Below are 59,913 nucleotides of genomic sequence, written 5' to 3' on the forward strand. Positions count from 1 at the left end.
ATGGTCAAAATATTTCGACAAAATGATCTTTTGAAAAGGTTTTGGAAAGGAAAAATAGCAATCTTTGAACCGAAATACAGGCCTGCACCGCAACACCCACAGAAAGATGCAATCCAATGCACAGGTTTGTGTCCCGTAGGAAGCTGATGAAGAGCTAGAATTATCTTTGGTCGCCGATGTGGCGACTTCTGTATCTCGGCCAATTCTGGCTGTCATCTGGATGGTCCGTCGCACCATGGAGCTATCTCCTGCGCTCTCGGTCGTACCAATTAGCGCACTGAACCCCGGCTATTGGTTCTGTTAAGATACAAGTTTCTCTGAAAACTTCTTATGAGCGTGTCGTGTCTGACATCAAGGCCAATCGTAGCTAATAGCCACATCAGTCAACCTATCGACATGGCGATGCACGGTCTAGAAAAATAGAAACACAAAAATGGCAGAGATCATCAGTTGATTTCCCTTGGCCGTACCGTTCTGCAAGAGATTAGTTGATGCTCGGCTTTCTGACACTACAGGAAACCAGACAATGTTCCCACATTATGCTCTGAGAAAAATAAAAATAACGTCGCTGCTTAATATGCACAATCTGGGATATCACATAGAACGATTTTATTTTGACAAATGAAGGCTAACAGAAGTGATCCGACAGCAACAAATTCATCATGTTTCGTTATCGGTAGACTCTCATTTTCAACAAGTTTTGTTTTGCTCGACGCTGCCGGTCGTACAATATGGTGGCTCACAATCCCTCAGGGGAAGCTCTGCAGAGCCGGATGGCGCTATGACAAATGCAGAACATGCGAAAGCCTACATCACCTCCCTGGTTTCGGCGTACAAGCCTCTCGTCGGCAATCCACAATATTTCGCTAAAATAAGCTGAAGATGAAAATGAAAACAGAACTTCACAGGTCATATGGATCAAGGAAAATAACACTGCATAAAAGAAGATCGCTAAAAACAAACATATATAGCTTGATTTGGTATGATGATAGCTGATCAACATTTTGCAGTGTTTGTTTAAAAGAAATACAGTGGCCTAGAAGTATTTTTCCAGTATCATTTGTTAGGTTGTGATACTAACGACTTGGTTATATGAAAAATTGAAGTAGCCAATAGTAGTTTTACCCCTCTTCTTCCCCTTATCACATCAAATGTATTAAGGTTGTTAAGTCTGATGAAAAATGGTTTCCAGACTCATTTGATTAAAATGGATCAAGGTGCGAAGGACCAAGATCTTACGGGATCAGCATCCAACATTGAAAGAAAGCGTAATGAGAGGAATTCAGCTTGTTGCAGAAACCTACAAGTTCGACGTCATGGATTGTGGCATGATTTCTAGATACATTGGCCAAGATCATGTGACTTCTTCCTATTCATATTTATTTTTCTTGTTAATATGTCATTCATCAAATGTATACAGCAATACGTAAACAAATTAAATAATGATATAATGATCAGAGCCAATTTTCAAAGAATCATGTCAAATGAGTATCTCAAACGAATCAAATTAAACTGGAAGAAATTCTTAAAGCCGCACAAGTGAACACTGGAGCAGCCATAACATTGAATGCCCAAGTGGATAAAGTAATATGTCCTATGCAACAAAGCAATCTCCACAGACAGTTGGTAATTCTTATCCAAAGACCATTTCTCTCTATTTTTCTTTTTTTCACTCAAATAATGTAGAGTAATATATTCCGTTTCTTCTTTGAATGTAAATAAATATTCATTGTGTAGTCACAAAATGATACAAAATTCAAGCTTTGGTACGCATTCTTCTAGATCTTATGTACCTTTCTAAATCATATACTGCAAATGCTAGGTGGACATTTCTGATGAAACCATAGTGTTTCCCAGGAAAAACCCAGTTGAAGAAGAATATTTCACTGCCTGGAAGACTAAAAAGACATTATTAGAAGGATGAGGAAGAGAAAGTATTATAGTTGATGAAGAATATTTCACTGCCTGCGATCCCCCACATTAATTTTCATAAAGTATTATAGTAGCTTGCATTAGGACATTCTTTTACTACCTGATATGTTTTGCTACCAGTTTACAGCCTATATAACATCAATTTCACATGAAACCCCAAGTGGCAAGTACAGATGCAAAACAAGCATGAAAAAGCCTTTTTTTAAAAAAAAAGGAGTCCGGAAAATGGTTTGTAGGTTTAACTTTTTGCTAACCTTCAAGTGCGAAAAAAATTTCCAAGAGACCAGGGCTTCTCATTTCTCATTTGCACAGATTGTGCCCGTAGAGGAGGTGCACATACAGATAAAGGAAGTACCCAATCCCCCTTTTCTCTTTGCTCAACTAGAAGAGGATGTTCAAACCTGCCACGTCAACAAATTAGACTAACATTCTATAAAAGAAATTGCAAAAGTAACTGCTATATGATATGTTGACGTATACAACTACTAGCACACACAAGCAGACACTGGAAAGTATCATGAAGAGGTGCATGTGCAGTCAAAAGGCAAAAAATGTCACAGGAAATATATTGGCCAAAAAGAATTTGGTAATAAGATATCTTATGCTGCTGTGATTTAATGTATGCCTCGAGAATACTTTAGAAACAAAAAAAGAAATAAATATAAGGTAGGAGATAAATTTTGTTTGACCTATTGAACACTGATTCACACCCTGCTTACCTATGAATGAAAAGATATAGAAGATATAAACTTTACTAGCTGGTTGTAAGAGTGGTTTTAACTTATTCATTATCGTCTTCCGGTCCTTTAGCAATCAAACATAGAGTCAGCTATAGAGCACCACTCTAAGTGGAGATGGCTCCATGAAAGAGTTGAGGGGATGTTATGACAAGCTGTCAGCCCGATGTCAACCACCCGAACCTGGTGCTAAATTCCTGGCAAGGCAAATTTTAGCAAAAGAGAGGCCTGCAGTGAAACCTATATCACTAGGTGACCAATTGGCCAGGAAAAAAGAACTACCTGCAGTGCAGAGTCATACCGGCATCCATGGAAGGAAACTATTACTATATAGATCAGATAGCAATCAAAAGAATTTTAAAGATAAAGACATCTAGCGAGCACGTGCGAGCAATAATGTCCATAGAATGTTCTACGACTATAGCAGTACCTAGTCAAGTCCACATCCTTCGGAGTGGTAAAAAATTCAAAGCGTAGTGACCATTGCACTGAAATTTTTGGGGTGGAGAAGGACATGGGCCCATCAATAGGAATTGATAAAAGAAAGCTTGTCTGGACCAAATCCGCAACTACCTCATGATGCTCGCTCTGTATCTGTAATACAAATGCGCAAGGAAAAAACGATTAAGATATTTCCGTATAACAAAAGAAAAGCTTAAAAGTTCTTAACTAATTATTTCTCCACAAAATAAGATGAATCGAATTAAAATCCTGCAGAAAAGATTTAAGAAATTGCTGATGAGAATGCACAATATTTGATTAACATTCCAATTACCTTTCTGATTGTAGGAGAGCTCCTTCTTGAAGGATGGACAAAATGCTGGTCAATTGTTTCTGAAGTCTCCAAGGTTATTGAGACCTGGAAACATCAACAAGATTTGGACATGGAACTTTCATGAAGGGTATGGAGTCAATAAAGACAAAATGCTTGTACCTCAAGGCATCTTCTAGCTCCTTCTCCATGAAAAAAGGTAAGAGTGCCCCCTATCTGTTTTCAGAATATATATTTAATAAACAATTAAGCTTTTAGAAGTGTGAAATTTAATGGAAGTGTGGATAACAAACTTGTACCATATCTCCAAAATAATAAGTTGAGTCAGAGTTCCTTGGGGAGAACCGAAGCAAAATTTGGTCATCTATCCTGATATTGTAAGATCTTCCTCGAATGAAGCCTTCTGCTGCAGAAAATGTTTGCGGCAGATTAGCTTTACTATACTACGACGCAAAGGTGTTAACACAGGTAAAATTACACAAAGATAGTGTGGTGACTTACATGCTGCAAAATCAACAGCTTTAGATGCATGAGGTGATCCAATATCATCTTTAGAGAAATAAGAATCTTGAGAGTTTCTTTGCTGACTTGGAGAGGGAGCAGCTGATGAAGTATTAAGCTTCTTTTGTGGTGACACAAATCCTGAGATAATGCATGGTTAGAATGAGATATTGTTGCACAAAAATAATTGGCAAAAAGTAGCACAACTAGTATGACACTGTATAGCAAATATATCAAAATGATGAAAAAGTAGCAAACAAGCAAGTCTAGACAAAAACCATCCACATGCCATGTGAACCACATAACTCCTTGGTGTAAGCCCCACATCAAATGCTAGTGGTCCACACATTAGAGGTACTTGTGACCTTGTGAAGCACACATTGTTTAATGGGTCTCTTTTACACCGACATGTATGTTTCCTCTCTTCTTTATGAAAACGCTTACCTCCACCAGGATCATCTATGACCTCTGCTACAGACAGTTGAGGAAGTAGATTATATGAAGGGAAACCTGAGCGCGCTCCATGAGAATACTGGAATTCATTGTTAGAAAATCTTGATGCAATTGACTGCAAGGATAGAGAGTTTCTAAGGGTTAGGTCAGCATTTCCTTTGGTAGGATCATAGGAAGAAACAGATGATACTTCATCTCTTGAACTGTCATATCCTTCTTCGAATCCATCTAAATTCTCATTTGCTCGAACCTACCAAGAGATTTACGTGCATTAATACAAATACAGATCTGAAATTGAGTCTTCAAGTAACAGTAGAATGATGTTTTATATGACCGATTTTGTGTGCGTGAACTACATAGCATGGATTCTGTACATGTTAACTAATTTACAAACAAATGATTCTGAGACAGACAGGAATAAAGGGTATTCTCTCTGATACAGTTATGGTATAGGTGCAGTGAAGAATCTACTAAACCAAAGCTTATGTTTCAATCACCAAATTCTTCAAAATATACAGCTTGTATCAGTAAATTGACTTTCATGCTGAGCAAGAAGGTATCAAGATCTCAGAGCACCTCTATTTCTTTATGTGTTTGTGTTTCCGTGTTTGTGGTTGCATCCATGCATATCTGTGTAGGTAGCAGCTGTTAATTCCAAAAAACTTCACCAACTGTTCCCAAAAAAGAGAAAAAAAGGACCCCAATGGCTTCCTTGAAACTTTAAAGTACCACACCAATGACCAGGTGGTAAGAAATTCTAAAACCTTGTCCAAGCCATCTATACAAGTGAAACTAGGCAACAAAGAAATAAAACATCCGTACAACAGCATGTTTCAAAATCTTTATGTTCAAAATCATTTTATATTTTTTAAGAAGGAAACTATGAGATTTCAAAGTTGAACTTTTTGGGAGGCTTGGTTGCAAAGCCATGATAGAATTTTCAAGATACTAAAATTAAATGATGTTTTCAATAACTTGACCACACAAAATCAATATTTTCTTTTACAGAACATATAAAATTACAATACTTTCAGACTTAGAAGTTAATTTAAGAACAGGGAAAGTAAGCCTTAAAAGAGGAAAAAAATAATGGACTATAACATGAAACCTTCTCGAACCTACCCATTCAGAATCTGCATCTTTTTCTCTCCAGTAAATATCCAATTGATCAGCTGCAATAGGTAAACTTCCTGAAAAATTGTCAAACTTAATTCAATATTTTTTGTTGTCATTGTATTGACATTTTGGCAAGCAAGGATATGGTAATAGCACTAGAAATTGTATTCTTATGTCACAATCAAATGTATCAATTTGAATGTTTAATGTACCTTCAGAACTATAATGGGCATTCCCCATGCATGGAGTCTGCCATGGCCTCACCAAATGACACAAATCAACCATATCTTTCTAGGTGTATTTATCGACCTAGTAGGCTTAGTACAACTCTATAACATAGCATATTAATCTATAAGTTATACAGCATTCAAAAATACAAAGGGATAGGTAGCAACACACTTAACAAATATTTGATCCTAATATGTCAAAAAATTCACTTCTGATAAATCACTTTTAATACAATCTTTGTCGTCTAGTGTTTCAAAGTTATTATCATGCTGTAGTATTTATGTTTGAGCTGATGCCTATAAGAAGCAATAAACCATATTTAAAGTGTTGTTATAAAACCCAACAACATAATTTCAAAAGAATCAAATATCCTAAAAGTGAGGGTAAAAAGTTCTCCCTACCTTTGTAAATCTTTTAAGCAGCTTGCCATTTCAATGCATGCCAGAGTATTAGCATCCCACAACACAATAAAGAAACATCACTAATTAAATGTACACTAGCAAATATACGCATACTGCAGGATTAGGCGTACTGGACCCAAAATTCCGATCTAATAAAAGACCTTATACCACAAAGTAGGAAAAATAGAATTCTTATTCTATGCAAACAACAACAACAATAAACAATAACAAAGAATGGAAAAGGAAACACACTGCCCCAATATTTGAGCACCACCTTCCATAATAAAAGAGCTCTCTTACTGATGTACCAACTAATAGGAGAAGTAACGACTCACAGTAAAATGGCTCTTTTGCAATGATGTGGTATTGAATTTTACAAAAAAATACTGGAAGAAGTAGAACGTATGATACTAGAATACGGGTGAAAAAGGCCTTGTATAGCTAATTTGTAAGTCGAGGAAAGGCTTTTGGTTCTCACAGCAAGTATAGAAAACTCCAAATATGAGAAGGGACTTTGTGTCCTATTCCACTCTTCATCAATATGAGATAACATATGAGGTACTAGATTCAAAAAGCCAAAACCCAATTGTCCGGCAGGTTTGTTGGTCAATAATGATAGATAAAATCAATTTGTATTAACTAGCATCTGTTTCATGCTTACTTGCGACCAACACTCCACATAAAACAAATAATGCATAACAAAAGCACTTCAAGTACATGCATCCAAAATCAATATATAACTACCCTGACCTTCATTCAGCAAGTTGTTGCTCTTTTGTGAGACCCATATTTGCAAAGGAGTTCGAGCTTCCTGCAGAAATGAAGTTAAGCATAATTACACCATAATGAAGCAAGAAAAAGATCACCATATAATTTAAGGTGGCACCATTTTCAGAAGAAGAAACACGGATGCACACTTAACGACAGAAACATTTAAAAAACATCGCCTGCTACCAAGATTTATAAAATATGTTGAGTTGCAACAATTTAATACTCAAAGATCGATTGCTGGAGTTCTCCCACCAGTCTAAAATTAATAATAACTTCACCTGCCGCAAACAATTCCTCCAGATATTTTTGCCCCCTTGGTACAACCATTTAGAGACCTGATACCATTTAAAGCTTAGAGAAAAGGGCTTGCTTTTAGTTGAGATTAGCAGAAATGCAGTTGCATATGACACCGAACAAAGATCGACACTTGGGAAAAGGATTATCGGTTTATCACTTACTGATAGGTCTTTACTCTTAAATAATATGTTGGAGTAAAGTAGCGTACTATACTGGTCAAGGGGTTGAGCATTTTTAAAAGGCTTATTTAATCATTACCTAAAGATATGAAGATGGGATCAACTAGATAGATCTAGTGAGACAGATAACAATTCTGGTGGAAAAGGTGTTGACTCTTCTTGTACTGACCCAAGATATGGCGATCATCCTGTCTACACGGCATGTGCATCACGAAGTAGAATAAGAGATGTACAGTGAGAGGACTCACTAGCAAAATATTATTGTCCACATATATAGGAGCACACATCCACCTAGTAACATATGCTTATTCTGCATATCATAGAGTGTCACATACCAACATAAGATATGATAAAAGGCTATCAGAAAAACAAAAATGGCATCCTGATGCACGAGACTCCCGCCACTATGGGGTCTACGGAGGATCAAATGGATGTAGGCTCACCCCCGTGTTTGGAGAGGCTATTTTTGTGTTTCGAGAAACACACGATACCCATACTAATAATACTGTAAAATCAGTTTACTTAATAATGTTATTTCACATTAGTCTATCTTCAGAGCTCCATCTTGTTGTTTTGCGTTTTAAAGTTTTTTTTAGTAGCAATAATGCATATATGAGAGAAGTAATACTATATCATGTTTTCCAATAACTATACTTTATTGCTAAGTTCAAAATATGTCTATGGGTACTTATAAAGCAATCACAAACTCCTAATAAGAAATAAGACTGGTTTGGGGGTGGCCGGGTGGGGGTATTCACTCTGTATCAAAGTTTATTTTAGTAGCAACAAGACATCTGATAGAATTCATAGTACATTATGTTTTCTAACAACTATACATGTGCTTTTAGAGTTCAAAAGATAATTGATCTTCACAAAGCTATCTTAATCACAATGGTAGGAAGAAATATACCTATCTTACCATGGCTAGCATATCTATAGACTATTCTTTCACAAGGCATATCATTTAGCCCTGCAAGTGTGAGTGCTCCATGCACTAACATATCCAGATACATATGATTTCAAAATCCTTGCTCTTCAACCATAATGAGGTGATGCTCTAGTAGCAATGCAACCTCCTTCTGCACTATTGCCCCTCGGCAAGAAGAAATTCAACCTCAAGGTGATTGTATCCTAATTGATAATTTATTTTGTTTAGGGTGTATGGATTCCATAATAGATCAGTTCTTCACTAAACCCTCTTCAAGTTTTCAACTGAAAAATAGATCATGTGAACTGAATGTACCTTAATGGCCATGCTACTAAATAAGTCCAATATGGGTTGATTACTCAGACTCAAAGCTTATTAGAACGATACTGCTGAACTTAACTTTATATAAGATGTCTAGCATAGTTGGTACAGTGTCAAGTGTCACAACAAATTGAGGTCAAAAGTGGTTACCTATTTACTGTTTTTGAATATGCCAGAGGTAAACTAGGGATATTAATATTGGAATATATGTTTAGCAACAGTTAGCATTGTTTGCACTAGATAGATCAGAAGAACCAAATAGAAGGATGGAGGGAGGAAGGGAGAGGGAGAGAGAGGGAGGGACGGGGGGAGAGATACCAATGGGTGGAAATCCAAGGTAGAAGGGTTCCTATAATTGGTCGTATGGGAAGGTCCAGAAGGGGCATTGATGGAACTTGCGATGAAGGCTTTCAGATGGCCTACTTACTAAAGGATATTTCTGTTTACAGGGGCAAAACATAAAAGAGATTCATACAGTGAACCACAATGGAGAAAGTTTATTATCCATTGGTTTTTGTAACAAAACAAAACCTACAAGACGGGTACATGAAACTGAAGCACAACGACGTGTACACATACACAAAATGATAGAAAGATCAGCAACTCCATAAATAATTATATATGTATTGAGAATGGGCTAGGGATTCCCAAACTCTTCCCAAAAAGAATAATTACATATGCATAGAGAATAGAGAAAATAAAGAAAAATGAATATTTGATATATGAGCATGCCATCTCCAGAAAGTAAACCATGAATACTATATACGACAGTAGATAATGTACAGTAAAAATTATCTACTAAAAACCTTGTTGAAATATTTAAGCAATAGACAAACTAACCAATTGAATTAAATCATTTGTGGACCTATTATGATCGCCGTTCTCCAATACAAGCCAGCGTCCACGTAATGTACTTCTAACATAATATATATAGCGAATGCTGGTACCCCTATAAGATGGTGGTAAAATCTTTGGCAGCTCAACTCGTACTAAATCTGCATAAAATTGTTCACACTCAAAGTTTGAAACTATATTTTATAAAAGAACACATTTAGCACGAGAAAGATACAGAAACCAGTGTTATATTGAATAAAATTGTGCCTTAAGCCATAGAATGCTGAAAAAAGTAATAAACATAATTTTCATAATGCCTATAAATTATTGAACATCCAAAAAAAAGCCTCCTAATTGCTAACTCAAAACAAACTGTCTTATACTCGTTAGTCAGAATCAGACACACCACAATGTCTAATCAGGAACCTAAATAATTCCATGCAACAGTCAACTTTTGTGACAACTAGGTGTTTATTTAAAAAAGAAAATGACAAGAACATAATAGATCTCATCCTCCCTTCCATTATCCAAGGATAAGTAATCTATTTCACATATCTTGCTGGTCCCACTTCCCACATGCCAACACACTCTTTACCAGTAACCATTTCGAGTGGGATCCAATTCCAAAAGGGAGGGTGCCCCTTGAGTTCATTTGCTTTTGGTTTATTGCTGCTTTCTATTCTCGCATGGATCTTGAATCTAAAACACTCTTCAATACTGTTTTGAAAGCCCATCTCCCTTTCCTATAGACATCTAACCAACTTTCAGTGGCTCTCAACTTATGAGGTGAACATGAATCAAATACACAGATACAAGCAAAATGAATTTCATGTCTGACTTCCATAATATTTTTTCAATCAACTTGACCATCAAAAATAAGTGATTGAATAAATAAGAAAGGACTAAAACTGTTTATCGATGAATTACGTGTCAAACAACTCCAAGCCATCATCCCCAGACCTTTCTTCTTAGAGTCTTGTAAAAGACATTAATCATCAATCTGTCATAGTTACACTCTTCATTGACATTTCTGCCAACAACATAGCCTCTCAACCATTAGGCTCAATTACATGGATTAGTTTCATAGCAACTCAAAACAAACAAAGTGTAGCGCCATTTCGATGTACAGAGCTTTTAATATTTTTGAGCAAAACAGGAACAGGCTTATTGCACCAGCAATGGTTTTCTGATATCATGGCTTAGAACTTATATGAAAATTTATTGTTATTAAATATCATAAGAATGCCAGGTTGAATCAAAACATTTTTTTCTCTGAGCATTTAATATAGTAAATAGTTTCAGTTATAAAAGACAGAAGAATATGAACAAACTGCTTTGGCTCTAAACTGTGCTAAACAATCTAGATCCCTTTTCTGTCAAATCTTTAGTATATGAATAGACATTGACCTAGACTAGAGAGTCAACTTACATGTCTTGGTAACCCCATAAGAAACAATCACTTTTGATACTATCGATGGTACCAGAGAGTCCAGGAACAATTGCTCACCTGCAATTCAACAACGATAGATGGTGAACCAAGAAACACATTTCAGTATATTGGACCAACCAAGTGGTATCAAGTCAAAGGAATTAGAATATTTGACTAATTATATTGCTAGTTAAGCAGCTAATAAAAATAATGCAGAAAACACAGAATTCAAGTGTCACAGAAGTAAACTAAAAAGCCTCCACGAACTAGTCTCATATTACCATTTAGGAATTTGTCCCATTAAACCTAATCTTAATATCTATTCCTATATCTCACTGCATGCATTTTCAAATTCTTCCTCGCAATTCTTATCCAGATCAGTTCAGAAAGGGAAGAAATTAGTGCGACTGATTTAAAAAACAAAAAAAAAATGTAACAGAACAGGAAATGTGCAAATATTAAATAAATTATCAAAATTTAAAAAATTAGAAATTTATGTGAAGCATGTCAATGAGAAGGCAGAATATAAAAGAATTTAGAAAAAAAGGTTTTTTTAATCTTGACAACCAAGGTAAGTAATAATAATTTAAATGAGGAATTATATAATTGGAAAATCTCTTGATTAAAATCCAAGAATGACTTGACTTCTGAGTGTTTCTGATAAACAGGAAAAAACATCTAATGTCGCTTCCTTCAGTGTACTTAGCTCCCCCTTCCCCTGCCACCCTTCCATGCATATTGAAGTTCTTATGCATTCACATGAATAAGCCATCTCAATCATTTCTCCACACTTTTTTTTCTATGTTCAACTCCTAAAACTTCTTCAAAGTTACTTTAATTAAACTTTGCCCTACCAATTTTACCAAATAGGCACCTCAAAATTCTTATATTTTTCTATGAGAATATTATTCTTGCCATACTAATCTCTTATGATATTTCCGTGTACCTCCCCTACTTGCTAGGTGCACAACACTCTGCAAGCACATACTTAAACTCATCCACCTTGATTTAGTTATATATCAGAAATGTCTTCATCCACGTCTTTATCATTCCATGTGGCTAAAATAATGACTTTGGATATCGTTTGGACCATCAAGTTGAACATCTATTGAAGGTTTTTGTCTTTTCCAACATTTATCTATATCCTGCGACAAATGACCATATTCCTATATAAGCTAAATTACGTCATATAGGCATTCCAATCTTTTACACAGAACCACAACTTATATATGGTAGTGAACTTATCAATCTCTTCCAAGCACAAACACGTATAAGGAAATGGCATGAGTGCAAGTTTTGCATATTATGAGATCACGAGTGTTCGGTTTAAGTCTTATGTTTAATCTGTGGACAAGAAAGCAAGGATGTGCAATCCTCATGATCACCAATACTATCAAGAATCAACCAATTTAACCAAACAATCTTTTGAATTATGCCAGTGTTAGATAAATTTAAAGGAAGTAGAAAACTACCTCTCCTTTGCTTTGATCCAGGTAATGGCTTCTGTGTGGCAAACCACTGAGTGTCCAATTTCTCAATACCTTTAATTTCAAATGTAAGGTTATCGACCAAGAGCGAAGGGATACTATCACTTGAATGCTCTGCCTCAGTAAGCCCCTTTGAAATTTTCAGACTACAAATCTCTATGGTTGCAGTAACTGAGTCACCAGGCCTGTATATCTCTTTATCTGTTTGGAGTTTGAAGGAAGGAGTAAATTTGTTCTTGACAGCCGAGTCACCCTTCCTGCCATCAAACCAACCAACGTTTCCAAAGAAGGAGAACCCCTGAGGCAATTTCCGTGACATCTCCTCAACACTGAACGCCCATACAGGTGGGACACTTTCTCTTCACCACAAAGAATTATTAAGTCGTCCACAGCTTGGTACTTGATCCATCATTGTCAGTAATACATTATTGCACCTAAAAGATTTGTGAAATAGCATGAAGAAAAAGTTCTGCCTGCCACTTAGAAGATATCCTGCACACATATAACTTACCGTTAACAGATAGCCATATGGCCATTGGATTAACAAGGGAATATATTCTGATGCAATTATACTTAAAGAAAACCTAAAAAGATCAGATTTTCTTTCGTTATAACGAAGAACTACCAACTGAATCAGAAATCAAATATAACTATCTAATCATTTCCGCAATACAATCCAAAAGACTACAAAAGGAGAATCGAGATAAGATTTCTAGTAATGCTGAAGCGGTGGAGCACTTGACGAGCAGGCTTGGACGTCGAAATGTTCCAAGAAACATCGAAAAAAAAAAAATTCATACGCCATAAATACTCGTTCAAGTTACAAATCTACCCCCAGATTAGTTCGCGAGAATGGCGCTTAGATCTAGGGTTTGATAAACCCTTGATAATGACCTCAGAAACCGGGGATATCATGCAAGAACGACGATTGGTGCGAGCCAATGCGGATAATTCCAGTTCTAAGAATTCCAAGAACTCGAACAGCGATTAGATTGCAGGTCAAGATGGAAGGAGATCGAGCTCCAGGGGATCGAAGAGGTTAGAGAATCAAGAAATCGATTGGATCGAGGAATTGCCCTAAGATCTGAGGAGAGGGGCGATGGGGGAGGAATCGAGCGGCGAAAGAGGGGAGGAGGGCGAGAACGAAAAGAAATCAAAGAGATGCGGTTAGGTTACCGTTGGCTTCTTGCGCTCTAATAACTGCTCCTTCTTGAGTCTTCTGAGAATCGTTTCTTCTTCTTCCCTCCTCCCTCTCGGCCGGTCGGCTTGGATCCGCGCTGGTGCACGATTACCTCCCGGTGAGATCTTAGACGTTCTTTGGATAGGTGGAAGGTATCCTTACAGAAAAGAAGTGGTTGATGGAATCGGGTACGGTCACCACAGGTGAAAAACCAGTTGCACATGCCGACATAGGATTCAGTGCGGGGCACGAAGGAGTCCGGCCAGACGCTTGCCTCCAGCCACAAGCATGTAACAGATGCCATATTTAAATTTTATTTACTTGGAGCAATGACTGAAAGACATGGCAAAAGTTTTTAGATTCGTGAATGACCCATGATTGCTTTGTATATGCACTTGTTAATACCTTAGCATGCACATTTATATGACAAATAAAATCAAGAAATATGACAGAATTATATTTTTTTAAGAAAAAGATAAATGCAAAAAAAAAAATTGAGTGATTTCATGCAAGAATACAAGATGGTTTTGCCACTAGTGATAAGATAATGCTATTTAAATAAGCAAGTTCAATGATATGTGCAAGTGAAAGAAAGTTGAACGAAAGATACTTGGTTTATTTTGTGGCAAATAATAATAATAATAAGGTTTGCTCGAGAAAGATGGAGATGATTCGGCTATAGTTAGTGGTTGGATTCTACAGGATGTGGAGGATGGACATGTGCCACCCGCTGCTCAGAGATATCCAAGTTATGATCAGTGGTAGGATGGTTTTGCAAACAAAGCATGTGTATCATGAGGCTAAAGGGGCAGCAGATTAGATAGTCTTGTATTTGGCTAAGGAATAATACCCGGTGCACTCTAGGACTTATTATCTTTTGATTTTTTTTGGATATATTTGTATCCGACATGTACGATACATCCGCTTCAGGAAAAAAAAAAGTGATTGTTATATAATTTTTAAAATTTTCATCCCAAAATCATTTAAAGCTAGCAAAAGTAAATAGAAAGAAAAAAATCTCCGAAATTTTTTATAAATACTTGTTTTCTTGAATCACAACTTTCAACATAAACTCTTAATAGAATAAAAAAAAAATTTATCTTCTCGAGACAATGCCACCTTCTCATAATCCAGGTACAAAAATACGCCTTTGTATTTACCATTTACAATATCGCTGTAGATGATATGTCAAATACAATTATTATGGGATGCTTTCGAATGTCAGTATAAGAAAATGCAGTTCATACAAAATCTCCATTGCATAAATTATTCAAGTCATGGCTTAGAAGGCTACGATTGTCAATGAGCCGAGGAGCCAAGGATGGATGGAGGTATAGAGCGAGTGCACAAATGAGTTGGCCTAGACAAATTATCACCGTGCTAACGCAGCTATATTTTCTCAAAAAATGAGGGAAAAAAGAAAAAACTTGAAATCTTATTTTTTTATTTTTTTAAAAAAATAAAAATATTATACATAACATATTCAAATACAGTTAAAAAAGTCAAAAAGTAAAATATTACGGAAAGCACTGGACAACTCCGTCTCTTCCATCCAGAAATGATTTCTGAAGTGGTTGGCAATAAAAGGCGCCACACAATTTGCAGCTTCATTGGTCTTTCTATACATATTTCGTCGAAAGCACGTTCCACCATAAATCATGGCCTGAGTAAGTGAATATTTTTGGGGCATGGATGGTGATCGCCCATCTTGAAATCTTTTTCATGCGGCTGATGGGGGTTCGGGGCGGTGTCCTACTATCCCGTCTCCGATCACGAAACCCCAGGTCACGATTCCCGGTCTCCTCGCGGTTACTTCACCCACTCCCGGTGACGGGACTCCTTTTGCATCTCGAGACCTCATGACTCCCTCGGCGACCTCGGTCCTCCTGGTAAACGCCGTCGCATCTGGCCTCAGGGCTCAAGCGCCGGAGGAGAGGGAGAAAGGCCCCTCGAAAGGGAGAAGCCATGATCTTTGTCGACGGCCTCCCCTACCCCGCCCCCGGGTCCCAATCTCGGGGACAGGTACAGTATTCCATCTTCCATCCCTCTCCTCTCCTATCCATCGCTCCATGGAAGAGAGAGTTCTTCTCCCTCGTTTTTTTTTTGGGAACTTGGCATCTCTCTCACGCTCTCTTCTACAGGGGAGAGAACTATTGGCCTCCTTGCTGGATCACCCGGCTTTGATCTCCGCCTCGAATCGCCTTAAAGCGACGCCGGAGAGGAAGGTCTCCGTCTCCGATCAGTCGCCTCCCGTCAAGCACGTCTACGTGTTCCAGAGGGAGTACGCGACTGTCGATCCCGCCGCCGTCGAGGTATTCTGTTGGTTCTTGCTCACTCGCTCGTTAGTTTACCTCCTGATGTATCAAAGTCGGAATCTTGGACCACTTCTCCTAGTATCACCTATCAAAAAATGTTTTATTTACTGGTTTCAAGTTGGGTTGCGGTCCATTGCCTCCTTAATTGCAAGGGTGCGTTGCTGAGTCTCTCGCGAGTACTTCCTGTGTTATGAAAGTTGGTATCTTGTACATGTTCTCTCTCTGCGGCTTGTCAGAGTGTTTGATTTCTATGGTTTTGGGCTCGGTTTCGGCTTGCTTGGTTAACTGGGTCGCACGTCGATTTAAGTTTTTTGGATTGAAGTATGCCTAACGAATCTTACTGAATTGCTTCAGTTTCACTTGTGATAGTATTGATATTAGCATTTTGTATAGCTTATTTTTCTGAATCAACTCTTAGATTGTTCTTTTTGGTTTGGCGTTTGTCCTAAGCGAAGCACTTGATTGACACGGATACTTGTGATTCTGAGGTTTCTTTATGGAAGCCAATTTATATTGATCTAATTTCATTGCTTTTTTCATTATCTCACTGTAAAATGGTATAAATGGCTTTTTGCGATTATTCATGAGTGCAATTTCTGTGGTTCTGACAATCTTCGAGTCTTTTCTACTTTGACAGTTGGTCGGCATGGATGAGGCCACTACATGCGTGGGCCTTGTGATTCGCAACCGGAATAATGGAATGTAAGAATGGGTGTCCTCCTTCACATTACATAGTATGTATGACGATTGTTGATTCTGATGTTGTTGGGTTTTTGTATATTATGCGCAGGACCTCCATTAGCCATATGGACTTTCCAAAGGTTGTCGATAAAGGCCTCATCCAAATGTTATCATTAGTTGCTGATCATGAAGCTATCTTGGATGTTTGTTTCTTTCCTTTTTCTTGTTTGGCCATCTATGTTGCTGTTTTTATATGTACTTGAGAAGTTTTACTATTACTACAGCTGAACAACTCGATGGGCATTTGAATTACAGGTTCACCTGATCGGTGCCTTCAATGACGCGTCAAATGAAGTTTGACTCCAGTTCACCTGACTATCTCATTTTTTTTACAAATTGTTTTAAGAGGATGATCTTCTAAAATCAGAAAATTGTAACTTTTCATGGCAGCATGACAATGATATTCCTGGATCAGAAGGACTTCGGGAACAGGACGGTTACTCGATGTGCTTATGTTCCAAAATAATTGATGCTTTGCATAATAGTCATGAAAACTTTCATCTCCAGACTCTGTGTGTTCTTGAGCATAACACCAAACGTGATTCAAATGGAAATGCTTGCCCAATTATCAGTGGCATTGTGGTGAGTTCATGCCCATCTCTGCACATCAACTAATATAAACTTTGACATAACTTCTGGGAGGTTCTGTTCTTTTAGAATTTTATGAATCAGAAACTCTAAACATGTCGATTTTGCATTGCTTTGCTACCCTAGCATCTTTAGGATATAATGCCAGAACAGGTGAGTCGTGACCCTCATTTGCAGCCTAGATTAATCTGATAAGCTATCCATACCCACCTAATTCATACCCCTAAGAACTAAATCAGCTCTACAAGACCTATCCTAAATTTTGTGTATCAAATTTTGGTGTCAATTGAAAGTTCAGATTCCTTCTGCTGTCGTGCACTATATGTCACATGGATATGACTCTAGATTCTCCTCCACAAAACATTTTCACTGAACAAGCACCTTCTTTGTTCTTTTTTCATTTCTTTTTTTCTTTTTTGGAAAAAGGAATTGACGTTCGAACGCAATCACTACTGATTATTTTAGGTAAACACTTTGTCTGGGTCAATCATGCCTGCCAGCTTCGCTAGAAGTTCAAGATGCCCGGACGAAATTGTCAGGAGGATTCGAGTGACTGTATCTTCCGAAGATTCTAGTTGGAAAGGAAGGTTACTGAAGACATATGATACCTTTGATGATAAATTTCACATTGCCCCTTGCTATTGGTATATGATTTCCTTCCTTGGTTTTTATTTTGAGAAAGGGACGAAGAATCCCATTCAAGTTCTGATATTTCCTTATGCAATCATCTTGTTTTATTGGTAATTGTTACAATTGCATAACATTTATGTATTTGTTGCAAAATAAGATCCATATAAGTAAATAATGAGTGACCACCTTTGACTTCAACACCTAACAGTAATGCCATGTGCAATATAAAACATGATAGTAAAGATCTCTCAATATTTGAGTCATTTCAAGAGGTCATTTTGATTGTTTGTTATTACTTGATAGTTTCTGCCAAATCTCTGGCTTGTTTCAAGCTAGTTTTAATTTTTGAGGAATGAAGCCTTTTATTGCATAAATGAGTGCTATAAGGTCTTCACAGTGATATCATGTTTTAATAGATGCCATAAATCGAAGTTCATTCATGGTCCAGTTGAAGTTGTTTGTGATGCATAACAACAAATAAATTATGTCTATATATTTTCTGAGGAATTGAAGGATCACAATAAGGATAATTGTCTTTAATCAAAAAATAAAAAAATTGTGCCATACGTAATTCTGAACCTTTTGGTTCATCCGTCATTACAATATTTTACCTCTCTTCATTCAAAAATATGATATTTTATCTCTCTGCTGATGTAGGTTGTCGGACTGGGGCCAAATTGCTTTTTCACTGCAGCAACTTTCTGATTCTGAAATCCTCTTGAGATGCTCTACCTCACCTTCTGCAGAGAGTCCTGATTTTGTTGAGAATGAAAGAAGGTTTGTGCTTGAACATTAGTTGGGATCCAAATTAGCAACTTGCAGTAATGATGCTCCACATCTCCATCTTTGACAACTTAGATATATTAGCTTAGACCAGTGACGTACCCTTAAAAAGATTATTTCGTCACAAAAAAGTGATTATGTTTGTTTTTATCGTGCACTCATGGTGATTGCTGTATTTTAGTGAGTCTATGGACTATATAAACTGTTAATGTGTTCCTTGCAATGTCAGCATCTCATATGCACATGTCAAAAACATATGAATATTTAAAAAATGAAAATTTTCTGGTTGATTTTTTTTTTATCATCGTCCCTTTTAAAGAAATTGAGAAGGATGGTAATGTTAATTTATGATACACTTGGAAGGAAAATACAAACTAAACTAACTGCAGCTTGACACCCATATGAAATCGGTTGCATGTTACTCTTCATCAATCTCCTCCATCCAATTGATTTACTCATATTGATGTGGTGTTGCACAAGAAGGACACTATACTATCTGTTTACTGGTTGTTTTGAAAGAGCCCCAATTATCTATTTTGTAGTCTTCTATATGGGATTCCATTGCAGATTTAGAAAAGAAAACAAGGAAAAAAAGGCTATCTGAAAAATTTAAAAGGTGCCTAGGAAGCATGTAACTAATTTTGTATTCTGTGAATTGCAAAAGATCGCATTTTTTGTTTGAGATTCACTTTCTTAAGAAAAATACATGGTATATGTTTAAGAGTATAACTAAAGTCAAACAAAGTTTAGTCTTCAAATTTGACCATAAACATGGAAAATACCTGATTAAGGAGGGTGTCAGGAGCAATAAAAGCATGCTCCAGAAAAGGAGAGAGATTTTGAAAAGGTTACAATGCCAAGGTAGAATATTAAGCCAATAGAATCACAAATAACAGCAGCATTTGCAGTGTGATGTATTGCTAGGTTTACACTCCCAAGTTTAAGGAACCATGCTGGCAAAACAGTTGGCTTTCTAATAACACTCTTTGAAACCCTGTTTTAGTAACTCCTTTAACATTGTCCTGAATGTTTCCTTTAGTTCTTCTATTTGTCACACTGCTTTAGCATCACTTGATCTTTGTAGAAAATAAATGAAATAGCAAGCTGGTCTGTATATTCCTATATATCTGACATGTTTGGGTACCAGCATTACCCAGATAAGATTTGGGTAAGTTTGTATTTTGACACATTGAGGTACAGGCAAATGCATATACAGCATATAATGTATATAACACAAACATATACCACTGAAGATCATAATAAAACCGTTTCATAGTCTCTCCTGTAGAGATCATTAGGATTTTGCCTTGTATGATAGTTAACATTGCACCACTTTATAACTGAAAAGGATGAATGGTCGGCAATGTTTTCCCATCTAGAATATACTTGGACCTGAACAATCACCAATAATAAATTGATTTGACAACCTGAATCAGCCCTCCCCCCACGGTCAGCCACATCCACTCACCCACCCAACCATGCCTTCCTGCCCACCCCCGCGCACCCATGCATGCATGAATGCCAAAAAAGGAAAAAGAAGAGAGAGAGAGAGAGAGAGAGAGAGAGAGAGAGGGACACGTTTAAGATTTGCTCTTTATGTTCAAGTGTATAATTAAGGACAGATGTTTAGAGACTCATGTTATCTGCCTATTTTAGTTATTTTGGTCTTCTTTTTTCTATATCCTTTTTAAAATTAGCGAGGAGACATAGTTCCAGCTTTAGTGTCTTTTTCTGCTGTTGCATAAGCTGACAGTCCTATCCATTTGAATGCAGTATATGGAGCTACTTGATCCAGTATCCAGATTGGAGACAAACATTTGTAGGAGGGAAACCACGGGTATTCAAGAGGACCAGCAATGGAGGATGGCAAAGGTGTGAGTAACACATCTTGTTTACTAAAAGGATTTTTTTGAGCCCTTTGTCCCAATGATTGCCAAAAGAATATTTGTTCCGTCAATCTAACAGTTTCACATCAAAAACTTGCTCAAGAGTGGCATTTTAATTAGTCAATCGATGCCATCTATCACTTCTTTAATAACATTAACATTCTCTCCTTAAGTAGATCTATTGCCAAGATTATGATTTGAATATTAAAATCTGGTTGCCTGAAGCAGGAATTGAAGCCTGAGGGAAGCTTTACCTATTAGTGCTGGAAAAATAATGTTCATAGGACAAGTAGGATGAGCTAATATTCGTTGCTGCAATGGTAACGAGAAACTTAAGCGGTTTAACAAAGAAAGGTATTCTGGGAATGTTTAGAAGACAAATTCAACTGGTCTTCATACTGGGTTTGGCAACCATTGGCATTTGCAGAACTAAAAGAACAAATACAGGTGCAAATTTCAGATCCAGGGGCTCTGGAGACAAGTCCATAATTGTTAATCGGTCATTTCTAGATTACTGGAGTTTTAAGATATTGTTGCACATGCCATGTTATAATACTAGTCACTTTCAGTCCTATGATCTGATTAACTATGAGCATTTTAGAAACCATATTGTTGCATTGGTGGTTCGCCAAGGCTTCTCAGTTTCCTTACAGGGGTATACACTGTAGCATCATGGCTGATGGAGGACGAGAAAGGACTATCAACAATTAACCCCTCTATGCGTGAATCACGCACTGCATCAACACAGCCTTTTGTTAGCCTATAAAAATTATTTAATCCAGAGAAGCTGAGAATCCTTCTTACTCTTTCGTATGCTGCTTTGATATCTATTGGACGTTGACGTTCATACGGTTCCACTCTGCTGCCCCCAAAGCATGAAAATGGAGAACGTATTCCAACCCAAAAGATGAACACTAACATATAAAATAAGAAAATATGTGAGACAAGACGAATGAGAGGCATCCTGATTTATGATTTTCCTCTTTTTTTTCCTCTTCTGTGTACAAACATCTCAAGAATCTGCTTGAAATTTTACGCTCGTTGTAACCAGAAAAACTTCTTAACCACAAAATCCTGAACCGAGCTCGAAGAACTACCACCATTCAGGATCCAAAGAAGTGAGCTCAAAAATCTACCACCCTTCCAAAACCAAAGAACTGAGCCTCATGAGATCAGCAGCCGTAAATAGATCCTATGTTTATCAGATGTTAAAATGGTTGCTTCTTAAAGGATCCGAAATGTTCATAGGAAAGCAAGGAAGCAACTCTATCATTTATTGTATTCAAAAAACCAAAATTCAGCAAGAAAACAAATAGAAAACATCCAGCAGCATTGAGAAAAAAACATAGAGAATATACAGAACCATACCCTGCCTATAAAACAAATAGGGAACAAGTACAACGGCATTGTTGCATCTGCGTGAGGTCTCTAAAACATCCAAAACATACACACCGTCCATCATTAAAGTAGCACAGGAAGCTCAGATAACAGCAAAATAATCCAAGAAAATTCCTTCAGGAGGGCCAAGCATGGGGACCCAGAAGACTTTGACCTTTCTGCAACCAACGAGGATGAGATACAGCTCATCCAGAGAAACGCAAGAGTACAATAGGGACCATATAGCCAACTAGAGAGCAGGGCTCTCAACATACAAAACGATAAATATCCAAACCAATAAAAACGTCAAACACCGCCGAACCGTCACTTTATAATGGCAAAGAATACCAGAATTAAAAAGATCCACGGTCCAAGCACTTTTGACTTATGGAACTTAACATCTTAGCACATCCACACTAAACGAAAGACTTTAAAATCTCTGAAATAGTCGTTCCACATAAATTTCATCCATTACAAAAGCCTCGAAATCCAGTTCCCACGAAGAAAAAGAAAAGTGAACCTATCAGGAAACAGTTGGCACAGAAGCATCTCATGCAGCAGCTTTGCGCAGCTCACTTGCCCCATGAGCAAAGTGGCACCGCTCCCCAAAAGTGCAAGAACCCTTCGCAAAGTTCTCGCACAACTTGGTCTTGTAGTTGTTACCAGAGCCACCAATTGCCACCACAGCTGGGTTCTTCACCGGCAGAGAGGTGGTAGAGCTAATATTGACGATCAATTCTCTAACCATGGCACTAGCATTTTTGATCTGGTCAAAAGTACCCTCCAGTTCAATGTTCCTCAAGTTGGGGTCCGTCTCGTGATCTCGAATGGCCAGCCTGACCCCTGTGATTCGGCAAATCTGCTTGGTATTCACACCACCCTTCCCAATGATGGCACCTGCAAGAGATGCATCAACGCTGATCTTGGCAGTGGCTGAGGCACCAAAGCTTGCAGCAGCTGGCAGACCAACAGGCGGAGGTGGTTCAAGGCGGCTTGCAAGTCTTCCCCCAGTTGGAGGTGCAATAGGACCATCCTGGGATGGTACAATGGGCTTGCCAAGTTCCCTTTCCCCATGGGCAAAGTGGCATTTCTCCCCAAATTTGCATCCCTCTGCAGTGTTGTATTTGTTGCATAGCCGGGTCTTGACAGCAGGTCCAGGAGGGCCATCAGAAAAGGCGGGAGGCACCATGGGGTTTCTTGCCGGAGGAGGGACAGCAGGGTTGCCTAGATTGGTCATCTGTGCAACTGCCTGGATACCACCAGGAACATAGTGCAGGAAATGACAACCCTCACCAAAAGGGCAACCAGAAGTGCTGCATCATAAAAAGTTGCTCAAATATCAGTGTTAAGCCTGTGGAGATGGATATGACCAAGAAAAAAATGATGTGATGATCTAATATGGTATCCATCAACAGAGCCATACATCAAAGCATGCTCATACTATGCCTGATACAAGAAACAATGTCACCCCCCCCCCCCCCTAGGAGGGAGCTTGGATTCACACTAGCATGAGAAACAAAAGAGAAAATAAAGCACACTTACAAACACAAAATCATCCATGAATAGGGCAAAACTATATTTTTGAAAGAAATGAAGACAACCCTCAATGATTCAGTAAAAGATTTGCATAGTGCATTGCTGTTTATAATGCAAGTGCAGGGAAAAAAAAACATCAAATAACAAAAATTCATAAAAAACATCATTACATGATAGTTTAGCACAGAAAATAATTTAAAAAAAAGAGGGGGCACAAAACGCTCAAAACCGTTACTGGCACAGCCTAAAATGAAAGGACCCCATATCTAAGTCTTCCATAACACATCATTGCCCAATATAATACTCAATTAAAATAAGAGAAATACATACACTTATGCCTGCTGCCATGATCACGTCAACTAGCCCTAAGATAATCAGATGGATAATCATAATCGATTGGGTCTAAACAGTACATCTAAGTATCAATACTTCCAGATCATAACACTTTCACAAAGACCAGAAAGATGGAACTGAACTGAAATACACTACAGAGTCCCCAAAACAGGTTATCCTCTCACACTCAACAATGCAAGTTAATGCACACCTTGTTTGCGCTATGCAGCACATTGAACACACTATTTCTAATACAAGAAGTAATAGTCCTCGACACCTCAGGTCCAAGGCAAAGCACTAAACAATGAAAATTTTATAACACAAATTTTCCATGACTCATTATAGAGAAATTTAACTTCCATTATGAAATCAAATATTAGGGAAGGGAGTTCACAAGATTAAACATCACTAAAGCACTTTGTAAGATATCCCATAACTTCAATCTTTCAGATATCCCATGACATCAGCCATTTCATCACAATGATTTTCTAAATTGACAGCGATGCTTTTGTTCCACCAAGATTCTAAGCACATCATTTACGCAACTGTTTATTACTTAAGTCCCATGACACAATCAGAACTCATATTTCTATTTGCCAAATACGACCTTCTATTCATGGATTAGCTAACAAATAAAATCAATATCATCACCTGAATTTCTGAAAGAAGATGATTTTTTCTTTCAAATTAAGTACCGATGCTCATCAGATTAAGCATTCGTGCAGAAGCACCTGCAAATGTGTTTGCATAGCAAACCAACAAAGGAGCAACGTAGAGCAAGAACGGCAGAACCGTCCGAAACCACCCAATTCGAAGCGTACCGAGCTATAGCAGTGGACCGGGATAGTTCCAACCTTCAAATCGAAAAACCGACAAAGGAGGGGGAAGGGAGAAGGAAAGAGAAAAACCGAGAGAAAACAGTGAGCAAGGACCACCGAAAAGGACCGAGGGAGGGGAGAGAGGGCTTCGAAAGCCCTCTCTCCTTCGTGCGTCGAAATAGGGGCGGTGCCCCTATTTCAAACCCCCTCCCCCTTTTTCTTTTTTTTTTAGTGAAATAGGCAGCCAATGATGACTTCACTTATTATGTTCTTTTTTAAAAAAATCTTTTAAATGAAGTCGGCAATTGAGGCTTCACTTAAAAAAATTCAAAAAAAAAAAAAAGATAAATGAAGTTGGTAGTGGCTGCCGATTTCACTAAAAAAATAAAAAAAGGCCGACAAAAAGGGGCTTTCGCCACTGTTCCAACGCATGGAGAAGATAGGGCTTCGAAAGCCCTCTACCTCCCTTCCCTCAGCTCTTGTTCACCGCCCCCCCTCCCTTTTCTTCCCCCCGCTCTCTCTCCCTCTGCCTCCCCCCCCCCCCCTCTCTCTCTCTCTCTCTCTACCGCCCTCCCCACCCTCTCCCTCCCTTACTCTCCCACTCCCTCTCCCTCCCTCCCTCTTCCTGTCTCCTTCCTCTCCCCCTCCCTTGCCGGTTTTCTGTTAGTTCACACCAGAATGGCACAACACGGGGGCATACCGTACCATATCGCCAGCCTACCAACATGTGTCGATTCCAGTACTGCAGACCTTGACGTAGAACATTTGGCCACAAACAAGAACCTGAGTGAATTTTTCCTATAATGCTCTTTTTGATAAAAACACCAAGGGTGAAAGAATTACATGTATAGATAAAGACAATTTCATTACTTAGAACATACATTGTATCTTATTGTCAGAATTACTATTCCTTTTCGAAGGCATGGTAGTATAAATTCTACAGCGCATATATAAACAATTGAACCACACAACAAGTTGGTTGAACATACATAAGGCTCCTTATTTTGTTCAAGAGATTGTCCACTCCCAAACTTGCCCAATCTCTAAGTTTATTATCTGTCTCTATATGCTCAATCCAACAAAATGCTAATTCATACTAGTTGGCAGATAACATTCCTTTAGAAAGCGAAAAGAATGCCATAACTGCTAGGATGAGCCAAAAGACAACATTCAATACTCAAAACATAGTCATTTACCACAAAGATCAACTAGTAGTAGCTAAATGCAGAAAGTATAAATCTACCAGACCAATCACAGCATGCTAGTTCTGTATCATCTAAGCATGTGGACCAGATTCAGTCAGATTAAATTATAACGTTCGACTCCCCAACCTTCCCAGTCCTTCAATTTCCCTTCCCAACCTTTAAGTTCATTATCTTTGCTCTCATTTGGCTACATCATTAAAATGTTGTTCATACTAGTGGGCTGATTCCATTACTTAGCAAAGAACATTACATATGCATAGAACATGAGTATAAGCTATAAATCAGAATTCCACTGCTCAGATGTTTAGAAATTTTGGTAATCAAGACATGGCTATTTACCAAAGAACAATTTAGAGATAGTCCACATGCAATAAATACAGACATCCCAAACCAATCTCAGCATGCTAGTTGTTTAATACGTCAGTTGCACATATTGTAGCAGCCTTGAACAGCATGAACACCAAGAGAGTCAGAAACGAGGATGAAAGCAAAAAGATTACATGGAAGTAAGGGGGGAAAAGAACAATTTATGATCATACAAAGTAAACAGATGTCTTCCACCACATTGTGCAAACCATTGAGAAAAGCCAGTATTCTACAGGCCAAAACAAGAATACTTTTATATATATTTAATACAGGAAGTCTTTGGGTGCCGCTCTGACGAGACCAAACCCAGCCTAACTGCAAGACAAGTCTAAAGGTGGGACCTGAATCCAAGCCCATAAATCCACACTTCCCATCAACAACCAAGCACGGAAGAAACAACATTGCATCATATTTCAACAACACTTGACCATTTTTAGTTGGATCAAATTCGTCATATTAACAAACCATGTGATCATATCCCACCACTTTTATGGAAAACACTTCTACTTAAATTTTACCACATTTTTTGAAGGCATCACCCATTTTACTCTGATAGTAGAAAAGGACCCTTTCCATTGAAACAAGCTCGTGAAATCCTCAGCATCAAACAATTCTAGGGCTCTACATTGTCATAAATTCTACCAACATGTCCCACAGGAACCATGCCTCAATTTATCGTAACCCATACGTTTAACATATGAGCATTAAACCCAACTTTCATAATTCAACGCTAAAATTGTCAGAAAAAAATTCCTTTTTGCATGATCAACAGTTCAAGCCAATAGAATTTCCAGTTCTAGAACTCAATAGGTCCAAAATAAATTGCCCCTATTGCATTTCTATATTTCTACACTTTCAAACAAGCATAACTTTGGTTTACTTTTTTTTTCATTTTAGACAAGTTCCTTATCATAATATTTTTTTATGTCTAAACATAAAATATATCAATGTCAACTCAGTTCAGGAAAGACGTACAAAACAGCTCGATGTTCATGTTACGAAGCAATACTAATTTTCAACAAAGACAAGATATCATTTAACCCGAATATCAGTTATCTAGAAAAAGTCAACATGACTAGCAAAAACAGATAGGCAAATAGAGAATTATAGAGTATACATATGTATATTAGAAAAAAAACAACTATAACCAATATGAAAATTGGATGTGACAACAACGCTATAAATATAACCTATATTTAACATATTCATTTCATATCATAATTTCCATGAAGTTGCATATAGCTTGTGCAATTTTGATAGCCAAAAGCACTCTTGTAGCTTCCCAATTTACTCTGTTCAATGTTGTTAACTTGATTAGAGCACAAGAACCTGTATCACAATCTTAAACGCCTGATTCATTAGCATTAAAAATACTACTTTAGGGAAAACACTTTTTTCCAATTAGATATGAAATTGCAGAAAAAATAATGTTGCTATTATGATGTTGATTTTAGATAAGTTAGGATTAGAACCTGAAAAACTTGGTGCAAGGCTTCGATTTGCTTCCTAGACCATGTTGGAACGACTCCGTTTCTGTTACATGACATTAATTTTGTGTTCTCAGTTACAATCCTGTTAATTTACTAACCTTCATTGTTCAAGTACATATTAAGCATATTAAAACCATTTCAATAAAGTGAAGATTAACAAAACACCAGGAAATCTTTACAAAAAAGGGGGTGCAATTACAACCATCTTCCAAGAAAACTAGTGATCTCTAAAGTATGACCACAATTTAGAAGCAACACTTCATGAGGCCTCCAGCATCATCCTTAAGAACAAAAAACACAACTCAACCCATTCTGTTGCATATAATTTTCCAAAGAATACATAAGTTTATTTACAACATATTAAGAAGGCATCCCGAAAGCAGCGTGCTTTGTAGAAAATTGCACTGCACAGAAAGCCAATTAAACATCACAGGACACTATGAAAACCCTAGAGGTTTGAAAAATTCGATTTACCACTTATTAATTGACAAAAAAATAAAGATTGTTATTCTGAGTGGCTTCAAACCATTTCACAATTTCATCCAACTTTTTTTGTCAGGCCTCAGACAATTGTCGCCAGCAAGAAGGCGCAGTGGGTACAGCTAAAGCAGAAAAATTATTGGTAAATATATTATCTTCACCAAAAAAACGCTTTAAAACTCTCAAAGACGTTCTTCCATCAATAATCAATCATAAGGTCTCTTTGATGTAGTAAAGATCCCAAACCATAATTGTTACATAAAAGTTTTGTATTCTTGTTATGAAGTTAAAGGAAAGAAACAGAAAAAAAAAAGCAAAAACTCTAAAAGTCAATATAGTGTTCAACGAAAATAAATCACCATTATGTAACACATATAATCTTCTGTTGGACCAACATTATGATCTTGGTACTAGATCAAACTACTAAACTATAACGAGATTTTATACTCTCAGATACAATATAATGCAATCGATATCGGATCAAATACGACCAACAACCCTAGAATATTCGCTCTCTCGACAAGCTTGCCACGTGACCGTTCTAGCAAATCAAGAAACCCTAAAATCTTCCCGAGATAAAGCAACCAGATCACCACTAAGAACGAAGAAAAGAGATCTCTTCACGATCTTGCTCTCCTAGATCCAAAATCTTGAACCCCGGAAACTCCGACCGCCCAAACAGGCTATAGCTAGATCCATCACAGCTCCAAGAGATGCCTCAAGATCCAAGAAACGATCAATGGAGAAGAGAGGAACTATAAACCCTAGGTTCTACTTACCCCTCAGCCGCTTTGGTCCAGCGGCACCTCCATTTGAAACCTCCGGCCTCCCCCTCTTGCGAGCTGTTTCCATGGCAACCGAGTGATCTGGATCTCCTAAGCGCGCGCGGAAGAAAGCGGAGAGAGATCAGCAAAACCCCAGCGAGGAGATCGGGCCGAAGAGGCCTGGAGAAAAACCCTAGCTACCGTTTGCGGCAGAAGAAACTGCCGAGCCTCGGGGAAGGGCAAATACTGGGAGCAGAGATATTTATATGGAGACCGTCAAAGGGCCCGATTTAAATTGGGTTTATCGGGGGGCTTCAGGTCCGCGCGGCAAAAGATGAGGCAAAGCGACAAAGATCTCGCCGGGTTTTGAAAAGCACACGGGAGATTCGGAAATAACGGGAGTGCCCTCCATGCGCACAAGCCTTTCTAATCTAAGCGGTGACGAAAGCGTTCTCGGGTTTTCATTAAAAAAATAATAAAAAATAAAAAGGTTCACGGGTGGAGGCGGTGACAGGGACTTTGTAAAAGGGCGTACGTGAGTTCTTGTAGGCCACGAAATGGTTTAGGCCCATTGCTGGCCCAAATTGGCGACAAAATAAACATCAAACAGTCATTAGCGGTCCTAAGAGTAAATAAATACCTAGCAAAATATCTAAAACACCCTTCATAATTTGATGAGCATAAAAAATAATTTTTGAGCTCATATGAATAAAATTTAGGATAAATTACAATGACACCTCTCAACTTTTTGTAAATTACACTTACATCTCAAAAATTCTAAATTTTCCATCACAAAATACCAATAATATTCTTGTTAGCTAGACAAAATGAAGAGATGTTTTAGCGGGAACGGAAGGAGATCACGTGGCAATCATGTAGTCCATTCAGTTTCTTCTTCTTTTCCAATTTTGTTGAATCTGGGAGTTTCGACCTTCGTGTCGAATGCTTGGCGAGTTAACTAATCTCTCTAGATCGAAACGACCCAAGCAGAATATCGGCCCTCGAGCTAAAGGCTTAGTGAGCTAACCGACCTCTCTATATTGGGATGGCACAGGCTGACTTGTCACCTTCAAACCGAAGGTTTGAAAAGCTAACCAACCTCTTTAAGTCGGAACGGCCCAATCGGAGTTCCATCCCTCAAGTTGAAAGCCAGGCAAAGTTCTAACCTTCATGCCGAAGGTTTGATAGGCTAACCGACCTCTTTAGGTCGAAATGGCCCAAGCGGAGTTCTAGCCCTTGAGCTGAAGATTTGAGAAGTTAACCGACCTCTCTAGGTAGGAACGATTTAGGCAAAGTTTCCGCCTTGTGCCAAAGGCTTAGCGAGAACTCGGGTAAAGCAAAAAAAAAAAAAAAAAGGAGCAGAGAGAGAAAAGAGGAATCTGAAAATCATCGATGGCTTAGAGCATGAACTCTATCCAAAATTCGGGCAGAAGTTTCCGTCAACTCCTCCATCGGTGTGAGCACATTCATCGTACAAGTAGCCTAAGCTACCAACTGATCATCGAATAAAATCTTTACCTTGACATCACCTTTGCCAATGGCATGATCTAGCTCCCCAGAAACCAGAAGGGACTCAAGCGTTTGAGCCCTATCCGGCTTTCCTAAGCTTCTTACTTCTCCATCCATTTTCTAGCTTAGTAGAACCTAACCTATCTAGATAGAACCATGCTTCCAATTTTGCTTTCGCCTTCTCTGCAAGCAGATCCATTTTGTCTTGAGAAAATGGGAATCCCTCCCATGCTTCCTCCCCGCGCTCTTCCACAAGCTCGCCTATATTGGCATGCAGAGTCTCGAGTTCGAAGCAGCGAACAAGCCTCTCGCGGCTTTTATCCTCCGAAGGGATATATCAAGCCACGGCATGCTCGCAGAGCCTTCTTTGAAGGATGGATTCTTTATCATCCAAGGACACCATTGCAACTTCAAAGCTCTCTCCCCTTTCCTTCAGATTTCGATATATTTTTGCAAGCACCAGAGTGGACTCGTCGAATGGTTTGTAACCATGAACTGAGAAGTACGGGCATACTGTTTTTCCCTTCAAACTATGGCACAAAGACACCTATCGGTAAATTGATATAATTAAGAGAAACAAAATTTTTAAAAAAAAATACTGTGCACTAACGGGTTACTTAATAACTTGAATATGAAGATACTCCGTTTAGACACAGATGCAATAAACTGATATAAGAGGATGCATTGGATAACTATTTGAAGGCATTAAACAACAATTATTAAGGAGACGAAGATAATCTTATCTCCATTGTTCAAAATTAAATAGTCATGCGACCACAAAACCAACACGGTCTGAAGAGTTTGCTCCCTTTAGCAGCCTCTTGGTCCTCCTTCAGCTTGTTGATATTTTCAAGAGTGAAGGGATACCCCACAGAGCCATGATCAACCGCCTTCATTAAGAACCTTCCCGCTTGCATCAAGGAAGACAAGGGAGTGTATGCCCCGCACATTGAAAAGCTCAGCAAGGCGATCACAGGCCTTAAGAGTCAGAGAGAATGGACTGGCAAGCCATGGCGTCTTTGAGAAGTAGCCATTAAATGAATCCTCATCCTTGTCACCTGACACAAAGACAACCTCAAAATCCTTCCCCTCAGAAAAAAATGGAGGAAATGATAGAGTAGGCGGAGATAGAGGAGAAGGCTTAGTCGGGCTGAGAGGGTTGTGCATTGGATACCGTTGGAGGAGGAAAGGCGAGGAGTAGCTCTGGTACCTGGCTGGAGAAGGGAAAGAAAAGGTGGCAGGGACTACGGATTACTGGGTTGCCTGGCATTTTTTCCACCCATATTTTAAAACAAAAGGGTAAATTAGCAATTTTGCACCTGTCGTTAACTGCATTAGAGCTCTGGTGGACAGCCAAGGCCCATTGCGACCAATCCCTAATTTAGACATTATTTAACTAAAATAGCTAGTCAGAAATTATTATTTGAATTCTTTAATTCTGTATAAATATCTTTTCAGCGAATAACCGATGTGGAACTAAACATACGTCACAACAACAATACTATAAAGCGAGGGTACCCAAAAATACATAGCTAGATAGTTGAGTTAGAGAGCTCACGGAGCTGCCTGTATCCCAGCGCTGCAAATGTATCGATCCAGTGCCGACCGCCACTGATTCATAGGACTCTTTGGCAAGGTGCTGAGCAAGTTGAGAAGTTTGAGCTGGACTGCTCTGATTCCCTTGGAATACTCGGTCATTTCTGGCGTTCCGTATTGCCCAAGCAGTGTAGCAGATGATAGCTTTGTCATGTTGGTTTATATGATAGTCTGAAAGTCTGTCGATTATTTCATCCAAGGAATGGAAATCAGGAATTGCAGAGTTTAGTTTCTTAATTCAATCCAAGTCCGAACAGCGGCAGGGCGATTGAGTAAGCAATGTTATAAATATCACAATCTGAAGTGGTCTGATGAAGAACAACTTTGGCTTGTAAGATATCTTTGCAAGGCAGCTTACCCCAGGTCACTTCCCACAAAAAAAGTTGCACTCTAAGCGCCACAGCCAATCTCCAAAACCAATTGAAATCCTTGCTTACAGTGCTTACTTGCGAAGCCTTATTTGTTGGAGCCCCATCAAAGATGACAATACATGAGAAAGTCTAAGATCTCCTTCAAATTTGACATCGAATTCAAATTAGATATAAAATAATGTATGTATTTGTTATTTTCTACATCCACCTTGTAATACATATGGATGGGAGAAGGATAGAATATGGATCATTTCTATCTTGTTAGAATAAGTTCTTAGATTTTTTTGGTGTTAATTAACGATTCATCAATGCTATAAAATGATAAACACCAAATTATTTATCATTTCTTTTTTAATGTTATTAATAAAATTATATGTAGTTTTGTTCTTAAAAAAAGCTGCTTTATTGATTTTGTTTTAGTATTTTTCTATTATTTTTTCTAAAAAAATGTCTATTATTTTTGGTGGAAGTGAGCATATTTTGTCATACAGATGCATGCTCCACTACAACATTTTAAGAGCTTCTAAAATCTGTACTATTGTTTCTTAGCTAATCAATTTTAGTTGCCAACTTTTACAGGTGCATGCTGGTCTTATGGTAACTAATATTGAGCTTTATGTTTACACTTGCATGGCTATTTCTTTTTTGGTGATTGACCATATATCATTATCTAGGACTAATATGTAATTGAAAGACTTGTATGAAAACCTTTGTATTGTCAATATTATGTGGAATGGTTACGAACTCCCCTTGTGGAGGCATCAAACATATATCCACAATAATCACTGGACTATCTATTACGTTCACGCTATTTGTCTTCTAAGTTCGAGTTGTATATTTCGCATGAAAGAATGATTGATCTTCTTTTAACAAATCAGCTGGTGAATCACGCATTGCACAGTTCTCAAAGTACTCCAAACACAGTCATTCTCCGCCTGCACTGCTCTCGAAGTGGCCATTGCATAATCCAAATGGTAGATACGCGTGAAGGAAGGCAAATCCTTCTACACATGAAAGATACAACCTGAAACTTTGTATGATATGTTTTTAATATTTAAAGATGGAAAGTTCATTGGTGCACTTGAAGGTGTAAAATATTAGAAGAAATAGATTGCTTCATAATTGATAGAGTCTTTGTCTGGAGAGACCCAAAGCATGCAAAAATTATTATGTGCACTGTATGCACAACCACGCTGGTGCACATCATCAATCGCTGCAGTGTATTGCAGTAGGCCATCACTAAAATGAGCACATGATGAATGAAACCCACATTCGCACTTTCCGACGCTAGCGTAGTAAACCAAAAGTTTTCCACGCGCATGGCACATACACATTACTGGTGACATAAGAGTGCTATCTTTTGGTTGTTCATGTAGAAATTTTTATTCCGGATTAGCATTTTGTCATTTAACAATGGACCTCAAATCAATCTCTATTGAATCAAGTGTGACAGCTTCTTTGTCTTGAATACAATAATAAGACAAAGATTGCAAACTGTTGTTCTCTCGTTATTGTATTTTTTTTGGGGAATGGGAAGATTGTCAGTGTCAAGCAGGAACATTTGTGAGGCCACAACCAAGGAAGCTTGTAGAAATATTAATGCTGCTAACTTTGGTATTAGAATGAATTAATTTCATGGAGGCTACGCCGATTGGTTGTCTACAGTATCTATCCCCTGGTGCCGTGTGAGTTTGCTAGTTATGCAAAAGAAGTTCTGGTGATGAGGTTGGGCCTTGCTTATTGCCGCATCATCCAAAAACTGGTTTTCCTTCTACAGGATTGTTGGAAACTATTGTGATCACTACTATCTGTTGAGATTTCTCATATTTATAGGGAAAACTAGTGTTGCTAATAGGATGGAATCATAAATAGTGAATTATACAAGAGCTACTTTTTGGGTGTACTCGGCTGATCTTTCCATCCAATTTTTGAATATTTTATTTTTCGATTCTCATGGATGCATCTTTTCTCGATTAATTTAAGTCATCCAATTTACCCAAAAAAAAAAAGCATATTAAGATGTACTAAGTTGATAGAAGTAATGGTCTTTAGAAAATATAAAATTTCACCCAAGGATGAATATTTTTCCATGAAAACTTATAGAGCAAATTACACAAATCTCCTTGAGATATACATTTATTACACTTGCACCCAATAGTTTGTAAAACTTATACTTACATTTAGTTAAATTAACCGTGTTAGCGAATCTATTTACCTCATGTGAAAAGTCAAAATTACACCTGCTTGATGAGTAAATTACAAAAAAAATTTCTGAGATTAGAGATAAAATATACTTACATCCAATAGTTTGAAATACCTATGTTTATCCCCTTGAGGTTTATTTTTATCCAACACTTTAACCCATAACTTAACAAAATGTTAACCAAATTGTTAACTTAAATGGGACCTAAATATCACTTCAGAAAAAAATTAAAAAATGACCAAAGTAGCCTTAAATGATATAACATCCCTCCAATATGGAGAGCAATCATGAGGCATCATGGGTCTAAGCTTAATCTTGATGAATCATCAGAAAAAAAACTATGTGCTAAGAAAAAAGCAATCTACATCTCTCGGGCACGTGGATGCCTCTAAAACTGTCTACTATAGAAAACTAGTATCAAGAATTTTGTCGCTTGAGCCAAGCTGTTTATGATCCAAGCTAGACTATTGAAACACAACTGATACACCCTCAAAAAAAGAAGAGCTCTCACACACATACTGATTTGGATCCTTTTGATGATAGGTTGCGAAAGCTATCATAATTCTAAATGTAAACATAGGAATCTTTATCCACAACGATAATGTTAAGAAATTATGTATATGGTATTGGACAAGTAAAACTCAGAATCAGTAAATAATATACCGGCATCCCTAGTCTTTGTGATGTGATGGGTGGGGAAGCAAAAACAAAACCTAATTAGAAAGGATGTTGCTGGTCAGAAATTAAGGATGTTCGTCACCATATGACGATTAAGAAGGAAGCTTGTCATTGGTTGCTCATTAGAAAGGGATGCTCATGATGGGTGGCGAAGTGAAAAAGAAACCCTAGCCACTCAATTTCGAAAAGAAGAAGACTCTTAAAAATGGAAGACTTCGAAGAGATGGAGGAGTCAAAAAAGTGAAAGAGGAGCCTTATTTTCTTATATAGGTAATTTTAAATTTTTACGATAGATAAATGGTTTTACTAATGCCGTGAATTTAACTGGGCATAACTACAAGTTTTACAAAATATTGGTGGTGTAAGTGTAATAAACATAAACCTTAGGAGAATTTTTGTAATATTATTTTGGTCATTTTAAAAATTTTGCTAACGTGGCACTTGGATCCCATTAAAAGTTAACAATTTGATCAATATTTTGTTAAGTTATAAATTAAAGTACTGAATAAAAATAAATCTCAAAGGAGTAAGCGTAGGTTTTTTATACTATTGGGTGAACATGTAATTTACTCCTAATCTCAAAAATATTTTTGTAATTTACTCAAACTTATATGATGTTTTGCTCAGCTTGCACAGCTTTACCTCCTTCTCTAGTTGAGTTAATTGCATTTGATGACCTTGAATCTTGCATGAACAAATTCTACTTAATTATTAGTTCTGAAAGAAAAGAGTTTTCTACAAAGATACACATTGAGTTTTGTATGATGTTACCCCTAAGTCCAAATATAAATGCATAAGACCAGCAATATATGAATTTAAAACATAATATATGTTTGCTGAATACCCAATATATTTTCTGAATACTCGATAGACAGTTGTTTAACCTATTATCCATCTTGTACTCGGATATAGGGGGAAAATTCATGAACCAACCATTGAATATGTAGTATTATGCAAAATAACAGATTCTTATAAAATAGATAATCCAATGGTTATTTTGTAATACAAATTTATGCTTTTGTTCAAACTTAATTAAATGTAATTTTGCTTCAATGCAAAACTCATTTGATCATTTACCCCAGGAGACACGGGCTACCCCAGCTTATGTGCTAGATATCAGACCAGAATAAGGCTACGGAAAATGTAACATTCGTTGCTAGCGCAGCATAAAGTTTTTGTGGAGTCTTAGATCCTGTTAGGTTTGGAAATATTTTTCCCTTAAAAAAAGGGAAAGCTTAGAAGCGTTTGGCACTATGCACTGCATAATACAAGGGCTATGGCCTAGTCAAAACATGTAAATCATAAAAAAAAAAATTAGTTGAATTAGATCCAGCACTAAGCTGGTGGATCGGTTCAACCAAAAAGCAACATGGACAAATAAGCCTTCGGCTTCTCCTTTTTTTTTTTTTTTTTTTTTTTTTCTTTCTCCGTCTTCTTTCTAATTGGACTAATCCAACAGATGAGCTAGTAGATCTGATCTAACAAATAAATTCTCGTGCCTGAAAGCAATATTCGATTGCTGGAACCGTCAAAGTTGTTTTCCTTAGCAAAACCCTCTCTCCTAACCAGCCGCCACGAATTCAACCGTTTTAGCTCAGATGGCAACTCTTTTGCCACGTTGCACAAAACATCTTTTTTTTTTCATTTTAATAGATTAAGATACAGTCTTGTCTCACCAGGCCGGTAACGACCAACGAGCAAGACAGTTCAGCGAAGAAATAGACCACAACCGTTCGAATTGGATGGTCAACGAGGGCCAGGAGAGCCGCGCGAGCGCGCCATCTCAGCCCAAGGGTTCGGTTCGATTCGATTCCATTCCATTCGAAGGAGAGGGCAAAACCGTTGGACGCCATGAAAGCCTCTCTCGAACTCCGGGAGGATCAGAAGCCTTTGGTGGGGGGCTAAGGTCCCTCCCACCCAGTCGGAGTCCGGCAGGATCTGAGCACCGCTCTACCGTCTTTCTCTCTCTCTCTCTTGATGGTACAGCGGCAGTTCATACCCTACGGATATCGACACGACCAAGAAAATCAGAAAACAACGAGGTAGAAAAAGAAACCGGCAATCTGTTACCTCCGTCAACCACACAAAACCACTAGGGGCTGCATAGAAGACAATCCAATCAGCTGCTCCATTTGCTTCTCTGTAGATATATGTGGCCTGATAGGTAATACACACCTGCAGTAGTTTGCGAATATCGAGGAGTAGTAGCCTACCCTCATCCGTACGACCCCGACTCCGGATCCAGTCGATCACCGTAGCCGAGTCGCCCTCAAGAATAAGCCGATCTGCACCTAAAGTCTGACGGGCAAAAGAGATACCCTCCCAGGCCGCTCTGAGCTCAGCACACACCATTGAGGCATCAAAGATCTGCTGATCTCCTGCCGCCACTAGTTTGGACGTACTCATGATCTCTGATGACAAAAGCTGTACCTAATTCATATTTTTCATCGTCCACCACACTGCCATCAAAATTCACCTTCAGAAAGCCAGGGGGTGGAGGCACCCAAGACACTACAAGAGCAGGAAGGGGGCCCCAGATGTCTCTGGCCAGGCCAGAAGGTGAAATCTCAGCAGCACTGGTGAACTCTGAAGCATGCAGTAAAGTTCTGTCTGCTACCACTCTTGGGGGCATACCGCTCTGACCGCCACTGCTCTATCATCTTCAAGCCCCTGCTGGCGATTTCTTGGATCCTCCATGTCGGGCTCCCGTGCTCCGCCGGTGGCTTTTGGACCAAAAAAACGCCGCCTGTCCCAACTCAAATGCTGATGGGTTGGTCGACGGAATCGAGAATGGCTTCCACACCGACGCGAACGCCATCGAGCAGCATGACCCAGGTGGGCGTCGAGGATACCCGTGGAGATCCGCACAGCCTTGTGTGAGCATCCGATGGCTGGCATCTCTCTCCGGAGATTCCGACAGCTCGTGATTAGCAATATCTCGATGAAAGACGTGGCAGAAGATCGTAATGTGAATGGGACGGCCGATGCCGACGTGGCGGAGGCGTGCGCGTCGGTGAGGCGGCAGCCGAAGGCATTATTTTCACTTGGACCTGGTCCGGCAGCCGAGCGACACGCACGAAAGCATGTGTATTATATATATATATATTCATTTTATCCACCCGTATATGCTGTCCAACGGTTGAATTGGTCTACTAGTTGAGTTATGAGCTTGATCCCACTAGTAACCACTCCAGCTGAAAATAATGAAGAAGGAGAACGAAGAAATTATTGTCTACATGCACCACCTTGTGGCTACAGCCCATCACTGAGATGTATTGGTCATGCAGTGCATGCTATAATTTTTTTGTTGTTGAGGAAGGTTATGGAGGAGCTGCTGTTTAATAATAATATATTTCATTCAAAATTTTGATGTTTTAAAAATAGTTATATGCTGGATATAAAACTAAATAATAACTTATGTAAAATATAAATTCTTACACATTCAAGTCACTTGATTTTTTGAGTGGACGAGTATTAATTTTTAATGTTTATTTCTCTCTCCTCTCTTAAAATCATATGGGCGCATCTCGGGTCTCATGAAGATGCAACCTTTGATGATTGGATGAAGTAAATGGTGAAGAGATGCATTCCATAGAAAAATATATACACGCTCATTCACACGCATCCTTTTATATCTATAAATAGAGAAAGGGAACTCGATAACACAACACATGGGAGAATAGAGAAGAGAAACGGTAAAAAGTAAATTGAGCACCAAATGAATGAACTCAAGCGAACTCTTTGAGCATTTAAGAAGAGAGAATTGAGTCCATATAAAAGACAATCTAGAGAGATTTTCTTCAATTTATTTTAACAATTTTCACTGCATCTGAATATGATTGTTTGAGTCCGATCTTAATTCTTCTTTGTTTTAGTATACTTCAAAGAGATCACGAATTGGCTCATTATATCTTGGGAGTAACCTAGATAGGCCGCTCTAAAGGAACTGCTTTCCATAGCATGTCTTGAATGGAATAAAATCTATAATTTAATCTATTTTATTTGTTTTATGAGTGCAGAAATATATATATTAAATAATTAACAGAAGATAGTAATATTAAATTAAAAGATTCCCCAATCTAAGAGAAGAATTTTCTAACTGGAGATTCGATCGAAACTCGGTGCCAAAAGGAACAGCCCATCTATTGGGAGTTAGAGCTCCAACAAAGGTAACGGCAAAGAAGGCAACTGCAGGAATAGAGGTACAAAGGGTGAATTGAAGCCGACAGTGGGTTGCGGAGTTCTCGGGAGCGACGGGAAGTTGTCGGAGAATTCGGTCAAGGCAAAGCCAGACAACGTGAGCGAGTAGCCAAGGAAGCCCTTTGAGTGGTCGCCGCCGGATCTGGAAACTAATGGGTTCACTCTTATTTCTTTTCTTTTTTTAAACCTCACTTTGTTCTATATTTAATTACTTTTTTTATTTGTAAATTACTAGCTTTTGACTTGTAAATTACCAGCTTTAGAATCTCAAGACTTCTGAAGTAATTTAAGAAAACAGGATTTTTATACTAACCGGATTAGATTGAGAAGAGGTGACCAAATGGTTTGACGGTGTAAAACGTCTGTGGCTGGTGTTAGACTAGTGGAAAACGTGTGGGTTGGTCCCATGGAAAAAGGATAGCCTACAAATGTTGGTCAAACATTCTCATCCTTTCTTGGTTGAATGACCATGCATGATTCAATCTTTATGACAGAATTTACGATCAATAGGCTGGAAATGGAAAGATTTTGATTACCTATTTGTAGTTACCTATTTGGAAATGGAAAGAAGTAGGTAACGGTCGAATTTGTAGTTACCTTTTTTTTTTTGAGAATAATGATCAAATTTATAATTACATTTCTTTGAGGAATAGAGTATATCGGGCGTTTGACCGTGACGACAAGAATATGGGGAAGAATTTTCTTGTGAATTTGTTGAAAGATCGAAAGTCTCATTAACTGTGAAACTAAGACAGCCCACCTATCACTCCCCAGTTGGAGTTTGCTTTTAAGATAGATACATGATTTCTAATCCTAATAAAATGCATAATTATAAACTGGTACTTAGCATTATGATGTGGCACGAACCTCCTTAACTAGAACTTATTGAATTCAACTGTGTTGCAGACGAGTGCAACTTAATTACATATTATCCGGTTGACACCACGGATTCTATCGTACTTGGCACCAATCACTGACTACCACATACTAGGTGAAGGGGCTGGTGATCATTAGCAGGTGATCCTGTAGGTACTCTCCAGTCAAAAAGCTAACATGGTATTGAATTAGGGAGATCTGGACTTTTTTTTGGTAATGTGGGGAGATCTAGACTTTAATCACTAACAGTTTATTTGTAACGATGGCCATCGAGCAAAGCTTGAGATGTTTGTGTTCCAACCTTCCCTTAATTATAAATCCAAAACAAACTGTCTTGGGATACTCACCGGATCGATCAATTGTTTGGGAAGCCACTCGCAGAGCGGATTCGATCGCTCTCAGTTTCAAAGCATCCTTGCCCGACGTTAGGGTGTGGAGCTCGTCCTACATGGTTAGAGTCAGGATGGTTGACGTTTGTTGTGCTGTCCGAGGCGGAGGGCAGTTGGGGGTAGATCTCGGCTAGATTTGGCAATTTGGGCTGCACCCTAGAGTGGCCTTATTCCTATGGAAGGTCACCTGGGGCAGGCTACCGACGAGACTGCTGTTGTGCGAGAGGGGGATGGGTATTCACCCTCAGTGCTCGGAGTGTCAGACTGATGAGTCGCTGGACCATGCTATCTTCCAGTGCCGCCGGGCCAGGAGGATCTGGATGATGGCAGGTTTCCCCATGGATTTATGGCGCCACGCGGCGGCCTTTCTTCAAGTTCTCCGACGCTTAGCCGCGGCCTCGCAGTCCAGACCGGAGATAATGCGGGCAACCTATACTGCCTATCAGATCTAGCTAGCGAGGAATGCATGGACCTTTGGCGAGGAGCCCCATACCCGAGGTGGCGGTGGAGAGAGCACAGATGCTGGCAGTGGAGGCCTCTCAGGCGATCTGCTCGGATAGATCTTTGATAGCTCAGGACATTTGGGGCTCTACATCTGCTCGTGGAGCGCCCCATATGGTGTTTTTCACCTGGGAGCTTCCACCTCTGAGTTTTTTCAAGGTCAATTTCGATGGATCCGTCTTGCAGAGCGACAGGTGTGGAGGTGCGGGCTTTGTTGTTAGAGGCCTGGATTCTAGAATGATCGCGGCTGGGGGATGTCACTTAATTGATACCTTGGTGCCAGCAGCGGAGTTGAGAGCGGCTTGGTCGGGATTGAGCTATGTTCGACGTGCTTTATTGGGGCGAAAGGTCCTCCTGGAGAGCGACTCTGCGACGATCATTAGGTGGATCCTACAGGCATCGGGTATGGTTGGCGATTACCACCCGCTGCTGAGAGATATCCGGGCTATGGTTTGTGACGGGTTGGTGATCCAGGCGAGGCATGTGTTTAAGAAGGCCAATGGGGCCGCCGTTTGGATGGCTTCCTTTGTTGCCGACCAATCTAGGGGCCATCTATGGGCAGGCGAGGCGGAGTTACCTAATGCCCTCCATAATGTTTTACTTTTTGATTTTCTAAGATGTATCCGTACACATTATGTATGATACCTCCGTTTTAGCCGAAAAAAAAAAAACAAAACAAACTGACACATGAACTATTAATTTACTCATATGAGCCTCTTAACCTTGACCATGAGATAGTGCTGCACCAATTTAAGCCAACATCGATTCCACTGAGAATTTGTCGATGCAATTTAGTCCAAATTTTTTATCGACAAAGAACTCACAAATTCGAGGTTCATTGATTGGCTTATAATGACAAAATCACTTCATGTTGATAAAGTAATTTAATGTAGTAATGCACATCTGTTCTACATGACCAAACCATGTTACTACTTTTTGTTAATATATATCACTAACTCTAAAATCACACAATTCGCGTGTCTATTTTTCGGAACAAGATTTCATATTTAATCCACTATATGCTTGTAAATCTAATATCCTTTTTCATCTCGGGATATCTAAGTTTTTATTGGCATGAACTTCAACAAAAAAAGTTGCATTATATTTCTGCAACATGGTGCATCCTTTGTTTACTAGCATGTAATGCTTGGATAGTTAATGTATTTGCACGTGCCCATGTTCATGCATCTATGTGTTGTGTGTGCGCGAGCGCACGTTATATGTATATGTATACAAAGAAGTGCAAACATAAGTATCATTCACAATTTATATTCCATTTTGCTACAAACATAAGTATACCTATCTTGTCTTTTTTTCTCGATTATTTAAAATTGGTTTTAATGAATCCTCACTCACCAAGTATTCATGCATCAAATTTCGATCCATTTCATATTTTTTCAAACATTGTTAATACCGGATGTCAACTTGATTTGCTGAATAAATATTGCAATTAGGTGCAATATACCATAAGATGCAATTCTTCATAAGGTGCACATCAAAAGGTCTGCATTGTGAGTTATTTTTGAGCAAAAGATAGGACACAGTCCAATCAATACCGGCTACATTTGCCAGTTGTGTTATTACACAAGAAACACCCAAGCTTCCTTAGTTTTGACCCATCAAGAAACATAGGGCAAATGGTTAATTTTTGACTTAACCACCTATTTTGACTTGTTTTGGATTTTGTTATAACGACAAAAGATTATGGTGTAGATGCTAGTACCGGACAGATTGTTTTGCGGGATCACGATCGTCGCAGGAGGACGGTCCAGCTACTTTTGTTGTGACTGGATTGATTTATATTATTTTATTTTATGTTGGTTGGGCTGGATCTTCTTTTTCTTCTCTTCCCCTCTGTCTCTCCTTTCCTACCTCCATCCTGCATCGGGTTGCATCTTACTTCATCACTCTTTTGCATTTACAATAGATATGCATCAATATTTGAATACAACCCGACAAATTAGCATCTTGTACTCGTATTTTCGCACGATATAATCGTTTCAAAATGATACATAGCACAGTCTAGAAGTATCAGACAAGTGTCATAGTATAAGTAATTTTGCCATAATAATGCTAGTACATATGCTGATTTTTTCCATCATAACTAACCATGTAGAAAATTTCTTCCTGGCACTGAAATAACAAATTGTTCTCCGTCGTTGTATTTATGCAATCCCTTTTTAGTGATGCTGTTAAAAAATATATTTTGAATCCACCTCTTAAGGTCAATGCATTTAATTGCATGGTTCCAGTTTTATATAATTTTGTAATACTGCAATTTTTTTTGTTCAGGAAAAAAGGAGAAACAATTCCAAGATTTCACTGTACTAATGATATATTTTTCGATAATCATATAACATTTAAATGTTTATATATATAAAACCAGGAGATTCAACCCTCCTTCCTCTTTATATCAACTTGCCTATCCATGCATATGAAGTACACCATTCGCGATCGCGACTTCCTTTCGGGTTAAATCCCATGCACCACTTGGTCCGCTTCCAACCAAACGCCGGGAAAAGAAAAGAAAAAAAAACACGCAATTGCCGCGCTGGAGGCTCTCCGCTCAGACCATCAAGCCTATCCGATCTCCAAATATAAATCCAACATATCAACGGTCCAAAACAAAAGCCAAGTAATCCGACGACAAGGCCGCCCAAATCCTAAAGCGGGTACATTAGGTTTTCGCCTCCGCTCATGGATATGCTCATCTTTACCTACCGAAACAAAGCGACAAATAACTCACAAAGGGGCAATACCGTCATTTCAAAAGATAACAGCTTTACTTATCGTTCAAAAAAGATAAGGTAGGCCGTGTAAAACTGCGACAGAGCATGGGCTATTTGGTAATTTGGGTGAAACCCCTATTCCCCTGCCCGAAGGGCAGTAGAAATGTCTTTCGCTCGCGTGCCCATTCTCGACCCCCTTATTCGTATACATACCTCCGCAGCCCTTCGGGGGTAACGAGAAACGGACCCCAAAGCGAGGAACGGAGGAGACCGGGTGGAAAACCCTAGGGTTTGGGGTGTGGGATGAGATGAACCATGGTGAGATCGGGCGATCCGGAGGCGACGTCGGAGATCTGGGGAACGTTGGAGGAGCTCCTCCTCGGGTGCGCCGTGAGCCGGCACGGGACACGGAGCTGGGACTCGGTGGCCATGGAGGTCCGGAGCCGGAGCCCCTCCGCTTATCACCTCCTCCTCACGCCGGAGTGTTGTAGGGAACGGTACCGAGATCTCGAGCGCCGCTTCTCCGCCGCCGACGGGGAGATCGGCGGCGGGGGTGGCGGGCCGGGGGTGGAAATCCCCTGGCTCGAGGAGCTGCGGAAGCTCCGCGTCGCCGAGCTCCGTCGCGAGGTCCAGCGCTACGACGTTTCGATTTTGTAAAGAAATCTATGTCTCGTTTGTTTCATTTTTTTTATTTTTTAGTTATATTTTAGTAGCGGTAGATGAAGATCCGACGGTTTTGGTCTTCCGACGATTAGATGTTTTGGAAATAATAACTTTTTTATTTATTTAATATTGTGTAGGTCCTTACAATTAAAGGTAAAAACGCTACAGGAAGAGCGCGAGCGGAGTTTCTTGGAAGAAGAAGACGAGGACGACAAGAACGGGCCGGATCGCGACGAGGAGGAAAGAAAGAACGGCGAATCGCCAGGATCTACGCGCAGGAACATCCCGGGAGACCGGATCTCCGATGGAGATTCCCGCCGCTCCGGCCGCTCGTGCAAAGAGTCCAACTCCACCGATCCGAAAGATGAGGAAGAGAAACCCCGAGCAGGGGAGACGGAAGCGGCGCCCGGGACCGAAGACAGGAGAACCGATCGGGCCACCAGCGGGGACGTGAAGTCCGCCGGAGAGGCGTCCTACAACGGGAGCTCCGACACGATAGCGAAGGCCGCGGCCATGGCCAACACGGCGCGACTGCCGGCTCTGGCCGACTCCGGCGCATCCCTGGCCGAGTCGAAGGGCGGCGAGGCGGAGGCGGAAAGGGAAGGGGCGAAGGAGTCCAGCGACGTGCAGAGCTCCGCGAGCCTGTCGAGTCGGCAGCGGCGGCGCAGTGGCCGGAGGAAGGTGTTCTCCGGCTGTAGCAGCGGCGGAGACGAGCCGGAGACCGACGCCGTATCCCCTGGCGCCAAGCGGGTTCCCGCTGAATCCCAGCCGTTGATCACCTTCGTCGAGTTCATCCGGGCGCATAAGTTCGGATCCGTTTTCGAGCGCCGGCTGCAGAGCCAGGTAACTCCAATTCCTCGCGTTTCGTTTCGCGATTAATCGCATATCCCTCTGGAAACGGGGGAAAAAAACGAAACCCCATCATATTTCACGTAGTTCGCGCGGGACTACGGTAGAAAGACCGAAAAGCCTTTTTAGAATCCCCTCTGTAGGAAATGTTTCAGCTTTCCCGAGGAAATTAAGATATCGTAAATAATTCTAACATTATCGCGATATTTTATTGAGTATTCCGTATTTTCTTTAAGCAACGGATGACCGCCGGGTACCCCCTATTATATATAAGATTGCACGAATCTTGACGGAATATTTGACATTACACTCCGCGTATATTCTTATTTCTTACGCGGACGGTGCGTGTTGTGTGAAGGTGTAGCCATTAACCTATCAGCCAATAGGAGTTTACGCTAGCCCGGGCCCATCCGTCTCTCCTGGGTGGTTACATATCGCCGTTGCGCGAAAAGTAATGATGTGGTACAGCTAAAAATAACTTACACCCACAAACACATATTAAAATATAGAAAACCGGAAGCCGATTGCCTAACTCCGTCTGCTGACGTGTATAAACATTTCCCCCGACTCTCATAACGTAATTCCCCCAAATATTTCAATACCCAATATCGGTTTTATAGGCAAATCGCTGTTTAAAGACATGAACCCGTTTGTGCCTGCCTCTCGCTAAACACATCCTGCGAGTGATAGATTTTCAGGAGTAATATTCTCTATTTAGGGAGTTTGATATTGGTTGATCATTTCAAGATAAAAAATAATGTAAGTTGAGATTATAAGATCATTATATACTTTAAATCACCATCCAATCCAGTAACGAAATATTCATTCTTGAGGTTGGATGTTCAAGATCATCCCAAAATTGTGATCTTAAAGACAAAAATATCTCTTATCCACTAAAAAGAATTAGTATATACATATATTATTAATATGTTATATCAATATCATATATTATGTTAGATTATATTGATATTATATATATTATATTTATAATAAATTATTAATTATATTATTGTCATATTATTCGATTATAATTTTAAATTATAGTAAAAATATATTATTGTACTTTATATTTATAATCAAATTATTTACATATTATTCTGGTTTTCCTTAGTGAAAATAAATATTTTAGTTAGAAATAATATATTATAAGTATAAATAAAAATATTAATTTTATAATAATAATTAACAATTTTTTATCGAATTAACAATTTATAGGATAAATAGATGTTTTTTATGAAATATATTCATATTTAATTATAATATATTTGACATGATTAATAAATATATTTTTATAAGATATATTACATGTAGTTTTTTAATTATATGGTCCATGATTTGGAATTTTTAATGAAATATCAAATAGATTACCTATAAATATCTAAAAATTTTTAATTATTAAAATATAGCATATCAAATTTGATAAAAAATTAGATTATTTTTGGATAAATCTAAGACCATCTCCATGATTCTATTTCTATTTGGTCAGCAAATACCATCTATGTCGTTGTAATAAGTTATCAATTTATTTCAGAAGAGCGTCAGATACCGGAGCATGATACGGCGACACGTGGATCTGGAGATGGTGCGGGGGAAGCTCGAAGGGAGAGGGAGGAGGGAGGCGTACAGGAGCGCGGAGTTCTTCCGGGATCTGCTTCTCCTCTGTTACAACGCCATCGTTTTCTACCCGAAGAGCTCTCCCGAGTCAATCGCAGCCGTCCATCTTCGCGGGCTCGTCACGAAGGAGATGGCCGGAACCATCCGGAAGCCGGCCCGACGACCGAACGCGGAGGAACCCATCCCACCAGCGCAACCTTTTTCGCCACCGGCTGTTTCTAAGCTTAAATCGGATCCGGATCGTGCGAGCAAGGCGCTGGAGAAGCAGACCTCCTTGGTCCCCTTAACTGCTTGCCGGAAACGGAGCTCCCTCTCTGGCAAGGCTGCGGCGGCGGGGGGGTGGAAGGAGGGGAAGGAGGAGAAGGAGAAGCAACGAATTGATCGGAAGGAGTGGGAGGTGGAGGACGATACCCCGGCCAAGAAGAGGACGAATGAGAGATCTTCGGTGTCCAGGCTAGGAGGTTTGAGGAGCAACAAAACCCCTGGGAACGCCGGAAGCAAGGGCAACGGAGTATCAAAGAGTCCCAATTCTATCTCATCTCCGACCATGAAATCCACCGCTGTCGAGAACTCGATGGAAGCGACGGCGAAATCAGAAGAGAAGAACGGAGGTGGCGAAACTGTGTCTGCCTCGAAGAAAAAAGGAGCGGCGGAGTTCCTGATTCGGATGAAGCGGAGCTCGCCGACGTCAAGCGGGACACTACGGAGTACGCTGAGGAGCAGCGCTTCCTCCGGCGGCGGCGGCGGCGGCGGCGGCGGCGGGAAGGGGGCCGAGCAGCAGAAGAAGAGAGGGCGTGGGGATGGCAGGAAGGACCGTCATTCCCGTCAGTCTCCTGGTGCTGCGGCGTCGAAGCGTGCGGTGGAGAATAGCGCCCCGGTGAAGAGGAGCGTGGGGAGGCCGCCCAAGAGGGCGGCGGCCCCCCCTCCTCCACCTCCGGCGAAGAAGACGAAGGATGAGTTGGGAAGGACACCGCCGCCGTCGCGGAACCGAGCGAGGAGGTGACTGAGTGGCAGATGTAAATTTATATGCTGCAGTGAAGGCTTACGTGTGATAGTAACCATTTTATGATTTATTTTTATTCTTATTATTTTCCTTTCTAATATTTTAGTGGGGGTTGAGGCATGGATGGTACCTAAGTTTTGGATACCACTACTTCTTGACCTTTGAAATTGGGTGGCGTGGTCCTCCCATTTCAACCCTGCTGTGGGAGTCGTAACCAGGTTGGATACAAAATAAGTTAAAAAAATTTATCACCTCAAATTGAATCAGAAAGCTTTTCAAATTAATATGTACTATTTTAGCCACTACAAGGCTGTGAGAAAAATTCATCTTGCCAAACTTTCGAAAGCTATAATTTGGTTATACAACGTTTGATTGAGATGATCATTTTTTTTAATCGAACGATTTTTGAGGTTTACGACGTGATGCCACACTCTTTAGGGGGGGGACACCCTTAGCAATTGAGCTCCAATTTTATCATTAGGGGCTGAAATGGACCAGTCAAACCAAAAGTTTTCTTTTCAGATAAGATCTGTTGACTGAGTCCCACCTTATGTGAGGTGGGACCCAGCAACTTAAGTGAAAAAAAGAAAAAAAAAACAAAAAAGGAAAAGATGGGTTAGGGTTTTTTATTCTATTAGAGGGTGGATGAGAAGAAAAAGAGAGCTACCCCCTTTGTGAAGTGTTTGTGGAAGGAAGAGGTGAAGATCTTATTCAAGGCATCTCAAGAGGAAGAAGAACCTTGAGCAAACTTACACTCGGTGAGATTGTTTTCATTTTATTATTGGAGTCTACACTCTTTTTTATGTCAATTTTTTGTTTGTAATCCAAGAAAGAGTTTCTTGATGTATGTGATCCTCTAGCTTAGCCTAAAGAAGATACTTTGTAAGCCCATTATTATTGATAGTGGAGGTTTGAGGTGGACTTAGGTCCGATAGTTTTTTCCTCATATTGGAGGATATTTTACTTAAAAATTATTGTCTCTTGCTTGTGTTTCTTGTGGCTTGATTTTGGTAGTTCTTGCATTAATTAGTTGTTGTGGTATTCTCATTCTACTCACACAAAGATAGGAAAGTTGTTTGTCTAGTAAAAGGGTCTTTTCTAACAAGTGGTGTCAGAGCAAGGTTTTGTGCCTACAAAATGTTTGATAAAATTCTTGTGTGACTAGAATGGAGAATTCTATAGGAGGCATGATTAAATTGACATCTTCTAATTATGACATTTAGAAACCTAGGATGGAGGATATCTTTTATTGTAAGGATTTGTATGAACCTTTCCATGAAGATGAGGCTAGGCCAAAAGAGAAAACCGGCAAGAAATGAGAGATAATGAATAGAAAGACAGTTGCACAAATTAGACAATAGGTTGATCAAACATGTTCTATCATGTCGCTCAAGAAACCAATGCCTTCTCTTTATGGAAGAAATTAGAGGCTATGTATGAGAGAAAGACTGCACAAAACAAAGCCTCTTTGATTAGGAGGTTTATCAACTTGAAGTACAAAGATGAAAGAAGTATGACAGAACACTTGAATTACTTTCAAGGCTTGGTAAATCAGTTGACTACTATGAACCTTGTCTTAGATGAGGAGTTGCAGGTTTTGTTACTTCTTAATTTTTTGCCAGACAGTTGGAAAACTCTTGTGATATTTCTAAGCAATTCTGCACTTGACGGCATGGTCACTTTAGATATGGTAAAAGATAGCATGCTAAATGAAGAGGTTAGAAGAAATGAACATGAAATATCTTCTGAAGTTGAGGCTCTTGTGACAGATTAAAGAGGTAGAAGCAAAAGCAAGTATCCTAACTATAGAGATAAATCCAGGGGCAGGTCAAAGTCAAGAAAAAGCATAAAATGCTATCATTGTGGCAAACTAGGACACATGGAAAGAGAGTGCAGAGCATTGAAAAGAGTGTAGAGCATTAAAAAAAGAGCAGAGCATAGAAAAAGGTGAAGCAAAGATAGAGGAAAAGGATGTTACAACAGTTGCAGCTGATGCAGATGTCATTGTTGTTAGTGATGGTTGTGTCAACCTTGCATACGAAGATAGTAAATGGGTGATCGATTCCGATGCTTCTTTTAATGTCACTCCACATGGTGGTTTCTTCACATCCTATACTTCCGGTGATTTTGGTTGTGTTAGGATGAGAAATGATGGTTTATCCAAAATTATTGGCATGGGTAGTGTATGTTTAAAGACCAATACAGGTTGCAAGTTGCTACTCAAAGATTAATGGAGGACCACTGCGGGGAGAATAGGGAAGGAAGAGGAAGAAGAAAAGAGGAGGAGAAGGAAGAAGAAGAGAAGAGGAGGAAGGAGGAGAAAGAGAGGCCAATTTTATTCAATTCTTCAATGTCCTAATTCTTGAGAGGGGTAGCTTTTATATAGGCCTTACATCAGGTCAATCAATTTACTACATACCAAATTTGGGCCCTTACAAATTGGGCTTTACATTACATCAATTAATCACTTACTAACATTAGACCATTAAATCAATTGATCACACCCAAAATTAGACTTTTATAATTAGGTCTTACATCAATTAATTGATCTAATCACTTGACTCAACAACGACTCAAGCAATAACAAAAACAACTAATAATGTAATAAAATAGAAATAACGCAGACTCGATTGCACCCAATCCAAGGTCCGACTCAGGATGGTGGCTCAAGATCATCTTCTAACCACAATGACGTCAATCTCTGGTGTAAACGCGAGCGAGTAGCTCTGATGGTGCGATCATCTGAATGAATGGCTCTGATGTCCCCATCAAGATGTTAGAGATGTTCCGGACATCTATCTCAATTTAATCTCTACCGGCAAGCTTGATGATGAAGGTTATAGCAATCATTTTGGTAAAGAAAAATGAAAGCTCACCAAAGGTTCTTTGTTGATAGCAAGAGAAAAGAAAAATAATACTCTCTATATGATGCAAACAAAGCTAAAGAAAGGAGGGGTGAATGCAATTGATGATGATTTCTCTACAAAGTTTTGGCACAAAGGGCTTGGGCATATGAGTGAGAAAGGACTTCAAATTCTAGCCAAGAAGAAGTTGCTACCAAATACCAAAGGTGTGTCTTTAAAAACTTGTGTTGATTATTTAACCGGAAAACAACATAGAGTTACATTTCATAGAACACCTATATCTAGAAAACTTAACATTTTAGATTTGATACATAGTGATGTATGCATGATGGATAGTAGAACTCTTCGTGGTGCACTTTATTTTGTTACCTTTATTGATGATCATTCTAGCAAGGTATGGGCTTTTGCTTTAAAATCCAAGGATCAAGTCTTGGATGTATTTAAACACTTTCATGTCATGGTTGAAAGAGAGACACGCAAGAAGCTAAAGTGCATTAGGGTAGATAATGGAGGTGAGTACAGAGGGTCATTTAAAAAATATTGCAAAGACTATGGCATCAAGCTTCAAAAGACAGTTTCTAAAACACCGCAAAAAAATAGAGTTGCTAGAGAGAATGAATAGAACAATTATAAAGAGAATCAGATTTATGCTCTCTCATGCAAAGCTGCCAAAATTATTTTGGGGTGAAGCTATGACGACTGCAGTGGATTTGATCAACATTTTTCCATCAGCTCCTTTGGATAGTGATGTGCCTGAAAAAGCTTGGACAGGAAAACATGTATCCTACAGTCATTCAAAGATGTTTGGATGCAAGGGACTTGTTCACATTCCAAGAAATGAAAGGTCTAAACTTGATGGAAAGTCTAAAGAATGTATTTTCTTAGGTTATGGCCATGAAGAATTTGGATACAGGTTGTGGGATCCAAAAGACAAAAAAGTGATTAGCAGTAGAGATGTTGTCTTTTTTGAAGATCAGTTTATTGAACACTTTGTAAAGCAAGAGAAGCAAAAGTATTTGAACAATTCTTCAATTAATATGGATCCAGTTCCTTCACCTATGGTACATGATGATGATGATAGGGGAGATGTGCAGGATGACAGTGAGCATGGTGATACAGGTGTTAGTGAGGATTCTACAGGTGATAATGGTCACATTGAAGCTTTAGAACATGGTGAGCTAACAAGTCAGTCTGAAATGACAGAATCACAGGTTAGAAGGTCTACTAGATAGCACAGAGCACTATCTAGATATCCTGCTTCTTACAGATGAGGGGGAGTCAGAATGCGTCCAAGAAGTGCAAAATCATAAGGACAAGGATAAATGATTTCAAGCTATGCAAGAGGAAATGAAATCTTTATATGAAAACCATACTTTTGATTTGGTGAAGCTTCCTAAGGGCAAGAGAGCACTCAAGAACAAATGGGTATACAGATTAATGGAGAATGAGAACGGCTTAAAACCCAAGTACAAAGCAAGATTAGTTATCAAGGGCTTTGGTCAGAAGAAAGGTATAGATTTTGATGAAATTTTTGCTCCGATTGTGAAAATGTCATCTCTTCGAATTATATTGGGTTTGGCAGCTAGTATTGACCTTGAGATTGAGCAGCTTGATGTGAAGACAACCTTCTTGCATAGAGATCTAGAGGAAGAAATTTAGATGGAGCAACATGAGGGGTTTAAAACTAAGGAAAAAAAACATCTTGTTTACAAGTTGAAGAAAAGTTTATATGGGCTTAAACAAGCACCAAGACAATGGTATATTAAAAGTTGGATTCTTTTATGATGGGTCACGGCTACAAGAGGACAAAATTCGATCATTACGTCTATGTGTAAAGGTTTAGAGATAGTGATTTTATAATTTTATTCCTTTATGTAGATGATATGTTAATTATTGGCCGTGATACTAACAAAATTGATAGGTTGAAGAAAGACTTAAGCAAGTCTTTTGCCATTAAAGATATGGGGCCCGTAAAGCAAATGCTTAGCATGAGAATTTATCGTGATAGAAAGAACAAGAAGCTTTGGCTATCACAAGAAAGAGATATTGAAAGGATGCTTGAGCAGTTTAATATGGAAAAGGCTAAACTGGTTTCCTCTCCACTTGCAAGTCATTTCAAACTCACAAACAAGCAATGTCCGACAAGTGAAAGGGAGAAGAGGAAGTGCAAAAGGTTTCCTGTGCTTCAGCAGTAGACAGTTTGATGTATACTATGGTGTGTACAAGATCAAACATAGCCTATGCAGTTAATGTTGTGAGCAAATTTTTCTCAAATCCTGGCAAAAAATATTGGGCTGCAGTTAAATGGATACTTAGATACCTTAGAGGTGCTTCCAAAGCTTGCTTATGCTTTGGAAATAGAAAAACTATGCTAGAGGAATTCATATATGCAAATATGGCTGGTGATATTGATACTAGAAAGTCTACATCGGGATACATGATGACTTTTGCAGGGGGAACCATTTTATGGCAGTCCAAATTACAGAAATATGTTGCTTTGTTCACTACAGAGGCCGAATATATTGCGGTGACAGAGGCATATAAGAAAATATTGTGGATGAAAAGATTTCTCTAAGAATTGGGCTTGAAACAAGAAAGGTATACTCTCTTTTGTGATAATCAGAGTGTCATTCATCTTAGCAAGAATTCTAGCTTTCATTTAAAGTCGAAGCATATTGATGTGAGGTATCATTGGATTCGAGATGTGTTGGAAGAAAGGCTTTCACATCTAGAGAAAACTCATACCGATGAGAACATGTCGGATATGATGACTAAAATTTTGCCTAAGAAGAAACATGATATTTATATGCTTAAGATAAACTTGGTGGAGTCTCGCACTTAAGGTGGGAGGGGATGAATTGTTGGCTGAGTCCCACCTTATGTGAGGTGGGACCCAGCAACTTAAGTGAAAAAAAAGAACAAAAGAGGAAAAGAGGGGTTGGGATTTTTTATTCTATTAGAGGGTAGATGAGAAGAAAAAGAGAGCAACCCCCTTGGTGAAGTGCTTGTGGAATCCATCTCAAGGAGAAGGTAAAGATCTTATTCAAGGCATTTTAAGAGAAACAAGAACCTCGTGCAAACCTACACTCGGTGAGATTGTTCTCATTTTATTATTGAAGCCTATACTCTTTTTCATGTCAACTTTTTGTTTGTGATCCAAGGAAAAAATTCTTGATGTATGTGATCCTCTAGCTTAGCCTAGAAAAGATACTTTATAAGCCGATTATTGTTGATAGTGGAAGTTTGAGGTGGACTTAGGTACGGTGGTTTTTCTCTCATATTGGAGGGTTTTCCACCTAAAAGTTATTGTCTCTTGCTTGTATTTCTTGTGGTTTGATTTTGGTAGTTCTTGCATTAATTAGTTGTTGTAGTATTCTCATTCTACTCACACAAAGATAGAAAAGTTGTTTGTCTAGTAAATAGGTCTTTCCTAACAAGACCTTATTCAAGAGTAGTTCTTTATCTGATAAAAACTAGGTGAAACGACAAAAGACAAAGTTGAAGTAGAAGGCGAAATCTATGTTTTCAAGAATTTTAGTTTTTTTTTAGAATATTTCTACGAGTAATGTCTATTTTAGAAAAGAGAGTCCTACTAGAATTAGGATGAAGAATCCAATCCAAATTGTCTATGGGCGAACCTCACCATTATAAATAGAGGCTATATACTTAGATTTTTTCATCATCAATGAAAAAAGGGGCTTAAGTCCTATTTTTGCACTTCTATCTTTTTTTAGTTATCTTTTAAGAGATTTGAGTTGGGTGGGTTGAAAAAAAATATTATGTCTCCTTGATTGAATCAAGTTGTATTGGAGCTTACAGTCCTCTATATTTGTCAGTGGCTTTGTTCATTGTCCAGATGCATGAGCAATACAAGCAATCAAGAGAAGTGCTATATGTACTTCAAGTATATTGAAGGACAAAGACGAGTATGGCTACTAGTTCTTCTTCGATGAATGATGAGACAAAGAAACATCTCATACAATTAGAGGAGAAGATTGCCCAACTTACCGAGATCGTCTCCAAATTGGCGATACCTTTAGCACAAGGTCTCCAAATTGGCGATACCTTCAGCACAAGCACCTGCAATACCTGTTGCAAAGCTGTCTTCTATAGCTCAAGATGAAGATCCACCATCTATCATCTAGCGAGAAAGATGAGGATGAACAACCTACGAGCATGAAAATCTTCATTCTTTACAATCAGATAAAAAATTTAGCTTTTTAATTAAGCATATCAAAATCTATATTTGAACTGATTATTTTATTATATAGATAATTTAATCTGACCTATTATGGACCAAATCAACACTACAAAAGAAATAGTATTTTCCGGCGCTTTCCAGAGCTTTTACCGACGCTTATAAGCGTCAGTATTTTCTAATCCAACGCGTCCACAAGCGTCACGAAACTGTCGGGCAGGTGGGCGTGGACCATTTTCGTTCCGACGCTTTTCGCCTGCGTCGGCATTACCTTACCTTTACCGACGCTTTAAAGCGTCGGCAAAGGCTTTATATCCGACGATTTTAAGCGTCGGCAAAGGATTACCGACGCTTTTATGCGTCGGTGTGCATGTGCCGGGATAGTGTTAGTGCCGGGATTACCGACGCTTTTATACGTCGGCATTACCTTACCTTTACCGACGCTTTAAAGCGTCGGCAAAGGCTTAAAATCTTCTAATGCGCCTGTGCCGGGATAGTGTTATTGCCAACGCTTTTAAGCGTTGGCAATAGAGATTTTTTTTTTAAAAAAAATTCATAAAAAAAAAATGTGAACTAGGTAAACAAACCTTCTGGCCGGTAATGGCCAGCTGCCAAAATACATCGTAAGACAAGAAAACTAGTCAGGTACATAACACCAAGCAGCCAGCATAAAGAAGGTCAAAGGTGACCACTTGGTCCACATTATATTGGCATCTATTCCATCACTTCAAGAAAGAGGGAAAGGTACACAGAAAAAAATAAGTAAACATTTAATAACCCTCAAACTTTTATGTAACCATCTCAAACGAGAATAATTATTTGTTACAGTTTTGAAATGGTACAAAACTTTATATCATGCACATCACCAGCAACGATCTCCATACAATTGTCAGAAAAAAAATGAAACCCATGACAGAACATAAAGGATGTTGCATGAAAAACTGTAGCCATCAATGGGAATCTGTAGCCATCATTCTTAGCCAAAAAAAAAAAAAAAAACTGTAGCCATCAATAGGAAGCTGGCAACACGGAACTGCGAGTTCTTGCTTGCCAGGCTTCATACACCAAGTCCATGCAAAGCAGTGATACACCGAGCAGGTGGAATGCAAGTCAAGACTCTGGTCTGGACTCTGTTTCTAGCCTCTGACGGATGTTACGGCGCAACATCTCCATGTACTCCTGCAAAATTATATTTCTTTGGTTTGAGTCCAAGAGGCTAACGAAAACAAATGATGCAAAGATCTTTTCCCGCTTCACGTTTTTGGAAACAGGATAATGATGTGAAAGTAGGTCGGAATGTAGGAAGCAACATTCTCATAATAGGTAGTTCTATAAACTTTCAAATTTGGAACCAACTATGATGTGTCCTACAAATTTGCATGTTTGTGTTACATTCAAGTTGGATAAAATGAGAATGCGTTGGCTCAAAAGTCATCTGAAAACTACAGCTGTCAATGCTCCACCTGTTTGACACTGTTGAAACAGCTAATTAAATTCAACTCACTAATGCACAACTCAGGTGAACAGAGCTCGAAAATAATAAACCCTAATTGTTCTTTCCTATTTTAGTTTTAAGTTCTCTGTTCTGGTCATCATACTACTGAAGCAGTACCTAAGCATAGAAGAACAAGAGTTTGAACAACATAGATTCCAACAGACAAGACCAGCCTATGAAAACAAATCTCCCTTTTGCAGCTTAAGTAGGTTGAACCCAGAACCACAAATGCACACATATCTTTGGCAGATATATGAGCATAGTCTGAATACTATATCCATGAGATTTTATTTTGTCCTTGTAAGCAAATTATATATGAAAGTTTCAGAGCTGCTATTTTTTACTCCATGCTAAGTTTCAAGGCACCTAAAACAGCAAGGCATGCAAAGGATTATTTAATGTTCTCGATTTTTAATTGATGCACTGTTGCAACCTGTAAAATATTTTCATATCCTAATTGTATGATTAATATGCAATCAGTTCAAACATAGCCTAAACACAAACACAAACATGAGGAAGAAAAGAGATGCTAGGACACGTGATTTCCTGAACCAACATGCTTGTAAATGAGAGACCATGTTCAATGAGCGCCATGTGTGCACATATGCACCTACATACATGCACAGACATCATCAGTAACAAGATGAAATTTGATAGTTATGGTCTAAAGAAGCATGTAGTAACACTTTTCCTCAAGCAATGCTGACTCTTCCTAAAATGGTTTTATATAACTGAGAAGTGCAGTAAACAATTTGCTAAAACAAGCTCATCTAAAGGAAAACCTGCTTGCATCTTCTAATTAACTGAATAACCATGCTGGCCATTTTCTAACTAACACATTATATTTCCATGGAAAGCTCACTTGCCCCATGATTTTCATCATTATCGGTTACTTGAAATTATGACGTGATATCATCCATGCATAGTTAAACCAGAAAATAGCTAACATTTTCTTGCTGAATCCATCAAGAATAATAATAAAAAAACAAATCATCCAATTGGTTTATTCTCCTTCTGTTCACAGTAATTTAGCGGACAGAATGCTTACCTTGCTGAACTCCACATTATTGCCAAGTTCTTCAACAAGGGCTTCATAATTGTTCTCTCCATCAAACAGATTGCCCGCACTTTCAAGCACAGCATGGAAGATATTTTCAGCAGAATCATGTTGTTCAATTCTTCCACGAGCTTGACAGAGATCAATCTGAGTAACCAATAAATATTGCAGTAGTTTTTTAAGAAAGAAGCGTCAGCAGTAATCAATCTATCGGGGCAATCATTTGATTAAAATCCAATGCTCGTTAACAACAAAGGACGAATATAAGAATATAGACTGAAAGAACAAGATAAAAAATAAATAAAATAAAGAAAGAAAAAATTACATACAAACAACAAGAGCCGTCTCCGGCAAAGTTTTTGCGCAATACCTACATAAGTATTGAGCTGGCGGACAAAACTGGAGAAGTTGTTGTGCTTGAAGTTCCGGGGCAGAACGGCCCTCGCAAACTCGACAGGATCCCACACCACGAAGCTCCTCCCAGTGGAACCCCACGAGATGAGCGGATCCAGGGAGGGATCGTCCACAAGCTCATAGGTCTTGGAGAGGAAGGGCGGGATCGGCGCGCTCTGGAGAGCCTCCAGGGGCCGAGGCGCAGCAACCCCGGACGATGACGACGAGGAGGATAAAAGCTTTTCCGCAACCGGTGGCGGAGGCTGGGGGGATAAGTCCAAGATTTCCCCGAATGGCTCGATCTTGGGCTCCAGAGGCGAAGAAGCGCGGGGTTTGGAAGCAGAGGGTGCTCCAAATTCCATGAAGGGAGACGACGACGAGGAGGAGGAGGAGGAGGAGGAAGAAGAAGAAGAAAGGGGAAAACCCGATCCTCCCAAGAAGGTTTGGAGATTCAACAGAAGGAGAGAGAGCGAGATTTGGTCGGCAAGGTTGGGGCCTGGGGAGGGGAGGAAATAAAATTTATAAGGAAGAAGGTGGGACGAGTAACCGCCTCAGAGAAGGCGGGGATTAGATGATGATCGGGAGAGCTGTATTTGGGGAGGAAGCTACCGACGCTTCTTTGAAGCGTGAGGATATGTGGGCTTGGGGTTTTTTTTCCCGACGCTAGTGAATAGCGTCGCCAAAAAAGGGTCGGCTTTTCCCACATTTCCTGTAGTGCAAGTTAAATGGATTAAGCATTACCATCCAATTAATTAAATTTTTTAGTTTAATAAACAATGCCTTGTTTAACTTTACTGCTCGTTGGGAGCTTAGGCTTTAGCTTAGATGGGATGGTAAATGGAGATTAGTCCACCTCGTCTTTGTAAAAAAAGAAGAAGTTTGCATGGGGCTCTAAGCTGGATAAGAAGGGTAAGGTACCACATGAGGATTAGCCTCTCTTAGTCTTAAAAAAAGTATAGATATGTTTTGATTAGAGAAGGTAGCTAGATTGTAGGTTCAGATGAATAAACAAGTGATGAATGGTAATTAGGGATCGTCCAATGTGATTTTCTTTCTCTAAGGAGGGAGCGAATCAAAGATGATTAGTAAGTTGTCGAGCTGTTCAGATGAGGTTTGGGACATCATTGATTTGGGTTGAATCATGCCTTTATCCTTTTTTTTGTTAATCCCTTCAGTCCCAATTCTAAAAGTTAAACACCCAAGCACGAATATATATACACATGCATGCACATGCAAGTTTGGGTTGTATTTTTCATGCAAAAGAATGATTGATCTTTTTTTTACTACATCGATTATTGGATAGTGTTAGAGATTCATTGCCAAGTCCTAATCTTATGAGAATTCTTGTTTAGTTAGCTCATTACTTTTAATGACTCTAGGATTATATTCCTAGTTTTATCCTACGACAATTTTTAGCTTTTAGTAGTGATTAGTCTTATTCTTATTCTTTAGTAGTGATAAATCTTATCTTTTAGTGAGTGTTGAATTTGAGTAGGAATCAAATATTTCACTCTATTTAAAGAGATCTTTGGTATCTCGTGAGAAAAGAGAGAAAAGGAAAGAGTGAGAGTTGTTCTTCTTAGTGGAGAGTGAGAGAGCTTTTTTGCGTGACTCATTCTTTTTAATAAAATATTTTTTCTCTCCTAATTATTTTTCTTCCACTATCTCTTTTCTGTTATTTGTTTGGTGTTTATTATAGATCTTGGGCCGATATGGTCGATCTGTTTCACGTAGCGTGCCATTCTACATGGTATCATAGCAAGGTTGGAGAGTGTTTGAGCGGTTTGTGACTTCAATTAGATTTATTTGGAGTGCAATTTTTTGAAGCGGCGGCTTGATTGTTGGTA

The 59,913-nt window shown here is 39.0% G+C and overlaps 6 protein-coding genes across 23 annotated transcripts; 2 read left to right on the plus strand and 4 right to left on the minus strand.

Annotated features, from left to right (window-relative positions):
* Positions 1-554: 554 nt before the first annotated feature.
* LOC103718423 (uncharacterized) lies at positions 555-13,957 on the minus strand. Of its 15 annotated transcripts, none has more exons than XR_015975469.2 (16): positions 13,563-13,957; positions 12,372-12,878; positions 10,900-10,977; positions 9,477-9,631; positions 6,891-6,951; positions 5,518-5,585; positions 4,972-5,025; positions 4,387-4,645; positions 3,943-4,083; positions 3,741-3,847; positions 3,604-3,657; positions 3,445-3,528; positions 3,100-3,263; positions 2,187-2,333; positions 1,794-1,890; positions 555-876 (listed from the first exon to the last, which is right to left on the minus strand). XR_015975469.2 is itself a non-coding variant. In XM_088716298.2 (15 exons), exons 2-14 carry the CDS (start codon positions 12,703-12,705, stop codon positions 2,189-2,191), a joined length of 1,569 nt encoding a protein of 522 aa, XP_088572424.1. In that variant the 5' UTR covers positions 12,706-12,878; positions 13,563-13,957; the 3' UTR covers positions 555-876; positions 2,187-2,188. The 15 variants fall into 15 exon arrangements, 10 of the variants coding, with proteins under 10 accessions (XP_088572424.1, XP_088572417.1, XP_088572425.1 ...); XR_015975470.2 differs by having other exon boundaries at positions 1,794-1,898; XR_015975473.2 differs by lacking the exon at positions 4,972-5,025 and having other exon boundaries at positions 4,387-4,510.
* Positions 13,958-15,082: 1,125 nt separating this feature from the next.
* LOC103718424 (protein N-terminal asparagine amidohydrolase family protein) lies at positions 15,083-21,135 on the plus strand. Of its 2 annotated transcripts, XM_008807247.6 has the most exons (10): positions 15,176-15,588; positions 15,708-15,878; positions 16,519-16,583; positions 16,672-16,765; positions 16,878-16,916; positions 17,013-17,204; positions 17,676-17,854; positions 18,498-18,617; positions 20,397-20,495; positions 20,738-21,135. In XM_008807247.6, exons 1-10 carry the CDS (start codon positions 15,532-15,534, stop codon positions 20,742-20,744), a joined length of 1,023 nt encoding a protein of 340 aa, XP_008805469.1. In that variant the 5' UTR covers positions 15,176-15,531; the 3' UTR covers positions 20,745-21,135. The 2 variants fall into 2 exon arrangements, with proteins under 2 accessions (XP_008805468.1, XP_008805469.1); XM_008807246.6 differs by lacking the exon at positions 20,738-21,135 and having other exon boundaries at positions 15,083-15,588; positions 20,397-20,684.
* A 1,049-nt stretch (positions 21,136-22,184) lies between these two features.
* Positions 22,185-29,119, minus strand: LOC103718425 (zinc finger CCCH domain-containing protein 31-like). Its single transcript, XM_008807248.5, has 3 exons — positions 28,894-29,119; positions 27,617-27,677; positions 22,185-23,199 (listed from the first exon to the last, which is right to left on the minus strand). Exons 1-3 carry the CDS (start codon positions 28,964-28,966, stop codon positions 22,437-22,439), a joined length of 897 nt encoding a protein of 298 aa, XP_008805470.1. The 5' UTR covers positions 28,967-29,119; the 3' UTR covers positions 22,185-22,436.
* A 1,605-nt stretch (positions 29,120-30,724) lies between these two features.
* On the minus strand, positions 30,725-31,554 carry LOC148714793 (putative nucleoredoxin 1-2). Its single transcript, XM_088714678.1, has 2 exons — positions 31,291-31,554; positions 30,725-30,934 (listed from the first exon to the last, which is right to left on the minus strand). The coding sequence occupies exons 1-2, from the start codon at positions 31,552-31,554 to the stop codon at positions 30,725-30,727; spliced, it is 474 nt and encodes a 157-aa protein (XP_088570804.1).
* A 12,521-nt stretch (positions 31,555-44,075) lies between these two features.
* On the plus strand, positions 44,076-48,343 carry LOC103718426 (uncharacterized). 3 transcript variants are annotated; one of them, XM_008807250.6, is made up of 3 exons: positions 44,076-44,583; positions 44,731-45,436; positions 46,974-48,343. In XM_008807250.6, the coding sequence occupies exons 1-3, from the start codon at positions 44,246-44,248 to the stop codon at positions 48,057-48,059; spliced, it is 2,130 nt and encodes a 709-aa protein (XP_008805472.4). In that variant the 5' UTR covers positions 44,076-44,245; the 3' UTR covers positions 48,060-48,343. The 3 variants fall into 3 exon arrangements, with proteins under 3 accessions (XP_008805472.4, XP_038983916.3, XP_088572427.2); XM_039127988.3 differs by having other exon boundaries at positions 46,977-48,343; XM_088716301.2 differs by having other exon boundaries at positions 44,106-44,557; positions 44,762-45,436; positions 46,974-48,179.
* Positions 48,344-55,880: 7,537 nt separating this feature from the next.
* LOC148700355 (uncharacterized) lies at positions 55,881-58,662 on the minus strand. The gene is made up of 3 exons (XM_089928966.1): positions 58,048-58,662; positions 57,665-57,820; positions 55,881-56,300 (listed from the first exon to the last, which is right to left on the minus strand). The coding sequence occupies exons 1-3, from the start codon at positions 58,426-58,428 to the stop codon at positions 56,232-56,234; spliced, it is 606 nt and encodes a 201-aa protein (XP_089785092.1). The 5' UTR covers positions 58,429-58,662; the 3' UTR covers positions 55,881-56,231.
* Positions 58,663-59,913: the final 1,251 nt, after the last annotated feature.

Source organism: Phoenix dactylifera, chromosome 2 (assembly GCF_051530095.1).
Source record: "Phoenix dactylifera cultivar Ajwa chromosome 2, Ajwa_hap1_PhDact_Kaust_v1.1, whole genome shotgun sequence".
Classification (NCBI taxonomy): Eukaryota; Viridiplantae; Streptophyta; class Magnoliopsida; order Arecales; family Arecaceae; genus Phoenix; species Phoenix dactylifera.

Excerpts from the sequence above, each read along its gene's own strand:
- LOC103718425 (XM_008807248.5), bottom strand. The coding sequence starts at position 28,966 with ATGGAAACAGCTCGCAAGAGGGGGAGGCCGGAGGTTTCAAATGGAGGT. Across the intron at positions 27,678-28,893 it reads TGGACCAAAGCGGCTGAGGG|AAACGGAGTCGTTCCAACAT; the intron begins GTAAGTAGAACC and ends GTCATGTAACAG. Across the intron at positions 23,200-27,616 it reads CCTTGCACCAAGTTTTTCAG|CACTTCTGGTTGCCCTTTTG; the intron begins GTTCTAATCCTA and ends TTTATGATGCAG.
- LOC103718426 (XM_008807250.6), top strand. The coding sequence starts at position 44,246 with ATGGTGAGATCGGGCGATCCGGAGGCGACGTCGGAGATCTGGGGAACG. Across the intron at positions 44,584-44,730 it reads CGCTACGACGTTTCGATTTT|GTCCTTACAATTAAAGGTAA; the intron begins GTAAAGAAATCT and ends AATATTGTGTAG. Across the intron at positions 45,437-46,973 it reads AGCGCCGGCTGCAGAGCCAG|AAGAGCGTCAGATACCGGAG; the intron begins GTAACTCCAATT and ends AATTTATTTCAG.
- LOC103718424 (XM_008807246.6), top strand. The coding sequence starts at position 15,532 with ATGATCTTTGTCGACGGCCTCCCCTACCCCGCCCCCGGGTCCCAATCT. Across the intron at positions 17,205-17,675 it reads CAATTATCAGTGGCATTGTG|GTAAACACTTTGTCTGGGTC; the intron begins GTGAGTTCATGC and ends TGATTATTTTAG. Across the intron at positions 18,618-20,396 it reads TTTGTTGAGAATGAAAGAAG|TATATGGAGCTACTTGATCC; the intron begins GTTTGTGCTTGA and ends ATTTGAATGCAG.
- LOC148700355 (XM_089928966.1), bottom strand. The coding sequence starts at position 58,428 with ATGGAATTTGGAGCACCCTCTGCTTCCAAACCCCGCGCTTCTTCGCCT. Across the intron at positions 57,821-58,047 it reads TCCGCCAGCTCAATACTTAT|ATTGATCTCTGTCAAGCTCG; the intron begins GTAGGTATTGCG and ends TTGGTTACTCAG. Across the intron at positions 56,301-57,664 it reads ATAATGTGGAGTTCAGCAAG|GAGTACATGGAGATGTTGCG; the intron begins GTAAGCATTCTG and ends ATAATTTTGCAG.
- LOC103718423 (XM_088716291.2), bottom strand. The coding sequence starts at position 12,705 with ATGTCACGGAAATTGCCTCAGGGGTTCTCCTTCTTTGGAAACGTTGGT. Across the intron at positions 5,586-6,890 it reads CAACAACTTGCTGAATGAAG|GAAGTTTACCTATTGCAGCT; the intron begins GTCAGGGTAGTT and ends ACAATTTTTCAG. Across the intron at positions 4,646-4,971 it reads AAACACATAAAGAAATAGAG|GTTCGAGCAAATGAGAATTT; the intron begins GTGCTCTGAGAT and ends ATCTCTTGGTAG.
- LOC148714793 (XM_088714678.1), bottom strand. The coding sequence starts at position 31,554 with ATGCACAACCCTCTCAGCCCGACTAAGCCTTCTCCTCTATCTCCGCCT. Across the intron at positions 30,935-31,290 it reads TCCTTGATGCAAGCGGGAAG|GTGTCTTTGTGCCATAGTTT; the intron begins GTTCTTAATGAA and ends ATTTACCGATAG.